At 35.3% G+C, this 51,972-nt stretch overlaps 3 protein-coding genes across 6 annotated transcripts; all 3 read left to right on the top strand.

Annotated features, from left to right (window-relative positions):
* The first annotated feature begins 5,405 nt into the window (after window positions 1-5,405).
* Window positions 5,406-7,366, top strand: LOC137724436 (scopoletin 8-hydroxylase). Its single transcript, XM_068463178.1, has 3 exons — window positions 5,406-5,905; window positions 6,156-6,501; window positions 7,005-7,366. Exons 1-3 carry the CDS (start codon window positions 5,406-5,408, stop codon window positions 7,245-7,247), a joined length of 1,089 nt encoding a protein of 362 aa, XP_068319279.1. The 3' UTR covers window positions 7,248-7,366.
* An 8,616-nt stretch (window positions 7,367-15,982) lies between these two features.
* LOC137726831 (molybdenum cofactor sulfurase) lies at window positions 15,983-24,361 on the top strand. 4 transcript variants are annotated; one of them, XM_068465786.1, is made up of 23 exons: window positions 15,984-16,269; window positions 16,485-16,583; window positions 16,712-16,770; window positions 17,016-17,176; window positions 17,542-17,696; window positions 18,228-18,354; window positions 18,857-18,962; window positions 19,041-19,086; window positions 19,176-19,214; window positions 19,289-19,445; window positions 19,635-19,731; window positions 20,186-20,302; window positions 20,454-20,531; window positions 20,620-20,721; window positions 21,031-21,106; window positions 21,306-21,416; window positions 21,541-21,605; window positions 22,161-22,312; window positions 22,836-23,068; window positions 23,337-23,476; window positions 23,554-23,664; window positions 23,757-23,900; window positions 23,979-24,360. In XM_068465786.1, exons 1-22 carry the CDS (start codon window positions 16,158-16,160, stop codon window positions 23,865-23,867), a joined length of 2,454 nt encoding a protein of 817 aa, XP_068321887.1. In that variant the 5' UTR covers window positions 15,984-16,157; the 3' UTR covers window positions 23,868-23,900; window positions 23,979-24,360. The 4 variants fall into 4 exon arrangements, with proteins under 4 accessions (XP_068321889.1, XP_068321887.1, XP_068321888.1 ...); XM_068465788.1 differs by having other exon boundaries at window positions 15,983-16,269; window positions 18,261-18,354; window positions 23,757-24,361; XM_068465787.1 differs by having other exon boundaries at window positions 18,860-18,962; window positions 23,757-24,360.
* Window positions 24,362-41,550: 17,189 nt separating this feature from the next.
* LOC137721976 (transcription factor JUNGBRUNNEN 1) lies at window positions 41,551-44,477 on the top strand. Its single transcript, XM_068460992.1, has 3 exons — window positions 41,551-41,864; window positions 43,232-43,554; window positions 43,906-44,477. Exons 1-3 carry the CDS (start codon window positions 41,654-41,656, stop codon window positions 44,305-44,307), a joined length of 936 nt encoding a protein of 311 aa, XP_068317093.1. The 5' UTR covers window positions 41,551-41,653; the 3' UTR covers window positions 44,308-44,477.
* The last annotated feature ends 7,495 nt before the right edge of the window (window positions 44,478-51,972 follow it).

Consider the following 51,972-nt stretch of genomic DNA (forward strand, 5'->3'; position numbering starts at 1 on the left):
GCCACATACCTAATTTGTGGCTTTTAATCCAAATTTGTGATGAGAGCCACACTGCGGCAGGGTGAACACGAGCTCTTTAAAGGAAGTTGCGGTTTTATCATAAAACCAATTGGAAATATAAGGAGTAACCCAACTTATGTATAAGTTCATGCAAGAACCACTCTTTCATCAATGTGAGATTCACTATCAACACACCCCATCACGTGTGGCAAACTTTCAAGCCTAACACGTGAACAACATAAATTAGCTGACGTGGAGCATATGTGTTCTTTAGGTTCACACATGGGATAACTTGCTCTGATACCATGAAGGCTTCACACGTGGGATAACTTACTCTGATACCATGAAGGAAGTTGAGGTTTCACCGTAAAACCAATTGGCAATATGGGAAGTAGCCCAACTTACTTATAAGTACATGCAAGATACATTCTTCCATCGATATGGAATTTATTCTCAACATTCTCGTGATATCCCATCATTAATGTTTCATATTTTAACATTTGTAGTAAGTGGATTTGGCTATGATACTTAGTATTATTACCATTTAATGATCAAATATACTATAATGACATTTAAAGAACATATATGACCGTCAAATGGTGATAGTACTAAATACTTGTAAATACTTTATCAATTATATGTTGACCATAGATGTAAAGGGAACCTATATGGTTAAATTTGCACTAGTAGTCCTTACATATAGTTTACTTAAACTTGCACCTTTATTCATATTGTTGTTTTATTTTGTTGCATTTTCGTCCCAATATAGTTTATTCCATTAGCATTGTTTCTCCAATCTGTCCAATGAAGTAAAAATACAATATTTCAAGTTGGGTGTTTCAAATGAGAATATGTATGTGCACAAAAATGAATGAAAAAAAATTAAAAAAAAAACCCAATTTTAGTTGACCGATTGGACTAAAATGAAAACATAATGAGACTAAAAGGGCAAAAATATAACAAAAATAACCATATATAAAGATGAAAATGAAAATTCAGGTAAACTATAGGGACAATTAATGCTATTTGATCAAAGATAAATTTCTCCACGTACACTATAGGCACGATTTAATAACCCTAACTACCCAATGTATTTCATCCAAAATAGGAAAAGAAATATGGGGTATTGAGTTATGATAATTATGATAAAGCCGATCGACGACTCTAGAAGGAGGCTGGAGATCAACAAATTAATATTAAGTTGCAGTTTTCATAATCTTCTTCCAATGATCTTAACCAGCTTCATGCGTTTCATTGGTTACTTCTGTGGGATGAATCTAGACTTATATGGATTTGACTTTGTATTTATATATTACGCATGGTTCCATTATTCGGTGGTTTTTTCTCAAGCAAAACTTACAAAATTAAGGTCATGTAGTTAGCTTCTTAATATAGTGGTTGTTCATTCACACGTTTGTTTGGTTGCATCACATTATATAGATTATAGATTTTCAAATCAAAGCAGACTATTTAAATGCTTCAAATTAAATAAAACGAATTATTTAATTACAATGCTAAAGGTGCATGTTATGGCAGATAAAATGTGAAGTTGGTTGGTGGATGGATTCTTGGTTGTTTAATATCCCAATTATTTTGATTCTCAAATTAGTAGCTTGCAAGAACAAAATGAATAAATAGTTAACGTAAAAAGAGTTCGGAGTTTGTAATTGGTGGTTTAGGTACAATCCAAGAGCCTTTTCACATCGCATAGATACATATCACATATATATGCATGCAGGCTTTGTCTGTGGGGAGTGGTGCACATGCCTTCAATTCCTCTGCGCCTTTGCTGTCTCACTCCACCGAAAGCTTAATTACATCAACACGCTAATCAATTTGATTCTTCCTAGTTCATGGTAGACATGCATTATTCATGCATCCAAATATCATATATAATATGGTACAAGTAAAATACTTATTTATTTTTAATTAATCCAAAAATACAAGTGTTGTAAGATTGTGAAAACCTCACCAGCAAATAAGAAAATAAAATAGAAACCTCGCCAGCCATGTATATTCAGTAAATAGGATCTAGAGACTTCAGTTCACACACAAGTAACATCATTATTGGATGACTTTGGTGTCTAAATTATAATTTTACTATCCTCACCAACCACATATATATAATTTATCAATCAATAAATCAAAGATAATTTTCATGGTTAAAAAATTAAACTTTCCGATATACGGTAATTTTGTATTCAATTTTTTGTTTGTTTGAGAGAAGTACGATATTCATTGATGACATTGAATAATTCGTACAAAGAGAATTGAATAGGGTGCTTTAATCTTGTATTCAATTATAAGGTTAAAAAAAAAAGTTCTCTACAATCGGAAAGCCGTTTGTATGTTCTAACACTAAATTCTAACAGGGGTATACAAATAACCATGGGGATTATTTGGAAGTATTTTCACTCTTGCAACAAATATGAGAAGCAACCCGTTTAATTTAAGCCTAATATGATAAAGAGTCAAATTTTGATTACCAAACTGATTAGCTCATTATCTTAGACTCATTGTTTTACCCTGATAGACCATCATCTTTTGAGATAGATTAGTTTAGCAATTTTTTTTTGGGGAACAAAATCTACATTAAGAGGGGAAGGGATGAACTTTGCCTCACAATAAACTAGCACTAATGTTGTAGAATCCTTAAAGCAACCAAATTTTCTTACATTTATGATAACTTTGCCTCTTTATTGCGAAATTGATGACACAATAATCATTTATAGCAAAAAAAAAAAAACACCTGAATTTCCTCCTCCTTCAAGATTTTCACCAAACTTTGAGATTTTTTTTTTTAACAAACGATATTATCTACACTAAGTAAGGAGGTTGGGGAGCGTGTGTTAAGTCTCACAATAGACTAACAATAATATGATTCAAACTCGCTTTTGATAAAAATGAAACTTAATACATCTCACTTACGAGTGAAAAAAATTCAGAATTGAAGTACTTAGTACAATCATGAATCATCCATTGACGGTCATATATGATTGTTAGCTGTCATTATTGTATATCTGATTGTTAATTAATGATTATACTAACTATGTGAATGTATTAATTTGAGTTTTTTTAGGAGCACTCGGATCCAGGTCCACAAAAATCAGCCAATCTTAGATTGAGTTCAATAGCATGTTCTTACCGGTTTAGGTCTAATTGATCTTGTCTTATTTTCATTTTGTCCTTTATAGTAAAAATGTTGATATTTCTAAATTTCTTAATTTATGCATTATTTACTTAAATTTAAATTTCAAAATTTGAATTTTCAAATTCCTTCTGTCTAAGCCACCATTTAAGAAAAATAAGTTAAAGTAAGTTCATGTGTATGACTATAAAACCACGACTTCAATTGAAATGAAAAAATATATACAATCCACAAACAAAAATAATTTGTTCATTATAGGGGAAAAAAACATTTTCTACGTAGGTAGATAATTCAATTAATTTGTGATACAGGTAAATTATGAACAAAAATCTATAATACATGAAGATAAACACAATTAATTTGTATGAGAACATCAACAAATGATGTGTGTGCGTGTATGCACTATTAATCCATGTTATATGTAGACTGAAAAAGACAACCTATGATACAGGTAGATAAACATAATTAATTTGAGATAGATTAAAAAAAAAAATATTTGATATACAATTTATCCATGATATAGGTAATATAAAAATTAAAAATTATAGAAGTAGATTAACAAAAAAAAAAAAAAAAAAAAAGATATATAGACATCAACAAAATTCATAGAAAATGATAAATAAAAAAGATGACATTGAGGGAGGAAAATATGAAGAAGAAAAAAAAAAAGAGTTTTAGAAAAAAATTGAAAAACATGAAGTAAAAAAAGGATAAAGAAGACAAGATTGGCTAATTTCTGCAAATCAAACCTTCAATGGAAATTAGATGATGGACATCTTTTGTCATCTATGCTTGGGAGCAGAGAGGAGGGGAAAAAAAAAAGCAGATTTCATGAAGGAAGAAATAAGAAACGTTTTGGAGCATGAAAGAAGATGAAAGGGATTTAAATTACTATAATTAATCGTATCATAAGCATTAGATAATTCTATGAATAAAGGATAAATAATCATCATAAATAAAAGAAATTATAAGTATATTAACTATTAATATAGGAATAAATTTGCCACTTAGTACTACGTTCTATTGGTATTTTTCTTCACTTGTAATTGAGAAGTCTTTGTTTTATAAGTTGTCAAATATTTTAAGCTTTTAGATATAAACTAATGTAATCTTATGGCTAATATGCATTTGGTCTTACGAATCCTCAAAATAAGGACCTTAGGAGAGCATGACTCGGCATATTAAGAGGTAATCGGAGCAATGGTCCTTGAATTTAGCTCAATTGGAGCTTTGGTTCTTGAACTAAAAATTTTTGATTATTGGTCCGTGAACTTGTTATAATATGGAACAATAGTCCTATAGTCTAACTTTTTAAGAACATCCATCCCTTTTTTGTCAGGGCCATTGCTTCACATTGTAACAAGTTCATGAATTTTTAGTCCAGGGACCCAACCTCTAATGGGGCCAAAGTTCAAGGACTATTGCTTCAATTTTCTCAGCATATTAAATTCATAATCCAAGGGGGAAGCAATGTTGGTAAGGGATGGTCAATGGGTGCCCGTGTATACTCCATATATCATCACCATCATCATCACAAGCACAAACATCACAACTCACTACCACAACAAACACATATCTACACTTAAATGGACCTCTATTTAACTAAATGTGCACCCATTAACCATCTAGGTGGCCTTTCCTTAACATTATTACTTCTTCCAAACATGAAATTTTATCGACTTCACTTAGGCTAAAATGACGATTGATGTTGGATTCTCATTATTTTAGGATCATACTCTCAAAATGTGAAAAATTAGAGAAGGATATATCTCATAATGTGCACCTTGTGGTTGAAACTAAAAAAATGTTCGTTTAAACGTAACCGTGCACCTAGACATCGTAAATTTGTAATAGAATAGCTCATAGCCTAGCTAAATTTGCTCTCTAATATTGTAATACTTGTAAAATCGGAATCGAAGACGTTCCTCGGTGTTAGAGTCTACTCTAAATGATGATATGCGTATAGTATCTTAGCTTAATGAAATTCTATTTCCTTAAAAGAAGAAAAATACGAACCTACTCAAAACTCAGAAAGCCATGAATCTTGCCTTCTGCATGCTAAAAATTAAATAAGTCAACCAGCTGGTAGTTGGCTAAAGCATATTACCAAATGAGAAATATATTTACATATTAAAACCACAACCAAATTCCATCGACCTTCTAGCTAGTATTTAATGTCACCCTTTGCCCATCCGTTTCATCAAATATTCATCAATCTAGTTATACACCTATATCATCAAATACACACAAAAAATCAATGGCTCCTAGTTTTGAAGATGGAAAATCACTATTCAACTTTGTTGTTCGAGATGGCAATGGTGTGAAGGGCATGGTGGACTTAGGCTTGTCCAATGTCCCTGAGCAATACATACAACCACCACATGAGCGCATAGTGAAGCTGAATACATCAGTTCATGAGCTACCACCAATTGATTTGTCAAAGCTGGATGGACCTGATCACGACCAAGTGGCAAATGACATTGCCAACGCTGCTGAGGTTCTTGGGTTCTTCCAAGTTTTGAACCATGCCATACCTCTCGAGTTGCTTGAATCCCTTAAAAGTTCTGCTAATGATTTCTTCGGACAAGCGCCTGAGAAGAAGGCTGCGTATAGGAAAGGTGTGAACCCTAGCCCGCACGTAAAGTATGGGACGAGCTTTGTGCCAGAGAAGGAGAAGGCATTGGAGTGGAAGGACTATGTGAGCATGGTGTATACTAGTGATGCTGATGCTCTCAGTTATTGGCCCAATGAATGCAAGTATGATATTATTGATTATTCTTTTCATATATATTGCCTGCTAATTTGAACTACACATTCAAATTAGTTACTAACAGCTTATCTAATCAATAGTTTGTTTGTTTATATTCAGAGTCTTACAACATATCATATGTCATAGTCTCGTAATAAAATGTTTGCCTCTTAATACGTACCCAATTTCTAACAATCATAGACAAATTAAAATACCAACTTGATCAAGTGTTCTATGATTAATATGATATATTTACAGGGACGTTGCACTCGAGTATCTGAAAACCTCAACAGATATGGTAAAGAAAATAGTGAAAGTTTTGATAGCAAAGCTTGGAGTGACACTAGAAGACTCAAAACTTGAGGCACTCATTGGGTTAAGGATGGTTAACATGAATTATTACCCAACATGCCCTGATCCTGAGCTCACTGTTGGTGTCGGGCGTCACTCAGACATGGGCACCCTAACTGTGTTGCTGCAAGATGGAATTGGAGGTTTGTATGTGAAACTTGAAGAAGACATGGATGGTGGAAAGAAAGGAGAATGGATTGAGATCACTCCTGTCCCTGGTGCTCTGGTCATCAACATTGGTGATACGTTACAGGTTAGTTCCTAGCTACAAAATTCATAAGATTAAGCTTTGTATATATTTGTTTCATGGAAAAAATTTCTTTGACGTGCATATTTAATTTAACTAGATTATGGCTTTTGCTTGTAAAATCTTGTGAAGTATTTGAATACAGTTTAGTTATATATTAACCCTAGTTTTGAGTCTTTTGACCATAAGCTACAAGTAGATTATCAAATGTGTCTGAAAGTTTTGATATCAGATACATAAACTAAAAGTAGATGGTTATATTTATCCTTACAATTAAATGGGTAACTTGTAGAAATTCATTATCAAATGTGTTTCAATTTTTTGTATGAAAAATGTTAATCATAATCTTCTGCGTGTGGTGAATGAATCAGAACATAAATTGAATGTGAGATTTATTTAACCATGCAGAAAATAACTTGCACTTGCTTATGGTAGACAAGTGTGGCTAGAAAAGCTCAAATTATTATGGATTTAACCATGTGTTCACTTGTGATATTGTTCTGTTGTAGATACTTAGTAATGGAAGGTACAAAAGTGCTGAACACAGAGTGCGAACTACAAGCAGCCAATCAAGAGTGTCTGTCCCAATATTTACCATCCCAAAGGCAACAGAAAGAATTGGGCCATTGCCTGAGGTGGTGGAGAGCGATGGAGTTGCTCGCTACCGTGAGGTGGTGTTTGAGGATTATATGAACAACTTTTTTAGCAATGCGCATGACGGGAAGAAGTCTCTTGATTACGCCACTACTTGATCTGCAAAAGATATCCAGTAATTTCAAACCAAATAAGTTACTACGTGCAACTTTAAATTAAGTTTGCTCCCTTGATCCATGTAATAAGGAGGGGTTGTATTTCTCTTTGTACTTTCACTTTCCTCGAGTCTCTTTTTGTTAACTGTTTTGTAATTTCAGTTATCTTGGTTATCTTTTATTTTGTGAACGGAGGGATCGAGAACCACGAGTATTTAAGGGTGGGCTAGGAAAATAAAAAATGAACAAAAATCAAACCGTTCACTGAATTGAAACTGAAAAAAATCGATCGGAAGTTAAAAAACCAAATAGCACCAAAGACTATTAGTTCGGTTTCAAAAATTCATAAAATTGAACTGAATTAACCGAATAAAATATAAATTAATGTTGCAATCCTATTGGATTAGGAATGTGATTCTGTAAATCATAGTGTATTTAGGAGTATCTTGTATATTCCTATTAGAGATGTAATCCTATTAGGGTAAAGATTCTACCTATGCTACTATCATAAATAAAGGCATAAGGGGGTGATACAACACACACTTCAGAATTACATATCTCTCTTCTCTCTGTTGTCGCCGGCCCCTCTCCCTTTTTGTCCTTTATACAGTTCAGTCAAATAGACCTACAACACGTTATCAGCATACACTTGCCAGAAGCTAAGGAACTGAATGATTGTGGGAGGCTCTCTTCTACAAATTCAAAGGCTTTCAATTGTTTTCTACCAATCAGGTTCTTCTAAAATAAATTAAGATATTTGAAAAAAAAAAAACCTTGAAGCATGAAAACATTCATCATGATGCACGACCCCCTATATTTATATTTTCCTTTCAATTATATATATTGCATATATGTTCATATATTTTGTCAATATATATACTTGTTCATGCAATACGCAATTATGCTATGTGGAATTTGTGAGTCAAAGTATCGAAATTAATTTAGAAGCAAGTAGGGTTTTTAACCCTATAATTTGAAGGGAAAAAAAGAAGAGATTTTTGCGGCATTTGCTGCCACACCATCGTGGCACCATCGTAGAACCATTGCTCTGGCCTGCAGCCTAGCCGCATGGAGCAAACCTTGGGAAGGCATCGTTTCGAAGCCTTGGACCATTCGCAGCAGCCCTTTGGGCTTGCTGCCGCTGAACTGCAACTAGGCCTCGACTTGGATTGGATCGCACCACGGGCCAGGAAGCCCCGAGCCCACACTAGCATGTCTGAAGCTTGCTAGGCTTGTTCCTTGTCTCGGCCCAATCTGCTAGTAAGTTTTTTTGCTTGTTAGGCTTTGTTTTTGCCACGGGCCGTGACTTCATAAGCCAACCTATGTGGCTGGGCTTGTCCCTACGGCCCAAAAATTGAAACCTAGCTTTGGTTGGGGTTTCCACGCACCACCCGCAAGCCAGCCTTGGGCTAGGCTTGCCCCGTGCACCGGTTTCAGCCCAAAACGTCAGCAGCCTTGATGATGGGCTTCCCAAACTCTTGGCACGTGGCCTGCATCCACTCGAGGCCCATACCTTTAGGGCTTTTCCCTACTCACGATACCCAAGCCCATCGTGATTGGGCTATGGTTTTTCAAACCCAATGCTATTTTTTGGCATTCTCTATAATTTCAACACGAATGTTATAATTATTTTTTCTTCTACGATCGACCTTGTATGGTCCAACCTATTGAATTAATTAAAGTGACCAACAGTCCATTAATCTGACAATTAAACCAATATTATTGGCCTGAAGTCCACTTTTTGGCATTAATGATTCAATAAATTATTTCGTTTCTTTGAACCGTTGACTATCTTTCGTAGTCCTGATGCACTCACGCTTGGGTTCCTGAAGCAATTCAAAAATTCACTACACTTTATTGTATATTGTATTCTGTGTTCTTGTAGGTACCCTTATATGAACTAAACATTCATAACTAAATCAAACTTGTAGTTTCGAATTTAGTGCCTTTGTAACCCGAAGTTTTCATTCAAAACTTACCACATGAAACCCGTAGCTTTCATGCTTAAATTAAACCAATACATGTATATAGAACCTGAATGTTCTACGATATATGTCTATGGTTTTCCATATGACTAACCAAGTTTTGTTGTACCCTCTGTTTAGGGACATGTCCAACTTGAACAAGCTCGATTTCACCGCTCTGGAAGTCTCTGGAATAAATTACCTGAAGTGGGTTCAAGACGTGAAGCTACAGCTTACTGCAAATAGTCTTAGAGCTACTATTGAGGAATCAATCGACGATGAACCCATCGATGAAGCTCAGAAAGCTACTACTATGATCTTTATCAGAAAACACATCCATGATGCACTGCAGATCAAGTACCTTTTAGAGGAGGATCCACGTACCATTTGGCTCGCTCTAGCGGATCGTTTCGATCACCAAAAAGACATTTACTTGCCTGAAGCAAAACACGACTCGCTTGTAGATTCCGATCACTGCTCAAGTTCTGTAAAGAGGACTTAACCGAACATGATGATAATAATATAATGCTTCACAAAATTTAATAAAGCCAATCTCCGTAAAGGTCTGCCATATTTCCCCTACCTGGATTTCAAAGCATTGCTCCGACTATTTATTACAAAAGTCTACCTTCAGTAACTCCTATTCACAAGTATAGGCAATTACTAAAAAGCATGACATGAACTCTAACCCCAATCAAATAACTTGGCATTACTAATTGAACACCAACCAATTCAAATGTCATTTTGGTTGATCTAGAATAGCTTGGTTATAACAAACTAAATGTTTGAATAAGTACAACTTTTAGAAAATCAGGGAGTATGTGAAATGTAAATATACATATGCATGCTTTCTTCTGGTATATAATTAAGAAAGGTGGCATTTTAAACCATGTATATGCATAATACAATTATTTCCAACTCCAAGACATATGCTTTACTTCATATATAATTGAAACTATTTATATCATATATGTCTGTAGCTTGATAACAAGATAACAAGCTTGGATCAAGTTAGTAGATAACAGCTTTTTCCTCTGATTGGTGTGTGTGTGTGTGTGTGTGTGTGTGTGTGTGTGTGTGTGTGTGTGTGTGTATGTAGTCTGATACTAATATGTTGCTTTATATATATAACTCGCTGAGAAATCAATTAACATATATACTTGAAGCGGTATTGCAAAAGATAGCAATATTGTAGGATTGGATTTTGTGAAGCTAATTTCGTAAAAGCTATCACAAACAAACGATTCACTCTATACTATAATAATACTAATACTTTCTTGTCTAACTCCATTCAATCACAACCCTAATTAAAAGCTCAGAAGCTCTACCATTTAGGTCAAAGAATTAGTACTTACCCTTCTATGTCCGTGTTCCCCTCATACTGGCAGAAGGACATTAGTCTACCGTAATCGACCTTGCTCCTTTATTTGATTCTTTCAAAGTCGATTAACCATCATCAACACATCAGTTCTCTTCTCTTATACCTTAATTTGTTTCCCATTCTATTGCCATCTCCGCAGAGATCCAATTCAACCTTCATCTTAATTTCTTTTCTCATCCTCTCTTTCACTCACTCACTTTCTCCGACCCAAAGTACCTTTTCCCTCTTCTCTTATTCATCTCTCACTAGACGCGTTTCTTACTGGAGTTTGCAGCTCTTGAGGTCCCTATTTATGCTTATACAATCCTTGGTGATTACGCATCAGATAAATATATATAAAGGAATAGTCGTCAATTAGAAAGGAGGAGTTGTCGACTTGATAGAGAAGAACAAATAAGGCAGCTACACCTAGCTAATAGATAAGGCTTGGGTTTTTTTTATCGTCATGCAAAGCACGAGCTTCAATTGTTCAATAATCAAAGTGAAGGGGGAGGTGTCACTCAAAAGGAAAGATGAAAACTGGTTTACCACCTCCAAACTGGAGTGCTCTCCAAGTAGTCTTACTCATTCATCATTTCAAATTACAAGCATGCCATTCTTTCATTTGGCCAACACATGGACAACAATAACTAAATAAATTTGAAACATATATATTTGTATATTTAATCAAAATTTCTTTAATTACTAAATAATAATATATAAATATAGGACTTCACAATTCCAGATTTGCAATCGTTGCAGTTTATGTCGACGACATGAACCTCATCGGAACTCCCGCAGAGCCTGAGGAAATTGTCGTTCACTTGAAATCAGAATTTGAGATGAAAGATCTTAGGAAAACTCAATATTGTCTTGGCATGGAGATCGAGCTTTGTTCGGATGGAATCCTAGTACATTAATCGAATTATACCCAGAAGGTGTTGCAACGTTTTAATGAGGATAAAGAAAAGCCTTCAAGTATTCATATGGTCATTCGGACTCTATATGCTAAACGAGATCCCTTCTGTCCCAAGAAGGATGATGAAGAGATTTTGGAGCCTGAAGCTCCATACCTAAGTGCAATTGGTGCTTTATTGTACTTGGCTCAATGCACTAGACTCGACATCTCCTTTGCTGTTAATTTTTTGGCTAGATACAGCAACGCGTCTACACGCAGACATTGGAATGGTGTTAACGACATTTTCCGCTACCTTAAGAATACGACGAATTTGAGCTTGTTCTGCACCCACAAATCCTCTAGAGGAAACGCTGCCCCCTTGGTCATCGGGTTGATTCCCGCCTTGTTAGTTACGCAGATGCTGGTTATTTGTCTGACCCACATAGGGCACATTCTCAAACGGGCTATGTCATTACTGTTGGAGACATTGCTATACCTTGGAGGTCTACCAATCAAACGCTAGTTGCTACTTCTTCGAACCATGCTGAGATTCTCGCCTTACATGAAGTCTCGCGATAGTGCTTTTGGTTAAGATTAGTCATGGAACATATTCGAAGCACTAGTGGTCTTTCTTCGATCGTTGACCTTCCTACGACGATCTTTCAAGACAATGCAACATGTATTGAGCAGTTAAAGAAATGATACATCAATGGAGACAACACCAAGCACATAGCGCCGAAGTTCTTTTATTCTCACCAGCAATGTGAGAACCCGTATTTTAGAATATATATATATATATATATATATATATTATGGTACTTTATTTATTTGGTATTAAGATAGTTATTTTGTTTCATATAGTATTTCCAATGTATATTATTTTAATTTACATGCATTCATTCTAGTGAGACTACCCGGCCCCCTATTTTAACTTACCATTGTTGTCAACTTTAGAGTAGTTGATATAGGCATACATATCCTATCTTGGTGGCTTTCATGTTAGGAGGACACAAGTGCAGCAGATGTCTTTGGCAAGTTAGAGATAACACCATCCAATTATTCATTCCAATCTTATTTGCATAGTCATTACATTAGAGCTTAAGGTTGTTCCGTGTGTACCATTCATCCTCTTTAAGTGACACCTATTTATCCACTTGGCAGCCAACTCTACTACCCTAACAAGTGTTAATCTCTCATACCTTATTATCCAATGATATTGGATGCCTCCTGCTATACTTACCAACTTTCTACATCTACAAATAGCACCCCACCTTTCACTTTTATTCAGACAATTCCTCCAAATCTTTTTATCTTGTTCGTTGCATGTAGTTTCCAGGCAGAGTACGTTGGTTTGTATAATATATTATATAATATCTATGTATATATAGAGAGATTAGGAAACAAAAAGAGTGAAAGAAATACATGGCGTTAAGAGTGATCAAGGAGTTTACTCAAGTACGTGGAGCTTAGCTATTTCGGTAGTGACGTGGATAAGCACGTGGAGCTTAATTATTTCAGTGGTGACGTGGATAAGTACGTGGAGCTTAACTATTTCAGTAGTGACGTGGATAAGTACGTGAAGCTTAGCTATTCCGGTAGTGACGATCTTTATTTTAGCTTTGGAATCCAGGTAGGGGGAAATACGGCAGACCTTTACAGAAATTGATTTTATTAAATTTCATGAAGTGTTATAATATTCTTGATCTTTTTGGTTGATTAATGTGGTTGGATATTAATTGGCTAATTGCTTCAGTTAAGTGTTTACTTGTTATTGGTTATGAAATTATTGCTGAAATGTTATTCGTTGAGAATATATTGTGATACATGTGAATGATAAAATGACATTATTTGTGCATCATTCATGTTGATGTGGTTGGAATTTCAGTGTTCAGATTGGAATTATGGAAATGATATTTTTTGTAGTTGAATCTATGCATTGTGAAACTAGTTCCAGGCGAACGTGCACATTAGAATAGGATATCGACGGAAATTGTTGATGTGGGTGATTTGGGCTAGAGATCAATGACTTAGATAAGATAACTAGCAAAAAGGGTGTATGAACTTGGGATATCGTATGGGGGTTAGTTTTTATAATAGAACATTCGAACCACCACTGCAGTGGTAAAATGCATGGTATGAGACATGCATTTCCGCGTGTTTTATTATATAAATTAACGGGGGTAACCGAAGAGGTTGCATTGCATTCATGCATTTTTATCGATAATAATTTGATGTTTGGCTATATGATTTCATGACACTTAATTTAATGTTGTCAATTTACTGTGATGAGGTTATGTCTCTACTGAGTTGTTGAAGCTCATCCCTCAATTGTTATGCAGGTTTACGACCTAGACATTCAAAAGGGTAGCCAGGATGAGATTGGATTGGATTGGAGTAAAGAAAGTTTATTCATTTATTTACTGTAGGTTGTAAAGAATTCTTGATTTGTTTATGAATCATGAATTATTTTTATAAGAGGAATTTATTTTCCAACCCGTTCCAATTTCCTTTTATTTATTGAGTTTTTAACTCACGTTTTAGCTTTGGGTTCGAGTTTTTATTACCGATTCCAAGTCCGAGGTGGGACAAGCAATAACAGCATCAGAACATTGAAGTCAAGTAAATCCGTTCACAGGACAACCTAGCCAATCTCTTCACCAAGTCATTACCCAAGTCTACTTTTCAAAAACTCGTCCAAGGAATTGGTATGCGTAAATTATCTGAGTTGAATTGCTTGTAATTCTCTTATTTAGAAGTTATGTCTAACTCAGAGGGAGTATACTAAAGCATACTCACTTGATCTTAATGTACTCTTTTTCCTACGATTAGGAGCATTTTTCCCCACTAGGTTTTTGCTACCTAACGAGGTTTTGATGAGGCACCCATCATGGAATGATCATATTCCATTGATTTCACTACTTTTGTCCTGTTTGATGTTTGTTTTAGGTATTATGCATATTTCTCACCTTTTTCCTTAGCTTATGGGTTTTTGCCTACCTTAGGTTTCACCATAGCTAGGTTTTGTGAGTTTTACTACTAATGCATACTTACTTTCTTATATCTGAGACTCGCATTCACCCATTGTGCCGACGATTTCATCAACTGTTCTACCTCATTTGCTGAAGATCTGATGCGACATTTTGTTTGAGTATTTACACACTCAAGGAGGAGTGTTGCAGTCTTATTGGATTATGAATGTGATTGTGTAAATCCTAGTGTATCTAGGAGTATCTTGTATATTCTCTTTAGTAGTTTAATTCCTATTAGAGATGTAATCCTATTAGGGTAAGGATTTTACATATCCTACTATTATAAATAAAGGCATAATAGAGTGATACATCACACACATCAGAATTACATATCTCTATTCTCTCTCTATTGCCACCGGCCCCTCTTCCTCTCTGTTCATTATACAATTCAATCAAATAAGCTAATAATAATTAATATATTTTTATTTATTAAATTCGTTTTCTTTTTTTCAAGTCCAATTTCAAATAAGAGAAAAATCTGTATAACCCAAACTTCAAGCCCATACTTCTTGAAAAGTCTAAAAGTCAATCTTTTTATATCCCCTTGCCGCCTAACTTTCTCTCTTCTCTCCCACACTCTTCCTCCGCACGGATTGGTATGCTTGACCGGCTTCTCTTGTATATATTTTTATTACTTCTTGTGACTGTAAATGCTTTGTCTTTTGCTTGATTTTGATGTCCCATTGCACTCTTGAACACACAAGGAAAAACTTTGACCATTGTACATTTTTAGGACTTTAGAATAAAGACTCCACTTTATTTATCTTCTAATATCTGCATGAGCAGGTGGGCTTTAAACTGCAATTTCTATTTCTCGAATATCAGTGCCAATCTCGCACAGAAATTTTGAAACTTCTTCCAAATTTGCTGCTATAAAATTCAATGTAGTTTCTTAATTCTAACGATACTCTTTTAGGAAAGAAAGAATAAAGACTATGCGCAAAGGATACTGGTCAGATGCTTGAAGCTCCATGGAGATGAGGGAGAGCGAGAGGAGAGACACGGAACGCAGCATGAGGATCCTAGTCCATGAATCCCTTCTTGCTACAAGTCATCTCCAACATTCCTTGCGTACAAGTCATCTCTAATTTTTAGATTTTATTTTTAAAAAAGTAATGTTAAGGAGAATAAAATTTTAAATCGAATTTTGTAAATCAAATAATATAATTATTAATGATTAATTATTATATTGATTAACGTACTTATTTATTATTGATGATATGCCAAACTAAACCGATAAGAAAAAGCTGGATAAAAAAAATCATAGAAAAATAAAACAAACCAAATCAAACTAAATTAAAAATGTAATTGAGCACAATAATTACATGTATTAAATACAATTACTATTCTGACAACCAGATATTGTCCGTATCAGAAAATATATTTTAATAAATCACTGACAGCCATAATGATAAACATTGCATCACAATTCGATAAATACAGAAGAAATTTTTTTTTTATAAAAATAGAAGAGTCAGATCAGAAGTATTGCGTTTTGCTGAAGCGTAGACACATGGTAAGCCGAATCAGTTGGCATTTAGAACTAATAAAGCTTTTTACTTTTTAACTTCTCAAGACCACTCACAAACGCTTGAAACTTGAAGGCACAAAATTTTCATTTACCGTTTAATCCCATCTCTCTATCCCACTGTTTAATCGAGCATGGAGGCGAGCAAGGAAGCGTTTCTGAGAGAGTTTGGTGAGCACTACGGATACCCCAACGGTCCCAAAACCATCGACGAAATCCGAGCTACCGAATTCAAACGATTAGATGGTCTGCATCTCTTTAATTCCCTTCTATGTTGCATCCCTTTTAATTTCTGCTTGTTTCCCGAGAAAATTGAGCTGGAAAATGATACAACAGAGCTTCTGAGATTAAAATTTGTTACTTTGCAATCTTTTTAGTTGACGCAAGTGAAAATTTTCAATCTTTTAACTGAATTATTATTGGGTTTTGGTTGTTGATGCTGTTGGGTTTGGAAAATGTAGGACTTGTGTACTTGGATCATGCTGGTGCAACTATGTATTCTGAGTTGCAGATGGAAGCAATCTTCAAAGATTTCACTTCCAATGCTTATGGAAACCCACGTATCCGTTTACGTGTAAAATGAATGATTTCGGTTTTAGAAATCGTTATGTAGTTTAAAACTTGAAATCAGATATTCGTGTAATCTTGTTGTATTTTTTTTTCGTTAAGTTCCTTAATTTGTATCTAGATAGCCAAGGTGATACCAGTTCTGCTACGAGTGACATCGTAAGGGAAGCCCGGCAACAGGTATACCATGTTATCTCCATCTGCTTCCGTGTTAGTTTTCCCAATTTATTGTATTTTCGAAGGTCCAATCTTTTTCTAATTTTTCCAAGTCTTTAGATAGATTGTCAAATGTTGTGAGTTCTAATTGTTGTTCTGAATTGTGTTAGTGAGCGATATTTAATATCTGGTGGTTCATGTGCAAAATCAATAGTTAGTCCCACATTTTGTATTTTGAGTTTTTTGATAGCCCTGTCACACTTGTATAGGTCCTGGACTATTGTAAAGCATCCCCAAAAGATTACAGCTGCATATTCACTTCGGGGGCTACAGCGGCACTGAAACTGGTAGGGGAGGCCTTTCCATGGAGCTGTCAGAGCTGTTTTGCTTACACGATGGAGAATCACAATAGTGTACTTGGGATCAGAGAGCATCCTAGCATGCCTTACAAAATCATCATTTTTTATTCTCTGTTATAAGTTACAGCTTCCAAGTTTGTGCTTAATGTTTGGCATAGTTGCACATCAGTTTTGTCAGATGATTGACTTCTGATTGATGTTACGCACTTATGTTGTGCTATCGCTTATGCCCTTTTGACCTGTATTGTTCCCGGTTTTATTATGCCTGAAATCTTTTTGAAATCAAGTCTGTTCCTTTCGTTTGCGATTGTTTGCACATACTGCTAAATTATTAATTGAAGTCATTATTCTTTTGTTTTTTTTTTTTTTTTTTTTTGCCTTTTTCACCTTCTTAAGAGCCTGAAATCCATATAAATGTAGCCCTTAATTAGTTTAGATATGCACTGGGTCAAGGAGCTGCAGCTTTTGCAATAGATGTTGAAGAGACTTCGCATCATGGAGTATCTAATGGTACTGTGGCATCCATGAAGGCATTGCAACACCCAATACAAAGGAGAAGTGAAGCTAGATCCCTGGAGGGAGAACCAACAGGTATTTCTAAGGGGACACTTTAGATATCGACTGGAAATTGACCTGAACTTTATCGCAGCACATCTTCCAAGCATCTTTGAATGGTTGTTTCCAACATATGTATTCACACTTACACATATTTGATAGAGAAAGAGGGGGTCCAAACAGTTTGGCTGAATTATGAATTTTTTCACGGTTAGTCCTCGTGATATTCAAGATTATGGCAATCTCTCATTGGATATCTGTTCCAACATCAGTAAGTTGGAACATGACCTGTGAGGATTGTTTGAACCCATAGAAAATCTTGATTTATATTTCTCATGGATCGCTTCGAATTAAGCTATTTCTCTCTGTCTCTGTGTAAGACACACACGTGCACACACTGGCTGTCTGTCTTTCCCTTCTAAGTTACTTCATATGCATATATGGATATAGATATATAGAGGGTAATGTTCTATACTCTTATATAAACATCAGTTTTGCATACTGATATTTTCTTGAGAATTCATGATAACGTATGGGAATTTGATTCATTTAATTGACCTGATACAGGTGATGCATATAACTTATTTGCCTTCCCCTCAGAGTGCAATTTCTCAGGGTTGAGATTTAATCTTGATTTGGTGAAGACAATTAAAGAAGACCCAGCAAGAATTCTGGATGGCTCCCCATTTTGCAAGTATAATAGTCATACCATCGTTATCCATTTAACTTTTATATATGCTCTGCCATTTGCACTCAAGTCTAATTTGAATTAGTGAATGATGGCATATTTTATCTCGACAAAATTATTATTAATAGAGTTACTGCGATCAGTTTATATTACGCTTATCAGTCCTTTATGGATGTCTGTAGAATACATATTTGGAGTGAAGATGTGATAGATATTTATCCTTTGAGTCTCTCTATCTGTCATCCGGTCTTTTTTTTTTTTTTTTTTCAATGAAGTGTTTTCCTGGAAGACAAGTATACTAAATTCGTTCTTGTAGAATCTTTGCTGATGATCACTCTATGATTGCTTCTCTGTTAGACAGCATAGTTATGCCCATTCTAGTATACTTTCTTGTTTATATTGCACATGTGGGTAGTATACACTACAGAAATTTTGAGAATTTTTCAAACAATTCTTCATATTGAGCATTATGCATTAAATATTGGTTCTTTTTTATTTTGTATCTCAGAAGTGGCCGCTGGATGGTCTTGATTGATGCTGCAAAAGGAGCTGCCACAGAACCACCAGATTTATCACAGTATCCGGCAGATTTTGTTGTTATGTCTTTCTACAAGGTACATATATTTGTTTGGATTGTATTAGAAACAATCACCTTTGGGTATTGATTTTTGGTTTTGATGTTTCTTGTTAAGCTATTTGGTTATCCAACTGGACTTGGAGTGCTTATTGCTCGAAAGGGTAAGTAATTAATCATGAATACGTCCTTAGCTTCTAATGGTGTGCTAGAAGTTTTCTCTAATCTTACATATTGTTTATGCATACCTCAGATGCTTCCAGATTACTAAAGAAGACATACTTCAGTGGAGGTCTGCACCTTTTTATCTAATTTTCTATCACCATCGGGATTGTTACTCAGTGGGTAATCATTAGAATATTTCAGGCACGGTCACAGCCTCAATTGCTGATATTGACTTCGTTAGAAGAAGAAAAGGTGTGGAAGAGCTGTTTGAGGACGGTACCATTTCATTCCTGAGCATAGCATCTATTCACCATGGGTTCAAAATTCTCAATTCCCTAACTGAATCTGCCATATCTCGGTATGTTATAGTTTGTAACTTTCATAATGCATTTTGTACAGAGAAAAATAAACCTTTTTCTTACTAATGTTTCTTTTGTCCAGAAATGTATTTTCTTCTCGGTTTTCATACTTTTTCGTTATAATCTTTCATCAGTTGTTTCTGCCTACACATGTTTGATATGCTCTACTGCGTGACCCTTTTATACAGGCATACAGCATCACTTGCAACTTATGTGAGGAAGAAGCTCTTGGCCTTGAGGCATGAAAATGGAGCCAGTGTTTGCTCACTCTATGGAACTTCAAAGGTTGTAATTTAATTCTTATCGTGTTTCTATTGTTCTTAACAAAGCTGCTGCTTTTATTTAAACAGGGCCCGAATGAAGGGCTTTATCTTTTGGGGCAGGGATGGTTATATTGTTATTTTTATTACAAGTAGACATGGATTTTTAAGGGAGTCTCTTTGCATGTAATTCTCAAGGGAAAGATAGTAGAAGGTGAAAACCAAGTTTATTGGAGTATCAAGATCCATTTTTTTAGTTTCTTGACTTTCAGCGAGTCTGGTTAACATGATGAATATGTTTGCTATGCTTTTTAACATTTCTGATTTATGGGCTTCTTATATGTCAACGTTAATTAGTTTGGGAAGTCTTACATCTGATGAGTATACTCTACTGAGTACTGACACTCAATCTCTTTCTACTATGTTTTTTGGGATTTGTAAACAACCATCTGCTGTGGTTTGACACTTTCCTCTATTAGGCATCATTTCATGGATTTGGCCCTACAGTCACTTTCAACTTGAAAAGGTCGGATGGATCTTGGTGTGGATACCGTGAAGTGGAAAAACTGGCATCTTTATCTGGAATTCAGTTACGGGTAATATTTGTGAGATTTTCTTTTGGCATTCAACCGATCCTATTGTTCTTTGAATGGCATCAATTTTTTCCTACTCCACTCTATAAGATCAGTAACTTTACTACCCTTTGGATAGGTTTTGACAGTCCCTTATATCCTGCTTTCTGTGTAGACAGGATGCTTTTGCAATCCCGGTGCATGTGCAAAATATCTTGGCTTGTCTCACTCAGATCTTCTTTCAAATATTGAGGTGTTTCTGGCTTCTCAATCAGTGTCTTTTATTATATTTACATGGTCCACTCATGACGTCTATTTAACAATTAGGTTTTTGAAATTAGGCTGGCCATGTTTGCTGGGATGATAATGACATAATTAATGGCAAACCTACTGGAGCTGTGAGAGTATCCTTTGGTTATATGTCAACATTTGAAGATGCAAAGGTAGATATTCGTTCTCAAACCATAGAGAGTTCTAGTCAAAATTTTGAGTGTACAGTGGCGCTGCATTTTGTTTCTAGTTTTACTTTCATACATAAGCTAATGTGAGGATTCTAAATAAACTTGAAGTTCAATATTCCAGCTTTAAGATGCTCATTTTCTTAGATTTTTAGAAGGCCATTTCTGTGTTAAAAGAGTGGAATATATAATACGCAGTATACACACAAGGAGAGAAATATAGCCGAAAACACTAATTTGGGGTTTTCTTTCCTGTCTAATTTTCTTCTCTCTTTCTTGTTTTATGATATGCAGAAATTTGTTGATTTCCTGACAAGTTCGTTTGTGGCATTACCAAATTGGAATGAAAGTGGTTATCAAATAAACCAAGGTTCATCCTCTTTCTGGTTAATTAGTATGCTGCTTTGTATTATCGGCTGAATGAGTTGAAAACTGGAATTAGATCAATGTCCTTTATTTCTGCTGTCAAATTTTCTTCGTTACACTTTTCTTAGTGGTTCTTGTGTATATGTGTTGCCTTCACAGTAAACTTTGTCAACTTACTAAAATTAAGTTTAAAAAAATTGTAGGTCCTGAAAGCAGACTACCAGCTGCTTGTTTGTATCTCAAGTCGATTACCGTCTACCCAATAAAATCATGTGCAGGATTCAGTGTGGAAAGTTGGCCTTTGAGCAGTACGGGTAGCTATTTTACCATCTTCTCATTTCCATGGGTTGTGTAAATTTAAATTTTTTGGTTGGGTTGGAACTTCTAAAGTTGATTTACAAATTGAATTTTTTTTTTTTTTCTGTGATTTTTGAGCAGGTCTGCTTCATGATCGAGAATGGGTTCTTACAAGCCCAAGTGGTGAAATTCTTACACAGAAAAAGGTAAAAGTAGTTTCTGATGCAGAAGTAGTTTTACATGCATGCGCACATGTACAAACACAACTCTATGGGGAAACCTGGTGTATTTCCATCTACTTCCATATGTCCATTTCCCATTTCAAGCTTTTTAAATCCACCCTGCTAAAGCAGCCATGTTTAATCCATGGCGGACATATCTAAAGTAGTGATAAATGAGTTCCATGTAGATTATTTTGAGCTAGTCCTTTTAGTATTTATTTATTTAGTTGTTTTTTTGTTAAAAGGATTAGCTTTTTTCTAAAAGATGAGGGTATTTCTAGGTGAAATATGAACAAATAAAAAAAATATGTTAAACAGCATTCTAGATGTGGCCCACACGGTTATAATTTCCAAGTGTCTGATCTATTCTTCATAGAGTTTTTCATAGTTTTGATACAAGTGATATTAGGGGAGGGGGGATACGACCACACGATCTTGGGGGAGATTTCATAATTTGGAGTATGAACATCAAATTGTTTAATCATTTGACCAACAAAATTGATAAATATTAACTTAATTCTTCTAAACTTGGTTTTGCAGGTTCCTGACATGTGCTTTATCAGTACTTTTATTGACCTCAATGAGGGAATATTGTTTGTAGAGTCACCAAGATGCCAAGCGAGACTGCCAATCAACATTCTGACAGATTCATGCAATGGTGTGCGAGAAGAAATTAAGTTAAATGGCCAGAGGTAAGAGAAAAAATTTAAACTGAAATCCCATGATCTTTTAGATTTTCCGGTCGGTCAATTTAACTGCTTTTTAATCTTCACTTCTAGATTAGTATGGCCTTGTTAGCGCATTCGCTATGTGACTTTCTATACCGGTGGAATGTTAGTGTCATTATTACCTGATTTAAGTAGGGTTTGATTCAAGTCACAGATATCGACAATTAGTATAGCAATGACTGATGAAGTAACTAGGACAAAATTATTACCAGAGCAGATGCGTGCATTCATATATGTATATATACATATGCAGATCTTGGTGGCTTGAAATCAGCATAATTTCTTAAGCATTTATTTGTTTCTGGGTCCATTTTTCTAATTTGAAAGGTCAAATAATGTATCTGTTAGTTATTTTCTGTGAGTATTTGTTATTCCAACGATTTCCATGCAGTGAAGTTATGAAGTTTAGAAAGTTCGCTTAAGTTTTCAGTTATCCTCTTCATTATATAAAGCTTTTGAAGTTATGATGTCTTTTTTCTTCCCTTAGATATGAAGTACAGTGTTACGACAATGAAGCCAATATTTGGTTCAGCAATGCCATTGGCCGACCATGCACTTTATTACACTGTTATAGTTCGAATCACAACCATTGCTTGAATAAGAGCAAAAGTATGTGCATGGGCAGAGATGCGCAGAGCATATTGAATTTTTCGAATGAAGCTCAGTTCTTATTAATATCTGAAGAAAGCGTATCTGACCTCAACCGCAGAGTAAGCACAAGTAAGTTCTTACATAGTAATGGAACCTCTTACTGTACTGTAAAAAGCATGTCAAGATGTCACTTTTAATGTGTGTTTAAACCCCTCCATGAGCTAGCTAGCTGAAGAACATATTCCAATCTAACCAAGGCCAAGCTAGCACATACAGAAAAGTTTCTTCAGACGAACAATTAATGTCTATACTCTTTCAATTTAGCGGTTGTTTGGTTTATAAAATTTCCATTTCCCTTGATATTTGAAATTTCATGCTACTGAGTTATTGATGGCAGAAAACATACAAAAGGGTGCTCGTGGAGCTGCAGGTCAAATCGATCCACTGAGGTTTCGGCCCAACCTCGTCTTCTCTGGGGGTGAACCATATGTTGAAGATGGATGGAGAAATCTTAAAATTGGGAATAAATACTTCACAGTAAGTTATTACTTTAAACATAAGGATGGCTTTTCTCTCTTTTTGTCTCATTAATTTGTTTATGTTTTGTTTCCTAGTCTTTGGGTGGATGTAATCGTTGCCAGATGATCAACATTGTTCATGAAGCTGGACAAGTGCAGAAGTCAAATGAACCTTTGGCTACTCTAGCATCGTATAGGAGAGCGAAGGTAATCCTGATGGTTTTTTGAAAGTTATGTTTATTTAATTATTATTTTTTTAATTCACAAACCAAATCAGATCAAATTTTTTACTGATGCAGGGAAAGATTTTGTTTGGGATACTTCTGAAATACGAAAGAAGCGAAATCGTAGGTGGGGACGATGATTTGTGGCTTCGAGTGGGACAAGATGTAGAGCCGAATATCTTGTAGCTTCATGACATGTGTATGGAGCAGCCTCGGACGGTAGCTAAGTATAAGTTGCATTGGGATATAGTTAGGTATTCCTACTCACAGGACTCTCTAACATTGGTATAAATGCAGAGCGGTCTGATGCAAGAACTTGGCAATGGTCTTCTCCAGAAGCATTCGACTGATTTAATACGTTCCATATACGGTTATGGCCGCCCGGAAAATTGAGATTCAGTGCCATATATACTTGTGTGTGTACGCATAAATGTACTAATTTACAACATTGCTTTATGCATTTAGATTCGGCCATTCTTAGAAACAGAGGGTTTGTCCGTTCTACTTCTAGCCAAAGATGTCTTGCTTATGAAAAGCAACAATGTACTAGTTAACACATATAATCAGATTTTCTGTTTCATTAGCAACTCAAATTCTCTCTTTAAAAAGGTAATTTTGGAGAACTTTTGCTGTATAAGATAGTTGATCATGCTTTTGAGTGACCGGGGTAATAGAAGCAGATTTGCATCGTTCTAGTTCGTATTGCAGTCTGAACTTTGTAATAAGCGTTAGGGAGTATTGCGTTATGTGTTTGAGTAAGGCTGGGACACGGGGAAAGCTCTCACAGCCTATGTGGACCATGTACTCAAGACTTTCTCGGGCAGTTAGCAAAAGGACTTGTTTCTTGGTCAAAGAAAAAGGGAAGATCAAACAAAGCTGTCTTTTGGATTTGCAAAACAACTTGATTGACCAACGATGAAGTTTAAAATATTCAAATAGGTTTTTTGATTGTAGAAATCGTTTAATGTACTCTCTCTCTCTCTCTCTCTCTCTCTGTGTTCAAATCGGGACAAGGCACCAGTCTCGTCCCAGTCGAGAGAGGGTGACCGGTTCTTGGCACAAACGGGCAACAGTTTTATCGACTGGGCAGCGATTTTTTATTTTTTTATTTTTATTTTTTTTGGTAGTTTCGATCCATTTTGGTGGCGTAGTTGCATATTATTAGGATATAAAATGTATGTGGTTCAGAAAATGGAGAGAAAAACAAGAAATTAGGGAGATGGGTTTTAGGTTTCACTCTCCATTTTAAGGCGGCCCAAAACTCGGGAGTTAACAAAAACCTAAATCTATCATATTCAACGTGGAATAGGCAGCGGGGAAAACCAAAATGGACTAATTAGAAAAAAACAAGAAGAAGATGCTCTCCATGAATCAAAGTCAGTAATGCATTGGGAAAGTTTGGAAGGAAAAAGAAGTTTTGATATAAGCGCCTCATTTTTCAATGTCGTTGATTAAACATTTGTTTCATTTAAGAATTTAATTAAATATTTTTTCTACAATTTTAGAGCAAATTGTAGTAATAGCCTCTTAACTCTAACTCAATTACAGTAATGGTCCTTCAACTGAAAATCCATTATCATTGGTTCATCAACTCATCAAAACGTGCAACTATGGTCTCTCAACTTAAAATCCATTATCATTGGTCCCTCAGCTTTAACCCAATTGGAGCAATGATCCCTCAACTTTAATCCAATTGTAGTAATGGTCCTTCCAACATAACTCATTTTGACAAAATTCTAACGAAGTTGACAAAAAGGATTATAGCTACACGTTTTGATGAGTTGAGGGACCCAAATTATTGCTATGGTCCTTCTAACACAACTTATTTTGACAAAATTCTAACGAAGTTGACGAAAATGACCATAGTTACACATTTGCATGCAGTGGCGGAGCCAGGATTTCGGGTTAGGAGGGGCATCTCACAAATATTTAAAAAAAAATAAATCAATAGTAGTTACAAAACTGTTAACCAAAACATCATACTATATATATGAAAAGTAACCAAAATTCAAAATAACATAGCATTGATAATATTACATATCCCCAATAATTAAAATAATTGTCCTCGACGAGTTTTCATATTTTGAAACCATTGCATAGTATATATATGTTAATTTTACAAGCTAAAACAAATTAGGCAATGGTTAAGAGAAATTGCAAGACATCAATTTAATCATAATTTATAAACAAAAAATTGTAAGAGAAATTGAGAGTAAAATACATACTTTGGGTTGTTGACCAATTAACTAAACTTCAATGTCTTTTCTTTGATGGAATGATGGAATAATGGAATTCTTTAATCTGCAAAAAAAAATATTATTTGTTAAATTAATTTACAATTGTAGATGACAACATATATGAATTAGCAAATTGCAAAAAAATTGAAAATGACAACTTTGGAGATTCGAAGTTCATACCCTTGAGGATCATGAAAATTGAAGATTGATCGAAAAGCAATACACAGATATCAAACCTAACCCAAACTGGCAGACTGCAATCGGCTAGAAACTTGTTAGTATTGGAAAAAGGAATAGAAGTGTTGGAAGTTGGAATAGGTAGGCTTTAGGGTTGGACAAGATTACATAAATATCCTTAAAATATTTAAAGAGGGCCGGATCTTTTGTCTAGGAAATTGGAATGGTTTAAGTGAAAAAGTCTTGGAAAAATGTTAAAAATCAGTAGTACTAATTCTTTTTTTTTTTTAATAAGCAAAAGCAGGGTGGGCCTAGGACTATTGTGGTCCTATGGTCCCTCTGCTCCTGTTTTCATGAGTTGAGAAACTAATAGTAATGAATTTTTAATTGAATGACCATTGCTCTAATTTGATTAAAATTGAGGGACCATTGCTACAATTTACTCACAATTTTATTAGAGGTACGTTTGTTTACTTATAATATTAGTCCTTTTGATTTTATGGTACATTTTGTTTCTTGGTATATTTAGAATCTAAACGAACCAAAAGTCGATACGTTTATTTTCAATGTACCATAATTTCAAGGGGAATTGTTATTAATACTCCACAAATCTCATTCTATACTTCGCACAAGTGTTTTTTTCTTTCTAATTATAGAAAGTTTGAAGTGTAAAATGAGATTTTTGGAATGCCAATAACAATTCTCATTTCAAATACATTTTTCATGTAACTATATGTAAAATTTTAACAAATTAATGAAATTTTTATGAAAGTATTTCCAAGATTTTTTTAATGAAAGAAGAGACTAATTAAATATAATAACAGAAATAAAATTTAAATTTTTAGAATTTAGGAAATTAATTGTTAGCTAGCTTAAGTGGAAGTATATTAAATAAATAAATACTGAGTTGGCAATTGATCAAAGCATCCTAATCAAATATTGTAAAAGAACAGATGTTTAACTAAACAAGTTGGAAAAAAATGTAGGTATCTAATAACTCCAAAAAAAATCTTGCTGCAAGAAAGAGAAAACCACCGCCACTATGGTTGGTATTGGGGTCGGCGTGGCAACCCCTTTTGGTCTCTCATCTCTTTTCCTTTCCATGTTTCTCGTACTTCTAGCAATCTCCATATCGCCACTTAGTACTATGGTCTAATTATTCCTTTTCACTTATAAGTGAAAGGTCTTAGGTTCGATTCTTTCCAAAAGCGGATTTGATCCACATTATTTCTTACTCTATATTTGGTATATATGTCCTATGTAAGTGGAGTGGTGATGTTTCGTTTAGCATGTATTGCCTTTTTTTTCATGCTCTATATTTGGTATGTTTGTTCTATATATGTAAATTCTTAACCGCTCTTAATAAAGTTTTATTTTGTCTTAAAAAAGGGAAAAAAAAAAAAAAAAAGAGTATGAAAATATGAAATGTGCCAATTGAAGCAGCCGAAGTCTCTGACCAACGAAAAAATAAAGACCAGCATAAGTAATTTGGCCTGCAAGTTCCTGCTTACTCGAAAAATGGTTCATGACCAAAGACCAGCAGTCACATGTTTTGGTTCCTTTTGAGTTTGGCTCTCTACAAAATCTCACCAGCTCCCTCGAATTTCATGCAATTTTTCAAACATCAATTAAGAATCAATCATACAAACTTAAATTTGCCTTAGTTGACCTGGTCATTAAAGCCACTAGGAGTAGATTACTCTCCCACTACTAACTTGTCTTGGTGTTCAATATTTTGTCTTGTCTAATCGCGTGGACTTGTTCTTAATGTTATTTTTCTCCTGGTTGCTGCTCATATCCATGATTTTCTTCTCTCTTCTTTCCCACCCTCTAGACTAGTAATTCCTTTCTCTTAATCTTGATTAATTAGTTTAAGTTGACCTCCATATCGATGGCTACAGCAACTGCTCGTACTGGCTTGATTCCATTTTATTTATAGCATTGTCCTACTCACAAAGCTAGATATATATCCTAATTAATCGTGTTTCTTTTCGTGAAGTTGTACTAATTAATCATCAAGTTGTACTAGTGCAGCCATGATCTGTCATTGACAACACATTTTGCCTGATATTCATTCTGCGACGTGGGGTATGAGAAATTAAAAAATGAAAAGGTTTGCAAGAGTAGTTTAAGCATATACATGTACAATTTTCACTAACTAAAAATGAAAGGATAATACTAAGGAGATCAAAATTTTAAATTAAATTTATAAACTAAATTATATGTTATCAATAGGAAATAAGTATGTTAATCATTACTTAATTAATAGGGAGTTTTAACAAAAAGTCAGTGGTACTGTTCACTTTAACGAAAAACCACATTTTTACACTAAAAAGTCAAACCTGGTACTATTCACTTTATCCTTTATTTTGTCTTTATTGTTAAAACTCAAAATTTTCAAGCCATTTTCATTAGTTTTCCTTAATTAATAATTTAAGTGCCATGTGTATGGAGCAGCCTCGGGCGGTATCTAACAAGTATAAGTTGCATTGGGATATAGTTAGGTATTCCTACTCACAGGACTCTCTAACATTGGTATAAATGCAGAGCGGTCTGATGCAAGAACTTGGCAATGGTCTTCTCCAGAAGCATTCGACTGATTTAATACGTTCCATATACGGTTATGGCCGCCCGGAAAATTGAGATTGCCATATATACTTGTGTATGTGTACGCATAAATGTACTAATTTACAACATTGCTTTATGCATTTAGATTCGGCCATTCTTAAAAACATAGGGTTTGTCCGTTCTAGCTAAAGATGTCTTGCTATTGAAAAGCAACAATGTACTAGTTAAGACATATAATCAGATTTTCTGTTTCATTTGCTACTCAAATTCTCTCTTTAAAAAAGTAATTTTGGAGAACTTTTGCTGTATAAGATACTTGATCATCCTTTTGAGTGACCGGGGTAATAGATGCAGATTTGCATCGTTCTAGTTCGTATTGCAGTCTGAACTTTGTAATAAGCGTTAGGGAGTATTGCGCTATGTGTTTGGAGAAATTCTTGAGTAAGGCTGTGATACGGGGAAAGCTCTCACAGCCTATGTGGACCATGTACTCAAGACTTTCTCGGGCAGTTAGCAAAAGGACTTGTTTCTTGGTCAAAGAAAAATGGAAGATCAAGCAAAGCTGTCTTTTGGATTTGCAAAACAACTTGATTGACCAAAGATGAAGTTTAAAATATTCAAATAGGTTTTTTGATTGTAGAAATCGTTTAATGTATTCTCTCTCTCTATGTTAAAATCGGGACGAGGCACCAGTCTATTCCCAGTCGAGAGAGGGTGGCCGGTTCTTGACACAAACGGGCAATAGTTTTATCGACTGGGCAGCGATTTTTGTTTTTTTTTTTTTTTGGTAGTTTCGATCCATTTTGGTGGCATAGTGGCATACTGTTAGGATATAAAATGTATGTAGTTCAGAAAATGGAGAGAAAGACAATAAATTAGGGAGATGGGTTTTAGGTTTCACTCTCCATTTTAAGGCGGCCCAAAACTCGGGAGTTAACAAAAACCTAAATCTATCATATTCAACGTGGAATAGGCAGCGGGGAAAACCAAAATGGACTAATTAGAAAAAAACAAGAAGAAGATGCTCTCCATGAATCAAAGTCAGTAATACATTGGGAAACTTCGGAAGGAAAAAGAAGTTTTGATATAAGCACCTCATTTTTCAATGTCCTTGATTAAACATTTGTTTCATTTAAGAATTTAATTAAATATTTTTTCTACAATTTTAGAGTAAATTGTAGTAATAGTTTCTTAACTTTAACTCAATTACAATAATAATCCCTCAACTGAAAATCCATTATCATTGGTCAATCAACTCATCAAAACGTGCAACTATGGTCTCTCAACTAAAAATCTATTACCATTGGTCCCTTAACTTTAACCGAATTGGAGCAATGATCCGTCAACTTTAATCCAATTGTAGTAATGGTCCTTCCACCATAACTCATTTTGACAAAATTTTAACAAAGTTGACAAAAAGGATTATAGTTACACGTTTTGATGAGTTGAGGGACCCAAATTGTCGCAATGGTCCTTCTAACACAATTTATTTTGACAAAATTCTAACGAAGTTGACAAAAATGACCATAGTTCCACATTTGCATGCAGTGGCGGAGCCAGGACTTCAGGTTAGGAGGGGCCTCTCACAAATATTAAAAAAAGATTAAATCAATAGTATTACAAAACTGTTAACCAAAACATCATACGATATACATGAAAAGTAACCAAAATTCAAAATAACATAGCATTGATATATTACATATCCCCAATAATTAAAATAATTGTCCTCAACGAGTTTTCATATTTTGAAACCATTGCATAGTATATATATGTTAATTTTACAAGCTAAAACAAATTAGGCAATAGTTAAGAGAAATTGCAAGACATCAATTTAATCATAATTTATAAACAAAAAATTGTAAGAGAAATTGAGAGTAAAATACATACTTTGGGTTGTTGACCAATTAACTAAACTTCAATGTCTTTTCTTTGACGGCATGATGGAATAATGGAATTCTTTAATCTGCAAAAAAACATATTATTTGATTTACAATTGTAGATGACAACATATATGAATTAGTAAATTGCAAAAAAATTGAAAATGACAACTTTAGAGATTCGAAGTTCATACCCATGAGGATCATGAAAATTGAAGATTGATCGAAAAACAATACACAGATATCAACCCTAACCCAAACTGGCATACTGTAGTAAGCTAGAAACTTGGAGAATAATAAAATACTAATTTTTAGTAGGGAAGTGTTATTGGCACTCCAAAAATCTCATTCTACACTTCTCATAAGTGTATTTTTCTTTGCAAATATAGAAAGTTTAGAGTGTAGAATGAGATTTTTGAAGTGACAATAACAATTCTCTTTTAAGTATTGGAAATAGGAATAGAAGTGTTGGAAGTTAGAATAGGTAGGCTTTAGGTTAGACTAGATTACATAAATATGCTTAAAATATTTAAAGAGGGCCGGATCTTTTATCTAGGAAATTGGAATGGTTTAAGTGAAAAAGTCTTGGAAAACTAATAAAAATAAGTAGTACTATTTTTTCTATAACCAAAAGCAGGGTGGGCCTAGGACTATTGTGGTCCTATGTTCTCTTCGTCCCTATTTTCATAAGTTAAGGGACTAATGGTAATGAATTTTTAATTAAATGACTTTTGCTTCAATTTGATTAAAATTGAGGGACCATTGCTACAATTTACTCACAATTTTATTAGAGGTACATTTGTTTACTTATAATATTAGTCCATTTGATTTTATGGTACATTTTGTTTCTTGGTATATTTAGAATCTAAACGTACCAAAAATCGCTACGTTTATTTTCCATGTACCATAATTTCAAAGGAAATTGTTATAAGCACTCCACAAATCTCATTCTACACTCCTCACAAGTGTTTTTTTCTTTCTAATTATAGAAAGTTTGGAGTGTAAAATGAGATTTTTGGACTATCAATAACAATTCCCATTTCAAATACATTTTTCATGTAACTATACGTAAAATTTTAACAAATTAATGAAGTTTTTATGTAAGTATTTCCAAGATTTTTTTTAATGAAAGAAGAGACTAATTAAATATAATAACAAAAATAAAATTTAAATTCTTAGAATTTAGGAAATTATTTGTTAGCTAGCTTAAGTGGATGTATATTAAATAAATAAATGCTGAGTTGGCAATTGATCAAAGCATCCTAATCAAATATTGTAAAAGAACAGATGTTTAACTAAACAAGTTGGAAAAAAATGTAGGTATCTAATAGCTAAGAAAAAAATCTTGCTACAAGAAAGACAAAACCACCGCCACGGTGGTTGGTATTGGGGTCGGCGTGGCAACCCCTCTTGGTCTCTCATCTCTTTTCCTTTCCATGTTTCTCGTACTTCTAGCAATCTTCATATCGTCACTTAGTACTATGGTCTAATTATTCCTCTTCACTTGTAAGTGAAAGGTCTTAGGTTCTATTTTTTCCAAAAGGGATTTGATCCACATTATTTCTTACTCTATATTTGGTATATATGTCCTATGTAAGTTAGTGGAGTTGTGATGTTTCTTTTAGCATGTATTGCCTTTTTTTTCATGCTCTATATTTGGTATGTCTGTTCTATATATGTAAATTCTTAACCGCTTTTAATAAAGTTTTATTTTGTCTTAAAAAGGGAAAAAAAAAAAAAAAAAAAGAGAATATGAAAATATGAAATGTGCCAATTGAAGCAGCCGAAGTCTCTGACCAACGAAAAAATAAAGACCAGCATAAGTAATTTGGCCTGCATGTTCCTGCTTACTCGAAAAATGGTTCATGACCAAAGACCAGCAGTCACATGTTTTGGTTCCTTTTGGTATCGTTTGGTATGCAGACGGGACGGGACGGAACGGAACGGAATGGGACGGGACGGGACGGCACAGGACGGAACGGAACGGAGTGGGAGCAAAGATGCCCTCGGATGGAAATAAGGAGGAAAAAGAAGGAGACGGAGAGATTATAATTTTGTGTTCCACGGATGTGGAACGAGTCGTTCTAGGGGGGTGAGGTGGAACCAAAATTCATTCAAAACTCGTCCCGTGGAACAGCTCGTTCCACCCGTTTTAGGCGCATCAAACGTGGGACGGAACACCTTGTCCCACTCTGTCCCGTCCCGTCCCACGTACCAAACGGTACCTTTGAGTTTGGCTCTCTACAAAATCTCACCAGCTCCCTCGAATTTCATGCAATTTTTCAAACATCAATTAAGAATGAATCATACAAACTTAAATTTGCCTTAGTTGACCTGGTCATTAAAGCCACTAGGAGTAGATTACTCTCCCACTACTAACTTGTCTTGGTGTTCAATATTTTGTCTTGTCTAATCGCGTGGACTTGTTCTTAATGTTATTTTTCTCCTGGTTGCTGCTCATATCCATGATTTTCTTCTCTCTTCTTTCCCACCCTCTAAACCAGTAATTCCTTTCTCTTAATCTTAATTAATTAGTTTAAGTTGACCTCCACATCGATGGCTACAGCGACTGCTCGTACTGGCTTGATTCCAGTTTATTTATAGCATTGTCCTACTCACAAAGCTAGATATATATCCTAATTAATCGTGTTTCTTTTCGTACAGTTGTACTAATTAATCATCAAGTTGTAGTAGTGCAGCCATGATCTGTCATTGACAACACATTTCGCCTGATATTCATTCTGCGACGTGGGGTATGAGAAATTAAAAAATGAAAAGGTTTGCAAGAGTAGTTGAGCATATATATGTACAATTTTCACTAACTAAAAATAAAAAGATAATAGTAAGGAGATTAAAATTTTAAATTAAATTTATAAACTAAATTATATCTTATCAATAGAAAATAAATATATTAATCAGCATTTAATTATCAATAACTATATCATTTGTTTTATAATATTTGGTTTAAAATTTTAATCTTTCTAGTATTAACTAAAAAGAAAAAGTAGACTAAATAAACTAAATTTTTATTTAGATTTAAAATTTCCTATTGGTGACGTATGTGCTGATTCTTTCTTTTCTGAGCTTATTTTTCGAGACAGTGAACATAGGAAAAGGATCGTCAGATCCTTTTCCTACATATCTCATCCATTTAGCGTATATCGTACAGTAAAAAATTATTTTAAAATTTAAAATTTAAAATTAAATATGAATAGTACTTAACGAAAACTGAACGCACGATATACGATGAACGGATGAGATCACGGAATCCCTAAGATCCTTAGAAAAAGGATCCTGCGAGAATACTTTTCCGTGAACATATAATGAATAATAAATCTGTAAATTATACAAACCCAGCTAGCTAGTACATGTATCAGTTTCTTGCAGATTCCCATTTGCACAAACGTAATCAACACAGGGTTTACTAAAACCATCTCATGTTTTCATAACGAAAAACTGCTTCAGAATCCAACTCTTCTTCCTAATCATCCCTTTACATTAAAAGAAAAATAATATTAAACAGAAATTCAGGTTTAGAGGAATTTGAATGGTAGAAACCAACCCTAGGTATGTGCATGTACAGTACGTGGTAAATGAAAACACGTAACAGTATCTAATTTCGTAGACTTTCCACCGAACCATTGCAACCTTTGGATCCTCTCAATGAGATCACAAGTTTTCTAAATCCTTGAAAAATATAAAATATGAGAGTTGACTTTTAATGAATTATATAAAAGCCATCGCTTATTAGCTAGTTTTGAGAAAATTACATCACACCCTTGTCATAATATATAGCCTTCAGAATCACAATTCACAATCACTGGCGGAGCCACACGGAGGTCAGATTCCAGGCCTGTCCAGAAAATTCACCAATATATAGGTGTTGTCTGCTTATTTTAATCAAAAAGAGTTTGTTGTCTGATGGTGAGTAGAGTTATATAATTTCAAGGAGAAAGGGTTTTGAAACTTGATGGAGCATCTAACTTTTTACATCATGATTATGTTAAGGAGACTAAAATTTTAAATTAAATATGCAAATCAAATTATGTGTAATCAGTAGAAAATAAATACGTTAATCAACACTTAAAATAGTAATTCAATCATCAACAATCACATCTTTTGATCTCTATCATTACCCTTATTTTAAACCCAATGTTACATAAAAACCAAATCCTTGTTTTGTCGGTCCATATAAAATACATATGACAGCGACAGCTTTTTGTTGTTAAAAGAAAAAAAAAAGCATCTATGTCATACTTGAAAAAAATAGGAAAAGAATCCTCACCGGATTCTTTTTCTGGGAATCCTAAGGATTTTGTCATCGTAACCGTTCATCGTACATCATGTGATCAGAAATCATTTCAAAATTTAAAATTTAAAATTCAATATGAATAGTACCTAAGAAAAACTGACTGCATAATGTACGATGAACGATCACAGGATCCCTAAGATCCCCAGAAAAAGAATCCGGCGAAAATCCTTTTCCAAAAAAATATATATAGGATTCAAATTAATCAAATAATACTATATCTTAATACAAATGTTTAGCGTATAGAATAACATTACAATTTTCTATGATTTTATTATTATAAGCAGTATTACCATTAAACATCTGTAAATTCCTGTTTTGTATTCATATCAATTCGATTTGTGGGTCTAGTCGATATTTACTTTAAATCCATTAATTCCTGAAAGTGCAGGACCAAATGTCTCACCGCCACCGCCCGGCGGTTTTTTCAGACTTCTAGATTAATTCTTTGATTGAAGTTATGTGTATTTCATGTCTTAAAGTCTAGCTGGGCTTCATAATTTCAATGCAAAAATATTAAGGTCAGACACTCTGTGGCAAGGTCAAATTAAGGATCTAAGCCTGTATTTAACAGGAGCCATATCTTGTTTAAGCAATACAAGCTATATGCTGTTTTTAATCCAACAGTTACTGTTATTCATGAGTTCAAAATCTATATCACCACAAAGTGAATACTGAAAATCAATATACCGAATGTTTATGTAATTTAGTAAAGTAGTAACTGAATATCAACAAACTAAATGATTATGTATCAGTACCATGCACTTGCTTATTTACCCACCCCCTCACTCGGCCCATAACGCCAAGATATTATTTGGTATACAACTCTAAAAGTTTTACAAGGTTTTAAACTACTACATGAAAGTTCAATAATTTCTTTTGAGGTCTGGGAATAAAGGAGATTCGAGCTGGAGACTTCTTCCAACAGAGAAGGCCATAGATTATCAGCCACCAATGAGATTTTCTCCTAAAACAGGAGTTAGTTATTCAAGTACAACCAATAGAACACATGACATTAGCCTATAATTTTTAATTAAGCATTTGTTTGTCGTATTATCATTAATTGGTATTCTCATCAATCGAACATGGTAAATGCCGCCTTATTATTAACTCCCTAACCGGCAGTAGGTTTTCAGCATTACTTTTAGTATGATTTTGGACTAGAACATAGGTTATCCGTCTGAAATGGGTTTTTCTTTTTTTACAAATTGGGTGGTGCTATGCACCAATGTTTTAAATGGCGAAGGCGTATGTGAGACGTTTCATAAATAGCCCCGACGAGGCAAAAAACTTAAGGCGTGAAGCGAACTGTCACAGAGAATTTAGAATTTTTAATATATATTTGTATAATTATATATAAATATATATTATTTGATGGGATATGTAGAGTTTAAAGAGAAAAACAAAGAGTAATAGATATCAGCACGAAAAAATAATAAAAACAAAATGATGCTATTTTTTTTTTCTGCCAGTCACATGCTTTTTTTAATCTATAAATAATATTAAAACATATAGATGTCTTTTGAGTTTTTTTAGGTCTATAAAATACATCAAAACGTATAGAAAGTATAAAAACGTTTTCTTTCAACTTATCTTATAGTTTTTTTAATGTCTACAAAATAATTAAAAAACAAAAACTTACAAAAAAGAATATATTGATAACACTTGTCAGTAAAGAGAAAAAAAAATGTTAAAGAAAAAAGAAAAAGCCAGCTCAAAAGTCGCGTCATTTTTATCCTCTTCAAAGTTTCAATCTGCTTTGCAACTGAAGGAAGGGGGAAAAAAAAAAAATCCCAATTTCAACCAAATTTTTTCAAATTTCGGCAACTTTTAAACAAAACTGGCGCCCAATCAAATGCCTTGAGGCGCATCTCGGTTGCTTAGAAAAAGTTAGACGAGTTTTCGTTGACTTCCACAAAACAGAGGCGATTTTCCTCCCTCCCTGCCTTCAAGGCCCGCCTAGGCACGCCTTGGGGTGAGTTTTTTATTCATCTATTGTTAACTCTTATACATTCTTGTTAATTTCTATTATTTGATTTTTTTTTTAATTTATTTGATCCGACAGCTAAATTAAGAGCGATGTTTGAGAGATAAAAAATGGTGCATGAATAGTACCTCCCTACAAATAATGGCCGCTTGATAAGACGGACTTCTTTTCTTCTATTGTTCATACGTAAATGACCTTCTACTCTTCTAGAATGCCTTCTCTATGTTTGTATTTGGTTATAATTTCACAAGAAAATGCAATCAGTACTGCATGCGTTTATTTGAAGAGGAACGAAAAGAAAAAAGGTCCATTCAAACTATTCAATACCCTGATGACAAGGGAACTAATTATCATAGATACTTTTATTTGTAGACTTTAAATTAGCATATGATTAGTAAAATATGATAATCTCTTTGTCCTAATTCAAAAGCGTCCACTTATTTTGTCATTTTCCTTCTTTTTTCCACTTGTTTTTCAACAACTTGGAAACTTAGGATTTAAATAATATATACCTAAGTGTTTGTTCGCGAATATTCTTATTGATTTTCTAGACCACATCTAAATTATCTCTCTAATAAAAGTAGAGTTCACAATACAAGTCAATTTTATTCCTATTAGATATGATCTACAATAGTCTCTTATATTTTCCATTCCCACTTCTCACCTCAATTAAGATGGGATAAAGAGTGTCAAACGAAGTTTCTGTTGTTAAATTTGATAAGTGTGATGTATTATTATCCTAAATATCATGCATCTAAAAGGAAATCAGGTTATATCACTAAAAAAAATATAATATTTTCTGACAAACTAATTTTGTAGCTTAAACTCAAATTTCGTCGCCTGAGATTTTGTCTAACAAAACTTTCATTCAAACAATAATCATTTAGTACATTAATAAAGTGTGATATATATATATATATATATATATATATCATTTACCTATGCAAATGGCCAGCTAAATGAAAAAAATAATTAATGTAGAAAATCGCGACGAAAACAACTTTCAGGTCAAATGAAGAGAACCTTAGAAGTCCGTGCGCAGGGGCGGAGGCAATATATGCCTAGCATAGGTCTAGGCCTACTCTTTAGTTTTATTAAAAGATATTCTTTTATTTTGTCAACCTAAAGAATAATAAACTTTGAGTTTTTACTCCTTTCCTTGTTGAATTTCATGTATTTTGCCCTCCAAATTTTCAACCCAAAACAATGTTAAGGTATGTAAATCTCTGTGTTCTCTTTAACTTTTTACTAATAATAATAGGGTCTAAAAGCATGATCCCCTAGCATTTTTCATTGACTTGATATTGAAAGGTTAATTTCTTTTAATCCTCTTTAATCTTGATTAACTACTCTCTATATTGACTTGATTTTGGAAGATTAATTTTAACATGGAAAAAGCATTTCGCACCTCAAAAAAAATTAATTAGATCACAACTCCAAGCATGCATTATACCCTTTTGTAAACATTATCTATTTTTCTAAAATTAAGTGAGGACCCTCCTCATGTAAAATTCTAGCTCCGCCATTGTCCGTGCGTACCTATGCCCACCAAAAATACCGCTCTAATCTCACACTCATATGACCCATACTTAGCACTAGTGACGGAGTAAGAAATTCTGTTAAGGAGAGTCAATTTTAAGTGACTATAAAATTATGATAAATTGGGCTTATATATATAAATTACTTAAGAAACAATCATAAGTATCAACTTATTTAGCATAAAAGACATTCTAAGATTCCGACCTTGACATTATAGCAGATGGCGATTTACAACAATGGAAAAAATCAATCATGTTTATGCACCTTAGTGCGAATGGAATAAAATTAATTGGATATGAGTATGAGGATATGAAAATAAATATCTTTTATTTGATTAAGAGGCAAAAAATGACATTGTGAATTTGAAGTGTTGGACCCTCAAGAATGAGCAAATTACATTTGTGAGGAGGGTCAACCATAAATTTAAAAGCCAATCTACATTAATATAACACAAATAAATACAACATTTCCAAATTGTGAGAAGGGTCATATGACCCTCCCAGGCTTTATCTTTTGGCTCTACCAGTGTTTAGTGCACACTCAAACCTTATATACATTTATTTAAATACAATTAAGTTAAATAAGATACTTTTAATGTGAAAAATGTAAACTGCCCAATATGTTCATTATAATAAGTATTGAACTCATCATTCAAGTAAGTAGACCTCTCACTTTTAAGTAGAAAGGGATCCTGCTTAGAGTTAAATTGATAGTAACAATTACTACTTAGTTACCGCCCTTTTAGTTTTACAGTTTTATGGATCTCAAGTTCTCAATATGTGCCCGTCTCATTCTTAACTAGTTGACTGTTATTTTGTTCCTCCAGAAGTAATAATGCATTATATTATTATTCCATCTAGAATGAATCCACACATGCCTCTCCAATTATGCACTTTCCCCATCATATATATACAAAAATCTGACCTAGAGTGTGGTTCTCGTTTTTTCCTTTATGGACTGGAATCTCTTCCATTCATAAAGTTTTTTTTTTTTAACAAACGATATTATCTATATTAAAGGGTGAGGGAGTGGTGTAAGCCTTATAATAGGTCAGCAATAATGTGGTTCAAATTCGTCTTTGACGAAAATAGAATCTAACATCTCACACTTACAAGTGAAGAGCCGAAGAAGAATACTACCAGACCATAGTACTAAATGACCTCTTCCATCCATAATTAGTTGAAGGTTTGAAGCAAAATATTAGTAGAAAAGAAAGAAAAAAAATCTGGATATATTGTTGAGATCATGAATCTCAGATCTGGAAAATGAGATTTTTTATGTGCTTATAAGTAATTAGACTAATTCCCATACTGCCAATTGGTTTTTTAGGGTGGAACCTCAACTTCTTCATGGTATCAAAGCAGGCTGTTCCACGTGTGAAGCCTAAAGGCCACACGTGCTCCACATCACCCAATTTGTCTTGTCCATTTAAGGAAGGGTGTTGAGAATGAATCTCACATTGATGGGAGGATGGACATTGCATGTGCTCATAAGTAATTGGCCTACTGCCCAAATTGATGGAGGAGTCATATTTCTTCATACTACCTATCAGAGCAGGTTGTCCCATATGTGGAACCCAACAGTCACACATGTTCCACATCACCGATTTGTGTTGTTCATGTGTTAGGCTAAAAAATTTGCCACATAGAGAAGGCGTGTTTATAGTAATTATATAAGGAGAGATATTGCATGTGCTTACAAATAATTAACTACTCCTCATATTCCTAGTTAATTTTATGGTTGAACCTCAACTTCTTCATACATATTTTGGAAATTAAGCCACGCGACCTAGAAAATATTGTGATGCATTAACTGGAAGTCTGGAATGACAGCTACACAAGTAGGTCATGAAGATGTAGAAATGATTTGTACCCCTCGTCTCATCAGATTATATATTTAGCAATTGTATATGAGTCTTTAGTTTATGTTGCTCTCTACTTAGTTGGAAGAGACCTCAGACTCCATTCACATAAATAACTAAAACAATATATATTTTCGATGAGTTCCATTACTAAAGTGATTAACCTTGTTCGGTTGCATAACTTTGTTGTGACACTATATATACATTTTAAATTCCTTAGAATCTTGTGAAAAACAATACATCTCATCCTATTGTCAGTGAAAAATTTATATATATAAAAGACTGGTAATTAGTGTAATCTCCATAAGTTTATGGTCCCAGCATCTACAACACATGGATCCAATTTTCGCACTTCGATTACCAACAAAATGTTTTATGCCTAAAAAGAAAAAACAGTGTAGATCGATGCATGCATGTAGTTACTACTGGCTTCAATGTATTAAATTTTTCTCTATGCCGGCTTTGTTATGATCATGCCATGATAATTTTTGTATTTCCAAATGAGGGTGAGAGGAGTGAATGCATTCACGCATATAGCACTGACTATACATTCCTCATATGAAGATTATGTTGGAATTTATATATTATAAATTCATAATTATAATATTTAATTCAAAATATTGAATGAAAAATGCATAACCGTTTGAAAGGGATCGAGGCAATCCTTGGTAAACGGTATCATCTAATAGATGAATGTTTGCATCTCTTAATCAACCAGTATCTTAGGTTTTATATAAACTCACATTAGTATAGTCGTGAGATTATTAAGAGAATAGTTTTTCTCTAAGATCTTTTAGTCTTGGTTAGTCAAATTCCGAGTCGTGTTTTGAGAGTATGGAATATATGAAGTTCGCCAGAGTCCGATGATTGAAGTGCTTTGACTTCGGATTATAGATTGTTGAATCCTGGAAGACGGACGCCTACCGAACTGCAAGCACAAGAGTATGGGCGAAATTCTGTCTTTAGGACATTGCATTTATGCAAGCCTCAATCTCCAAGTTTGTTAGTTTTTCTAACTTTCTCTTTAGTTGTTTATATTAATCTCATATATAATTGATGTTGTGAATTTCTTTATGATTATTATCATTAAATTTATATTGTTATTTTTCATATTTTCTAATATTGCTCCAACAATATTGCTCCAACAGACTAGTCGCAAACGGTGACCTTACAACAAAATTGCAAGACTTCTGCCTAAGACAGGGTCAAACTTGAAGACCTGACCCAATGAAAACCATTTGCGATGACTTCTTCACCTTATAAATATAAGAAAGCTAGCCCATGACTCTTCATCTTAGACCGTCGAAGCTTCAATTCCTCCACTGGGAAAGAGAGAAAAATACACAGCTGATTAACTAGGGATCCATTGAGATTGAGGTAGAGCTAGATCGGGCTTGAAGAGGATCGATATATCAATATGGATAACACATATTATAGTCCTAGCAATAAGGATGATCATCAGTATACTGATGATGAAGATGATGTTCAACTACCAGGATTTCGGTTTCACCCAACAGATGAAGAACTTGTAGACTTCTATCTTCGTCGGAAGATTCAGAAGAAACCGATCAGCTTGGAGCTCATCAAATCAATTGATATCTACAAACATGATCCTTGGGATCTTCCAAGTATGAACATATATTTGTACTTATTAATTGATTTTTGCTAAATTTATGATTAATTTTTGCTATTTAATTTCTCTTCTCTTGTACTTTCAAAAGAAAGTAGAAGAGAAGAAGTTGGCTAGGGTTATATGCTGAGCAAAAAGTGGCCTATAATATATTGGTTGCACTATCAAGGAAAACTATTTATGTTCAGCAAAATTTTTTTGTCATACTTCAGTACTATAAGGGTGAAGATAGAGAGATTATCTTATTAGATCATATTTTGCACATCACATGATGTAAAGGTTGATAGTTGGATTCCTTTCTTAAATCAATAAAAAAAGGAATCCAACCATCAATCATTGCATTATGTAATTCGACTTTGGATGCAGTCCATAGTTATGAATATTCTTTGACTAAAACCTTGTTGGTTTTCAATTTTTTATTGAAGTCCTTGAAATTAATGTGATAATTTATTTATATGTATGTTATTATATATTTTTTTTAAATTAAAAATTAAAAATTATAGTTGTTTATATAAACAGATTTTAAATAAAAACCATACTTTGTGGGATTAAAATTATTAAAATATAATTTAAACTATTAGTGTGTGTGTGTATATATATATATAAACATGGGCACATTCATCAAAACTAACCAAAAACTTATTGTACCAAAACAGGGGTATTTTCTTTAAAATCACAAACACAAAAAAAAAAAAAAAAAAAAAAAATTAGGCTTAATAACATTTGTAAGTTTCTTCGATTAAACTTGACATGGATACATTCTCAAATCAAAAGAAAAAAAAAATATACCCATATAAGTTTAAAATGGATTAGAAAAAAATTGAATATATTTTATATAAAAAGGGTACATTTTACATGTAACAAATTGGTATATTTAAGAATGAGTACATTTAAAGATTAAAAATTTGAAAATATTACATGAATGGGTACATATAAGATTAAAAATTTGAAAACATTTTATAAAAAAGCTAATGGGTACAAACTTATTCTAATTTTTTATTTATTATGGAAGTATTGGATTGAAAATTAGTTAGGAGTTTAATAAAGGTGTGAGTATTAAAATCCTAAATCAATTATTAATTTTTATTTTAAAAATTATGTAACTGACATGTAAATTCATTATTACATTAATGCTAGGGACTTGGATCAAAATCTGAAAACTAATAAGGTTTCAGTCAATGAATATTAGTAACTAGAAACCGAATACTAATTATAGTCCAAAAATATGGTCACCGTAAAATTTCCAAATACTGTAAACTTAACTTTACTAAGTGCAACTAGCTAGCTCCAATTATAAATATTTTTCTTATACAAATATTAGGGTTAATTGTAACATGTGATTAACGTCAGTATTTATGTGTGCAGAAACCGCAGGAGATAAGGAATGGTACTTCTTCTGCAAAAGAGGGAGAAAGTACAAGAACAGCATCAGACCCAACAGAGTAACAGGTTCTGGATTTTGGAAGGCAACTGGAATCGACAAGCCGATACATTCCCACGGAGGAGAGAGCCATGCCTGCAGTGGCCTAAAGAAAACATTGGTTTACTACCGTGGAAGTGCAGGCAAAGGCAGCAAAACCGATTGGATGATGCACGAGTTTCGCCTTCCTAATTCCTCCAGTTCGAATGAACACAATAACCGAAGCTCTAACCCTAAGAATATGAATACTGATCCTCAACAAGAAGCTGTAAGTGAAAAATCTGCATAGTTGTAATTAATTTTGACCCCTTTCATTTACAAAGTCTTTAAAATTGTATTCATGAGAGGAAACATTTTCTTTCCAGACTTGTGTTGTCAAACTGCAAATATGAACCATAGAATTTAGGCAAGAATCAACCTGACTTAACTATATAATTACAAGTAAGTTCAAGAAAATTTGAAATTAACCTTAATCATAAACCAGTAATTAAGTCCATACACACTGTACACATGAGAAAGAGATACCCTGAATCTAAAATAAAATTCTTTTTTTTCTTTTCCGTTTGGCCATATATGAAGGCTTATGTTTTGATGAATGTCATGGTTTCACTTGTATCAGGAAATATGGACATTGTGTCGGATATTCAAAAGAAATGTTTCATACAGAAAGTACACCCCAGATTGGAGAGATCTATCTGCAGATAAACGTCATCCAACGGACACCGTAAACTCCAAGAAATTCGTTACTGATCGACAAGACCTTCTCGACCAATCTAACACTTATATCAGTTTCGGTGCTTCAGACAGTTGCTACGAGGGGAAGCCTCTTGTGAATCATACCAACAATATAAACAGTATTATTAATGGAAGTCACCAATTGCATGCGCATGCAGTAGGGCAGTTGAGCTCCAACATGCAGCAGCCTAATTCAACACATCCATACATGGACACGTTCTCAAACATTTCGTTTCAAGATCTTGAGAATGATCTTTTGAATGAAAATTGGGATGAGCTTATATAGATCAGTCGTGATGAGTATGGTCACATGGCAATATTACATATATTTGCCATGTCAGCGAATCAGTTGGATTTGGTTGTAAGGACAGTTGGATATAGTTGTAAGATTTGGTTAATTGGATAAGATTTGATAAGATTTAGTGAGATATGTTTAGGGGTAGCTTAGTCTTTAAGAAAGTAGTGATAGTCCTTTATATTGGATTCTCTTGTAATAACTCTTGAATCAATAACAATACAAGAGTCGTGAGTCTTTTTCTTCTCTGAGTTTTCTGAGATTTTTTCCTTGGTTCTTCGACCTTCTTTCATTCTCTAAGATTCTTGATCAATGTCAAACTCTGTATTTCTAGTTAATAAGTCGTACAACAGCTTGCTTTTGATCCGACGCCATTTCCTGTGTAAATGAATTCATACGAATGCAGTTTGTAAGTGTACTAGTAGGAGTTCATGTTTGGTTAATTAGTGTTAACTACTTTTGTTTTCCTTTTGACCTTGTCGCCCGTAGACAGTTTAAACAATTTAGGAGTTCATGTTATATGGTGCTTTATATAATATATTTTCTAATTCATTTTCTTTTTTCTTTGTCTACAAAATTTTAATTCTAAATATTTTATATATTTAGAATCTAGTGCACATGCCATCAAGGGCTCATGATGAGAAAAAAAAATGTTACCCTTTCTCAGGGGGGCTGCTGCAAATATAATGAGCCTGGTTGTTTTCATGTCGCTTGAAAACTCGACATTGAAAAACCCTTTTATATTTGTTTATCCCATATAACATATATAAACATGCAAGAGCTTAATTTAAGGCTCAATTAGGGCGGAATTAGAAACTGAAATTATGAGGTATTCAATTTATTTAGCTTATACATAAGTGAGGGGGACGTGCCCCTGCTAGTCTCTAGATGGCTCCGTCATTAAGTTAAAAATCTTATTTTAAGTTCAACATCGAACATCGTAATCTAAAAAAATATAAAAAATTTCAACATCAACAAAATCAAACCTTACCAATTTAAGTTCATGAGTCATGAATGAATTCTACAAGTTTAGAGTTTCACACATTAATTTATTTGTAATTGCACCAGGGCCGGACGGAATGAATCCGTTTTTCTGCCAATGGTATTGGCATTGTGGGGTTGGATGTCACAAATGCAATCAGGAACTTTTTCGCTTCGGGTAGGTTGCTGAAACAAGTTAATTTCACCCATGTAACACTGTTGACCTTAAGAATTACAAAGCCTACGTGGTGTCCAGGCCGAGTAACTAAGGCCATCTCCAACCGATGGCTGGCCAGAGGGCTCGTTTTAGCCCTCTGGCCCTCCAAGATTCTCCAAGATATTAATATTTTAATGAACAGTAGATGTCCATATTTGCTTTCGTCTCCAACCGAGGGCCAAAGGGCCAAAGGGCTCGTTTTAGCCTTATCACATCTCCAACCGATGGCTGGCCAGAGGGCTCGTTTTAGCCCTCTGGCCCTCCAAGATTCTCCAAGATATTAATATTTTAATGAACAGTATATGTCCATATTTGCTTTCGTCTCCAACCGAGGGCCAAAGGGCCAAAGGGCTCGTTTTAGCCCTATCACATCTCCAACCGATGGCTGGCCAGAGGGCTCGTTTTAGCCCTCTGGCCCTCCAAGATTCTCCAAGATATTAATATTTTAATGAACAGTATATGTCCATATTTGCTTTCGTCTCCAACCAAGGGCCAAAGGGCCAAAGGGCTCGTTTTAGCCCTATCACAAAAAACCGTCTCCAACCGAAGGCCATAGGGCCAAACATAATTTATTATTTAAAAACTACAACTTAAATGTTGTTTAAGTTTCATGTTGTTAAATGTTTTTTTATGTAGTATAATTTTTATGTTGGTTAATGTAATTTAATATTATTTTATGTTGTTTCATGTTACTTAATTTAATTTAATGTTGTATAATGGCTTAGGAAGTTCTAGGAAAAAAATAGAATTAAAAAAAAATATGAAACAAATTTTGTGAAATAGAAGTTATAGGAAAAAAAATAGAATTTAAAATAAAATGAAACAAATTTTGTGAAATAGAAGTTATAGGAAAAAATAGAATTTAAGAAAAAATATGAAACAAATTTTGTAAAATAAAAGTTATAGAAAAAAAAAAAGAATTTAAAAAAAATATGAAAAATAGAAGTTATAGGAAAAATTTGGTAAATAAAAAATAATAATAAAACAGTAAAAAAAATAATAATCAAAGCATTCCTGTCGGTTATAATCGACAGGATTTCCAATTTTTCTGGCCAGCCCTCCAGCCCTTTAGCCTTCTTCGATTATGTGGGACCCTCTCAGATTCCACAGCCATCTGGCCTAACCCTCGGTTGGAGACGGTTTTCAGGCTATTTTCGGCCCTCTGGCCCTCTGGACCCTTCGGTTGAAGATGGCCTAATAAGCTAACTACATCATTCAGTTGAATACGGGGCGTGCCAACTCGTCGGCCGAGCTCGACCGAGGAGTAAAATTTGTTGACGTTGCGTTGAGCGCGTCGCTGACTTCTTTATCTTGCAACTGCGACCAAGGAAGAAACAAATCTCGACCTTTAAATTCTCGAGCCTGAAGACAAGGCTACTAGTTCTGCGAAGTTCACAAATCGTCGGTGCCCGATTCGGTCACATTGATTATATTCGTAAGAGTATAAGCACGTTGAATCGACACCAGACTATACGGACACAAGTATTCAAAGGTGATGTATGTCTTGATGGTGAATGTGGTCCGGTCGTCAAAATGCCGAACTTTAAAATTCACTTGTGAGTATCCAATCATAAAATCACTCGGCGTTTAGTACGCCGAATATCGTAACTCGTAACACCTTACTTCGCCGAGAAGGCTAATAAGATGACCTCTGCCAATAAGGATTCAAAAACCCTTCTCGAGCGAGACTTAGATAGGTAACCAGTCGGCCTCGACGCAGTGCTGTTTATCCAAACTGAAAGTGCTCCTCTGTCGGCTGATTCTACGGCAACAGTGCTGTTTATCCAAACTGAAGGTGTTCACCGGTTGCCTTCACAGTGTTGTTTATCCAAACTGAAGATGTGTCGACGGGAAAAAGAAAATAAAAAATCTCAAGATGTTTAAGAGGTTTTGCGTAGGGCAATTGTGTGTTGAATTAGAGGTCCCGAATTGTTGCATAATGTCTTATATTTATAGCACAAACTCCTTTTTAAGATCGAGTTAAAATCATATATGGATTGAGATTTCTTGTTCCATTCCAACTTTGCTTCGACCAATCCTACCTCCATTAGGACTTTGAACTCACCCATTTTTAAGGCTTTATTCATTGTTGGTCGAGAATCCTAATTGCACTAGGACTTCATTGGCCCCTTCGCTTATCTGAACTACTCATTCTTGTGATAGGACTCGACCATCCCTACTGAATGGCCCGAGATCACCAAACAGTCCATAGTATTTTTGAAACGGCTTTGGGCCGAGCACAAACCTACACTTGGCCCAACAATATTATTTCGGGCCCAAACATTGCCCCCTCGCTTCTGAGGTCGTCGACTGCCAACCTTTGGTCGAATCTCGACCTTGAAGAAACAAAAGCATCTTTTTCTTTTTAGACTTAACTGTTCTTGATAACCATCATCATGCACATTTATGGAATATGATTGCACGATCTTTGTTATTCCCGACGTCCTGCCACATGTCGAATCTCCGATAAACCTAACAACTCTCCATCATAGCCTTCGAAAACGTGCGCCTGTCGAAACGTCTCTTCCTCATCAATGCATTAAATCTGCCGTCGTACGCAATCATGTGTCCTAAATCCCCGAAAACCTCGATCATATCCTTGGAGATTCCCGAGATATCCGAAATGATTGGCCATTTCCCGGTCGATTTTTCCTTTAAATTCAAAAATTTAGCGCTTCTGAATACTAAACGTTTAATCTTCCTTCCAAAATGCCTATAAATACCTGAATTTCCTTCATTTGCATTCACGTTTCCAAAAACCTTCGAAGACTTTCTCAGCCATTTTGCTTTCTAAATCCCAGAAAACAAACTCTTACCCCAAAAATCCTCCCAAGCATTCTTCCAAACCCTTCCAGGCTTTCCAAAATGACTTCCAGCACCTTCGTTTCCAAGCTCAACGACGAATGCAGCAAATGCAAGAGCTTCATCGATCGGATCGCCATCAAAACTCTGCTTTTCAAGGGTGACCTGAGCGCTACCCACCAAATATTAGGGCCACTCTTTAAGGATGTAGTTCCTTCGTCTATCACCACCCTCTTCAAGGCTCACTGCCTGACACCCTTGTTGCAAGGGTTCGACTGGTCAAAATGGGACCTATCGAGGCCCCAAGGAGCCTAGCCCATGACCAATGCCAACTGGGTGGCTTGGGTCGTCCGAATGGAAAACTTCTTCAGCCAATAGTGGAAGACTCTTGGTATCTATGATGCCATCAAGCTTTCGACCATGGAGCTAACCATGGATAAAGAACTCCTCATGGCAGCGCTGAGTCTCTGGTGCTCGGCCACCAACACCATAGTCCTTCCTTTGGGCCCTCTCAGCCCTACCATCTTTGACGTCTCGGCTATTCTTGGGACTCCTCCATCTGGCATCCCAATAGATGCCGCTCTCTTTGGGCATCCGTCAAATCTGGACCTTAAGACGCTCTTCGAAGATCGAGCCGTCGAAACATTGAGTCGAGATGGCCGAGGGCCTTCGAAAGAAGAGGTTCAGAAGCTACACAAGAACTTCTTCAACTACAACATCCTCATCCTCTACTTCGTTGGCCGAGGCAAGGAAAGTTTTAGAAAGGGAGAACATGAAGCCTTTCTATTATACTGGTACAACAAATTCATTTGTTGTACCCGGTCGAACAAGTGTTTGGTCGAGAACATGCCGATGGCCGAGGCCCTGGCTAATGGTCACACCCTGGCGCTTAGCTCGGCCGTTCTCGCCAACCTTCTCCACTGCCTGGCCGAGGCGACTATTGGAAAAGTTGACCCAAACCAGAATGGTCCCCTCTGGGTCTTCCAACTCTGGCTACAAGTCTATTTCACCATACTTCGGGCGGATATCTCTGCCTTTCACCCTACTACCTCGTTTGGCCTTCAGTTGGCATCTCGGCCGCCGCCTCTTCACCAGGCCGAAGAAGTCTTCAAGTACCTTTTTGGCCTAGAAGTCATCTTCGACGACGAATTTTTAGTGTGTCGTCGTCGAGAGCACCCTTGCTCCATCAGGCTTCCATCATCAGCCTGGAATGAAAGTGAAGATGCTGCCCTCCGCCAGAATTGGGGGTCGATCGTGCTAGCACGCGACCTTCCCCTTGGTTGTGATCCTCGCCGAGCGAGTTAGGAAGTTTACCACCCCTATTTCACGGCCCGAAAACTTGGATACCTTCAAGGTTGTCCGGTCCCTCTACTCACTTCCCGTTCTCTCTTCAGCCGAGAACGCCTTTCTGGCTTATCGAAGAGAGAGTGCAGAGACTCCGAGAAAGAGTTTCAGGATCGGTGCAAAACATTTCACCTCTGACTAACTCTTCCTGAATCTCTCGGCACAAACACCTTCGGTGACTGTTGGGAAGAATACACTGGAGTCTTCTTTGTGGTTGCGGTCGAAAACATCACCGACAAAATTTTCGATGATCGGCCAAGGAGAATCTCTGCCTCCCAATCCAAAGAACCGACCCGAGGTAGACAGCTACCCTTTCTTCTATTTCTCTTTTCGATTATCACTACCCATTTCTAATGTGATCTTGTTTTCTCAGATGGTCGGTCGTCGAAGAAAGCGGACGTGATCGCCGCAGCTGCGGCCAAGAAGAAATATGCTCTTTCTAATAGGAGTAAAACAGCCGTACAACCCTTACAAGGCAAACGACCTCGCACGGAAGCTGAAGTGGCCGGCGAAGCTCCCCAACCCTCAAAACGCGTCAAGATCTTGGCAATGAAAGGGGAACGGGATATCCACGTGATTTCCAGCCATACTACCAGGACAACCGCAACAAGCAACTCTCCCCCTGCCCGGGTCGTTCCGGCCCCAACGGAAGAACGGCCAACGGCATCTTGCCAAGCAACCCAACCTGTCCCTAGGGTCGTGGCTGATCTAGGGACAGCTCCGCTGATCGAGGGACCTATAGTCCTGGGGCCAACTGCTGTGCCTGTCCTGGAGAAGACAACCTCACCCGTCGGGATAAATTATCTGAAGAAACAATCAACGGTAATCTTAGAAGAGGTATGGCTATGTCGTTAACGACCCTTCTTCATTTTACCAAGTTTACAATTCTAAAGGCTTTTATTTTAGGATGATGAGAGTGACGAGGGTGACGAGATCCCGCTATCGAGTCGCCCTCGACCAACCAAAAATACTTTCGTTAATCTTCCTCCCGTGGTCGAGGCGACTGCTCGACCGGATCCTTCAACAGTCGATCTCAGGAAGAGACCCCTGGTCGAGCCTGAGGTGACGGCAGAAACGCCGCTCCACCCCCAAGATGAAAACCTCAACATTCCTCCACAAGAAGTTACCTCGGCTTTTGTAAGGCTCACTCCCTTTTCTTTATTAATTTTATTATGACGCCTTTGAACCCAGGAAAATATTAAATGTCAGGTGCCCAAACGTTCATTTCACCGACAATTCTATGCGTCAAAGGGTGTTGTCTATATTTCCTGGCCACCTCAGTGGCCATCAAGTGTAGATAACCTCCATCAGCCGCGTGAATTGAGAAGCGATCTTAGGCACTGGGCTCGGCTATTAAGTTCTTTAGGTTCAAGCAATGAACCAGAGGACATGGCCGAAGTCTCCTCTCAGTATGTCTAGAATCACATTCCCTCTGTTATGCATTCCATCTAATTTTCCTTTTGCTGATATTTTTTCTTCCTATGCAGCCTTCATGGGAGGTCAAGCTCGACGCCTTGATTGCGACTACTTCGGGGCGGCTGGCTCTTCAGCGACAGCAACACAACCTTCCGCATCAACGGCCGAACCAACTGCCCTCATCAAGCTGCAAGAATTGTTATCTCTTTTGGCGTCACAAATTCTTGAGTGCCAGGGCCTCGACTCCGTAGGGACATATCTGAACGATCTTGCGGTTGATGGTCAATTAAGCAACGAAGTTATTACTCGAGCATCTTCTGCTCTAGAACGAACTCAAGAGTATTTCGGTATTTTCGAGAGAGCTCTTCGGGCCGAAGATGACTTGAAAGTTGTGATGATCATCCAAGAAGCTTTGTGTCCACGGGTCGATATGCTGAAAACGAAAAAAGAAGTGCTGGCCAACCTTGATCGTCAAATTGCGGAACTTCAAAATTGGAGATCGACAGTTGCTTCCGAGCTAGCAAGAGATTTTGAGTCGGGCGGTAAATCCTGCCTGACCGAATATACGGCTAATGTGCGACATGTCAAGCAGCTGAAGATGGATAAGAGGAATCGGCAGGCCGAGGTCATGATGGGTGAAGTGAGGTGGTTAGAATTGAAGGCTGTTCTTAAAACTCTCCTTCCCTCCTCACCTTAAGGGTATTTAGCTATAAATAGATCGACATATGTACTTGTATACTCGTTTTTACGAGCTTATTAATGAAATAGACTATTCTTGCATCTCTCATATGACCGGATAATACTTCTTTAAAAACTTCCCATTAATTGGTAATTTGTGAATTAACCCGGTCCGGTCTCTAAGATGATATGCCCCCTTGCCGAGAACCTTGTGGACG

The sequence above is a fragment of the Pyrus communis genome, chromosome 2 (assembly GCF_963583255.1).
Source record: "Pyrus communis chromosome 2, drPyrComm1.1, whole genome shotgun sequence".
Taxonomy (NCBI): Eukaryota; Viridiplantae; Streptophyta; class Magnoliopsida; order Rosales; family Rosaceae; genus Pyrus; species Pyrus communis.

Coding starts and splice junctions, on each gene's coding strand:
- LOC137724436 (XM_068463178.1), top strand. CDS start 5,406: ATGGCTCCTAGTTTTGAAGATGGAAAATCACTATTCAACTTTGTTGTT. Junction 5,906..6,155: donor TATTGGCCCAATGAATGCAA/GTATGATATTAT, acceptor ATATATTTACAG/GGACGTTGCACTCGAGTATC. Junction 6,502..7,004: donor ACATTGGTGATACGTTACAG/GTTAGTTCCTAG, acceptor GTTCTGTTGTAG/ATACTTAGTAATGGAAGGTA.
- LOC137726831 (XM_068465786.1), top strand. CDS start 16,158: ATGGAGGCGAGCAAGGAAGCGTTTCTGAGAGAGTTTGGTGAGCACTAC. Junction 20,532..20,619: donor ATCTTCTTTCAAATATTGAG/GTGTTTCTGGCT, acceptor TTTTGAAATTAG/GCTGGCCATGTTTGCTGGGA. Junction 20,722..21,030: donor CAACATTTGAAGATGCAAAG/GTAGATATTCGT, acceptor TATGATATGCAG/AAATTTGTTGATTTCCTGAC.
- LOC137721976 (XM_068460992.1), top strand. CDS start 41,654: ATGGATAACACATATTATAGTCCTAGCAATAAGGATGATCATCAGTAT. Junction 41,865..43,231: donor TGATCCTTGGGATCTTCCAA/GTATGAACATAT, acceptor TTATGTGTGCAG/AAACCGCAGGAGATAAGGAA. Junction 43,555..43,905: donor CTGATCCTCAACAAGAAGCT/GTAAGTGAAAAA, acceptor CACTTGTATCAG/GAAATATGGACATTGTGTCG.